Here is a 72,089-nt window from a genome sequence, read left to right on the forward strand (position 1 = left end):
GACACATTGAAACTAACGGAAGTTATGAAACAAAGGGATTTAACATATATCTACAGAACGTTTTATCCTAAAACAAAAGGATATACCTTCTTCTCAGCAACTCATGGTACCTTCTCCAAAATTGACCATATAATTTGTCACAAAACTGGGCTCAACAGATACAAAAATATTGCAGTTGTCCCATGCATCCTATCAGACCACCATGGACTAAAGCTGATCTTCAATAACAACATAAATAATGGAAAGCAAACATTCACGTGGAAACTGAACAACACTCTTCTCAATGATACCTTGGTCAAGGAAGGAATAAGAAAGAATTTAAAGACTTTTTAGAGTTTAATGAAAATGAAGCCACAACATACCCAAACTCATGGTACACAATGAAAGCATTTCTAAGAGAGAAACTCACAGCTCTGAGTGCCTCCAAAAAAGAAACTAGAGAGAGCATACACCAGCAGCTTGACAACACACCTAAAAGATCTAGAAAAAAAGGAAGCAAATTCACCCAAGTGGAGTATACAGCAGGAAATAATCAAACTCCAGGGCTAAATCAACCAAGTGGAAACAAGAAAAACTATTCAAAGAATCAACCAACAGAGGAGTTGGTTCTTTGAGAAAATCAACTAGATAGATAATAACTTAGCCAACTCACTAGAGGGCACAGGGACAGCACCCTAATTAACAAAATCAGAAATAAAAAGGGAGACATAACAACAGATCCTGAAGAAATCCAAAACACCATCAGATCCTTCTACAAAAGGCTATACTCAACAAAACTTGAAAACCTGGACGAAATGGACAAATTTCTGGACAGATACCAGGTACCAAAGTTAAATGAGGATCAAGTTAATGATCTAAAGAGTCCCATATCCCCTAAAGAAATAGAAGCAGTCATTAATAGTTTCCCAACCAAAAAAAAAAAAAAAAAGCCCAGGACCAGATGGGTTTAGTGCAGAGTTCTATCAGACCTTCAAAGAATATCTAATTCCAGTTCTGCACAAAGTATTCCACAAAATAAAAGTAGAAGGTACTCTACCCAACTCATTCTATGAAGCCACAATCACTCTGATACCTAAACCACAGAAAGATCCAACAAAGATAGAGAACTTCAGACCAATTTCCCTTATGAATATCAATGCAAAAATACTCAATAAAATTCTCCCTAACCGAATTCAAGAACACATTAAAACAATCATCTATCCTGACCAAGTAGGTTTTATTCCAGCGATGCAGGGATGGTTTAATATACTATATAAACAAACTCAAAGACAAAAACCACATGATCATCTCCTTAGACAGGGAGAAAGCATTTGACAAAAACCAACACCCATTCATGATAAAAGTTTTGGAAAGATCAGGAATTCAAGGCCCATACCTAAACATAGTAAAAGCAAACCAGTAGCCAATATCAAAGTAAATGGTGAGAAGCTGGAAGCATCCCACTAAAATCAGGGACTAGACAAGGCTGCCCACTTTCTCCTTACCTATTCAACATTGTACTTGAAGTCCTAGCCAGAGCAATTCAACAAGAAAAGGAGATCAAGGGAATACAAATTGAAAAGGAATAAGTCAAAATATCACTTTTTGCAGATATGATAATATATATAAGTGACCCTAAAAATTCCACCAGAGTACTCTTAAACCTGATAAACAACTTCAATGAAGTAACTGGATATAAAATTAACTCAATCAATTGCCTATCTCTACACAAAGAATAAACATGCTGAGAAAGAAATTAGGGAAACAACACCCTTCTCAATAGTCACAAACAATATAAAATTCCTTGGTGTGACTCTAACTAAGGAAGTGAAAGATCTGTATGATAAGAACTTCAAGTCTCTGAAGAAAGAAATTAAAGGAGACCTCAGAAGATGGAAAGATCTCCCATGCTCATGGACTGGCAGGATCAACACTGTAAAAATGGCTATCTTGCCAAAAACAATCTATGGATTCAATGCAATCCCCATCAAAATTCCAACTCAATTCTTCAATGAATTAGAAAGGGCAATCTGCAAATTCATCTGGAATAACAAAAAACCTAGGATAGCAAAAACTCTTCTCAAGGATAAAAGAACCTCTGGTGGAATCACCATGCCTGACCTAAAGCTGTACTACAGAGCAATTGTGATAAAAACTGCATGGTACTGGTATAGTGACAGACAAGTAGACCAATGGAATAGAATTGAAGACCCAGAAATGAACGAACACACCTATGGTCACTTGATCTTTGACAAGGGATCTAAAACCATCCAGAGGAAAAAAGACAGCATTTTCAACAAATGGTGCTGGCACAACTGGTGGTTATCATGTAGAAGAATGCGAATTGATCCATTCCTATCTACTTGTACTAAGGTCAAATCGAAGTGGATTAAGGAACTCCACATAAAACTAGAGACACTGAAACTTATAGAGGAGAAAGTGGGGAAAGGCCTCAAATATATGGGCACAGGGGAAAAATTCCTGAATGGAACAGCAATGGCTTGTGCTGTAAGATCGAGAATTGACAAATGGGACCTTATAAAACTGCAAAACTTCTGTAAGGCAAAAGACACTGTCAATAAGACAAAAATGCCACCAATAGATTGGGAAAGGATCTTTACCTATCCTAAATCAGATAGGGGACTAATATCTAATCTATATAAAGAACTCAAGAAGGTGGACTCCAGAAAATCAAATAACCCCATTAAAAAATGGGGCTCAGAGCTAAACAAAGAATTCTCACTTCAGGAATACCGAATGGCAGAGAAGCACCTGAAAAAATGTTCAGCATCCTTAATCATCAGGGAAATGCAAATCAAAACAACCCTGAGATTCCAACTCACACCAGTCAGAATGGCTAAGATAAAAAATTCAGGTGAGAGCAGATGCTGGAGAGGATGTGGAGAAAGAGGAACACTTCTCCATTGTTGGTGGTATTGCAAGCTTGTACAACCACTCTGGAAATCTGTCTGGCGGTTTCAGAAAATTGGACATAGTACTACCAGAGGATCCTGCAATACCTCTCCTGGGCATATATCCAGAAGATGTTCCAACTGGTAAGAAAGACACATGCTCTACTATGTTCATAGCAACCTCATTTATAATAGCCAGAAACTGGAAAGAACCTAGATGCCCCTCAACAGAAGAATGGATACAAAAATGTGGTACATATACACAATGGAGTACTACTCAGCTATTAAAAAGAATGAATATATGAAATTCCTAGGCAAATGGTTGGACCTGGAGGGCATCATCCTGAGTGAGGTAACCCAATCACAAAAGAACTCAAGTGATATGTACTCACTGATAAGTTTATATTAGCCCAGAAACTTAGAATACCCAAGATATAAGATATAATTTATGAAACACATGAAACGCAAGAAGAACAAAGACCAAAATGTGGACACTTTGACCCTTCTTAGAATTTGGAACAAAACACCCATGGAAGGAGTTATAGAGACAAAGTTTGGAGCAGAGACAAAAGGATCGACCATCTAGAGACTGCCATATCTGGGGATCCATCCCATAATCAGCCTCTAAACACTGACACCATTGCATACACTAGCAAGATTTTGCTGAAAGAACCCTGATATAGCTGTCTCTTGTGAGACTATGCCCTGGCCTAGCAAACACAAAAGTGGATGCCCACAGTCAGCTATTGGATGGATCACAGGGCCCACAATGGAGGAGCTAGAGAACATACCCAAGGAGGTAAAGGGTTCTGCAACCCTATAGGTGGAACAACACTATGAACTAACCAGTACCCTGGAGCTCTTGTCTCTAGCTGCATATGTATCAAATGATGCCCTAGTAGGCTGTCAGTGGAAAGAGAGGCCCATTGGTCATGCAAACTTTATATGCCTCTGTACAGGGGAACTCCAGGGCCAAAAAGTTGGAGTGGGTGGGTAGGGGAGTGGGGGGAGAGGGTATGGGAGTCTTTTGGGATAGCATTGGAAACGTAAATGAGGAAAATACCTAATAAAAATATTAAAAAAATAAATACAAGAGAACGGAGGTAAACAGGTGATACAATTGAACAATACCATTCAGAATCTAAAAGTGGAAATAGAAATAATAATGAAATCACATAGGGAGACAACCCTGTAGATAAAAAAACCTTGTAAAGCCATCAGGAGTCATAGATGCAAGCTCCATCAACAGAATACAAGAGATAGAAATGAGAAGCTCAGATCAAGAAGATACATACTATAGAAAACATTGACACAACAGTCAAAGAAAATGCAAAAAGCGAAAAGCTCCTAACCCCAAACATTCATGGAATCCTGGACACTATGAAAAGATCAAACCTAAGAATAATAGGTATAGAAAGTGTGAAGATCCCCAACTTAAAGGGACAGAAAACATCTTCAACAAAATTACAGAATAAAATATCCCTATCCTAAAGGAAGCGATGCCCATGAGTATAAAAGAAGCCTACAGAATGTAAAATCCAGTGGACTAGGAAACAAATTCATCCTGGCATATAATAATTAAACTACCAAGTGCAGAAAACAAAGAAAGAATGTTAAAAGTGATAAGGGAAAATGGTCAAGTAACATATAAAGGCAGATATATCAGAATTACAACAGACTTCTCAACAGACACTCTTAAAGCCAGAAGATCTTGGGTAGATGCCATAAAGACACTAAGAGAACAAAAATACAAGCCCTGGCTATTATCAATTATGAACATCTATGACCCAAACACAAGTGCATCCATATTTGTAAAAGAAACATTACTAAAGCTCAAAGCACACCTCAGACAAGAACAGTGGGAAACAACACCCCACTCTCACCAATGGATAGATCTTGGAAACAGAAACTAAACAGAAACACAGGTAAACTAAGAGAAGTCATGAACCAAATGGATTTAACAGCTATCTATAGAACATTTCTACCTAAAACAAAAGAATATACCTTCTCCGCAACTCATGGTACCTTCTCCAAAATTGACCATAAAATTGGTCACAATATAACCCTCAAACAATCCAAGAAGATTGGAATAATCACATGCATCCTATCATATTAGGACAGACTGAGGGTACAAGTGAGGATGCCTCAATCCCACTTGGGAAGGAGAAGAAAGCAATCACAGAAGTGGGCGAGGGAGGGAGAGACCTGGGTTTGAAAGGTGACAGGGGGGAGAAGAGGGGAACATAATCAGATATTGGGGGGTGGGGATAGGACTGAAGCCCTAAGGGCCAGCAGAAAGAAAGGAAACTGGCACTCTTTGGAGGTAGGATGTGGTGTGAGACCTTCTAGAATGTACCAGAGACCTGGGAGGTGAAAGACTCTCAGGACAAAAAGGGAGGGACTTTATATGAAACATCCTACAATGGGGAGAGGGAACTTGTAGAGTCTACCTGCAGTAAAAAGACAGGTCATCAAGTGGAGGGATGGGCTTGCCACCCCACAGTCAAAAACTCTGACCCAGTAATGTTCCTGTCTGAAAGAACTACAAGAACAAAAATGGAGAAGAACCTGAGAAAAAGGAGGTCCAGTGACAGGCCCAAATTGGGATCCAGCTCAGGGAGAGGCCCCAAGGCCTGACACTATTACTGATGCTATGGTGTGATTACAAAGAGAGGCCTATCATAACTGCCCTCAGAAGTCCCAAAAAGCAGCTGAGTCAGATAGAGATATTTACACCAATGGACAGAAGACAGTGACCCCTGAGGTTGAATTACAGAAAGGCTGGAAGAAGCTGAGAAGGAAGTTGGCTCCATATGAAGATCAGCAGGCTCAACTAACCTGGGTGCCCAGAATCTCTCAGAAGCTGAGGCACCAACCAGGCAGCATACACTAGCTGATTTGAGACCTCCAACACATATACAGCAGAGGACCGCCAAGTCTGGACTCTGTCAGAGTAGATGTACCACACCCTCAAGAAATGCAGGACCCAGGGACTGGGGAGGTTTGGTGGGGTGGGAGGTGGGGACATCCTCTTGGAGTTGGGGGTTGGAGAATGTATGGGATGTGGAATAATCATATGTAGACCAGGAGGGGAATAAAGTCTGAACTGTAAAAAAAAGATTAAATAATAAAAAATGAAAAATAAAAATAAATTATGACAGTATATTCAACAAATAATACTGGCTCAAGTGGTGGTCGACATGTAGAACAACACAAATTGATCCATTCTAATCCCTTTATACAAAGCTCAAGTCCAAGTGGATCAAGAACCTACACATAAAACCAGGTACACTGAATGTAATAAAAGAGAATGTAGGAAAGAACCTCAAACACATCTACACAGGGGAAAATTTTCTGAACAGAACACCAATGGCTCAGGCTCTAAGATCAACTATAGACAATTGGTATCTCATAAAATTGAAAAGCCTCTGTAAGGCAAAGGACACTGTCAACAGGGCAAACAGGCAACCTACAGATTGGGAAAAGATGTTTACCAGTCCTATATCTGATAGAGGACTAATATCCAATATATACAATGAGCTTAAGATGTTAGACTCTATACAACCAAATAAACCTATTTTTAAAAGGAGTACAGAAATAAACAATGAATTCTCAACCGAGGAATCTTGAATGGCCAAGAAGCACCTAAAGAAATGTTCAAATTCCTTAGTGATCAGGGAAATACAAATCCAAATGAAACTGAGATTCCACCTCACACCAGTCAGAATGGCTAAGATCAAAAACTCAGATGACAGCAGATGCTGGTTAGGATGTGGAAAAAGAGGAACACTTCTCCATTGCTAGTGGGATTGCAAGCTGGTACAACCACTCTGGAAATCAGTCTGGCAGTTTCTCAGAAAATTGAAAATAGGACTACCTGAGAACCCAGCTGCACCACTTCTGAGCATATACTCAGTAGATGCTCTAACATATAACAAGGACACATGCTTTACTATGTTCATAGAAGTCTTATTTATAACACCCCAATGCTATTAAAAACACATTATAACAACCTTGATATCCCTCAACAGAGGAAAGGGTACAGAAAATGCAGTACATTTATACAATGGAGTACTAATCAGCTATTAAAATTCACAGGCAAATGGATGGAGCTAGAAAATATCATCCTGAATGAGGTAACCCAGTCACAAAAGAACAAACAAGGTATGAACTCACTGAAAAGTGTATGTTAGGAAAAAAAGCTTAGAATACCCACAATATAACTCACAGACCATATGAAGCTCAAGAAAAAGCAAGGCCAAAGTGTAGATACTTCTGTCCTCCTTAGAAGGGGGAACATGGTAATCTCAGGAAATAGAGGGAGGTAGGGACCTGGGAGGGAGAGAAGAGGGGGAGAAAAAAGGGGGCAGGATCTGGTATGGTAGGAGGCTAGGGAGAAGTACAGAGAGTCAGGGAATTGAATGGAGATGTGTAGCAGTAGAGGATGGGGTACTGGGGGAAGCCACTAGAAACTTCCAGATGTCAGGAAAGTAAGATGCTCCCAGGACCCAACGAGGATGACATTAACTGAAATACCCAATAAAGGGTATAGATAACCCATAGAGACCACATCCATGGCACCAAATTGAGGGATGTGCACACAGAATTACCTACTCATCTCAAAATTATTAACACAGAATTGTTCCTGTTTAAAAGAAATGCAGGGTCTAAGAGTAGAGCAGAGACTGAAGGAAAGACCATCGAGAGACTGCCACACCTAGGAATCCAATCCATGTGCAGACATCAAACCCAGACAATAGTGTTGATGCCAAGAAGCGCTGGCTGACAGGAGCCTGGTATAACAGTCCCCTGAGAGGCTGTTCCAGAGCCTGACCAACACAGATGTGGATGCTCCCAGCCAGTTATTGGACTGACGAGCACTGGGATCCCAATGGGAAAGTTAGGAGGAGGACTGAAGGAGATGAAGGAGACTGCAACCTCATAAGAAGAACAATAATATTGACCAACTAGACCCCTGGAGCTTCCAGGTACTAAATCAACTCAACAGTATAAATAGAGGGACCCATGTATCCAGATTCATATGTATCAGGGGACTGCCTTATCTGGCATCAATAGGAATGGAGGCCCATAGTCCTGTGGAGCCTCAGTGCACCATCATAAGGGAATGCTTGGACAGTGAGGTGCAAATTAGTGGATTGGTGGGGGAGCACCCTCTTAGAAGCAGGAAGTTGGTGGATGGTCAAGGAGTTTGTTAAGGGGAAAATGGGAAGGGTGATAACATTGGAAATATAAATAAATAAATATAATAACCAATAAAAATAAATAGATATCCAAGTTGAAAAGAAAGAGGGCTGGTTTACGTATCAGTGGTAAAGTGCTTGTGTAGTATGTACACTGCATTATGTTCAGTCTTCAGTACTGCAAAAACAAAACAATCAGATATGACAAAACTATCCAAAAGAAAGCTTCACGTAATTATAATAGCCAGGAATTTTAACTCTAAGGGAAAAATATAGACAGGAGGACCCTCATCATATATCAGATGCAGACAGAAATTATCCAAAAAACATGAAAATCTTAACCTATATCCACCTAGAACATCCTCAATCTAAAGCAAACAGACTTATGTCTAAGGAGTGAGAATGTACATGAAGAAGTGTCCTTTCAACAAATCTTGCTAGAAAAACACAGTCTACGTACAAAATAAAATGTACTGGCTTAAATCAGTAAAGCTCCCTCAGAATGACACCTGAAGTTATCTTTCAGTCCCCACATATACCTGTGCATACACATATATCATTCACTCTTATGAAAAGATGCTAAACTTTATTCATCATTAATATGAAAATGAAAAATTAGATATCCTCAATACCTAACAAACTGAGCAAGGGACTGTGGATGTGGCTCAGATGGTAGAGTATTTACCTAGCAAACAGGTAGGTTGTTACCATTATAGCATCACATGCAAACAAATGAAGGAAGGAAGAAGTATAAAACCTACTCTTGGGTGGCCTTAGGATTCATATGCGAGTACACATTGGAAAAAGAAAATCAACCCTTAAAAAAAGGCCTCTGAAAGCACAGACACTCTTAGTCCTGTGTGTATCCCCATGTAAATATGACACACAAATAAAATAAATCTAATAAAAATTACAAGTACACATGTATGTTCAATCCACACTTGGTGTACTGAGAATGCAACTTCAATGCAAGCTGAGAAATACATGTATCTGAAAAGACCACTACTGGAATCTTTGAAACAACTGACAAAATCATCAATGTAGTATATCAAGAATCCCAAGCCCAAGGGGAGACATTACTCAACATCTAGACTCTTTACAGGGAAATGAAGAAATCAAGACACAGGAAAAAATTGGAGAAAATTTCAGAGTGCTAATTAGGGCAGGTGGAAGTCAGTCATTTTTGTTGGACAGCTTGAGGAAAGATAGGAAGATACTGAATTGTGGTGACATGGGGAAGAGACCCCATCTTGGGTTTTGACTGATGAAAAAGTCAGAAGTCAGACTCCACTGACAAGTACCTAAAGGCCTGATGACACTGTATGTGATCTTCAAAGGACATCTTGTCTAAGAGAATGAACTGTAATCACTTAGGGCCAGGTGACTACTTCCTGAAGCTATCCCCACCAAGTATAACAAAATATAAAAGGATTTAGGCTGTGTTTACTTCTGGCTAAAACAGAGGTTCTCAGTCTGTGAACATGATACCTTAAGGATAAAGTAACCCTTTCACTGGGGTCGCATAGCATATCAGCTACTCTGCATATCAGATACTTACATTATGATTCATAACAGTTACCAAAGTTATGGCCAAAGTAGCAACTAAGAAATGTTATGGTTAGGAATCACTGCAACGTGAGGAACTCTATTAAAGGGACACAGCATTAGGAAGGTTGAGAACCACTGGGCTAACATTTAACATATAACTTTGTTTCCCTAGCACTCATGCCTTCTGTCCTAGAGGATACTCCTCATAAAGCCACCTCAAAACTTTGTAACTTGAGAAAAATCCTCCAACTTATAACCTTATTACAAGTAACAATCTTGTTTGAGATATTTTTGGAATCCTTTTTGTGTATATGTGTATGTGTGTGTGTGTGTGTGTCTGTGTGTCTGTGTGCACACACATGATGTGCATGTGCATCATGTGTGCTAATAGGCCAGAAAATGGTATCAGTGGCCTGGAATTTATGTTATAGGCAGTTGTCAGCCACTCATGTGGGAACCAAATGTGGTTCCCTCTGGAATTGCAGCAAAGATTCTTAAATCAGTGACCCGTTTCTCCATCACCACAAATTACACTCTTTGGGTGATGTTAGAAAGAAGTGTGTGTGTGTGTGGGGGGGGGGTTCTTAGCAACCTTTAGAGGTATAACTTGAGAGACATAAAAATGGAATGTACGCTCACTGCAAAGAAATTAACTGTGAATATTCCTTGAGAATCTGATTTGCTATCTGGTAAGTTCTTTTTTTCTTTTCTCTCTCTCTCTCTCACCCCCAATGGAGCACTTTTCTATTTTTCTTTAATAAATCCAACTTGGTCTCACATCTGGCTTGCTCTGAAATTAATTTCTTTGTTGAAGCAACAAATCCTAGATTTTCCTCTGTGTGTGTGTGGTAGAGGGGGATGGGTCAGGGGGTTGCGGGGAGGTGGAGGGTTTGAAAAGAATTTCCCAGTCAGCTACTAGTGTGGTGTGGGGCTGTATTCCTATCATTACTGACAACCCAACTAGATCAGACCCTGTAGGAATAAGAAAAGTATAAGATTCCAGACCAGACTTCTGCTCAGGCCATCATACCTACAGCAGCCCCTCCTCTCTCATGCTCACTGTAAGAAATAAATTGCTGTGTTCCATTTTCAGTGTTCTCTGAACTTAGAGATCAAAGAATCACATATTGAAACCAGGAATCCCTAGGCCTCTAACAAGTGGCTGACAGTTTGCAGAATTGCAAATTTACAGTCTCCCTTGAGACTGAAGCTGCAAATAGAGAAGGGGGAAGTCTCAACAATGAATATTGATGAGATGAATAGGTGATGCTTTGCTTCCTGAAGTTTCCTGATGAAAGGAATTTGAGAAAGCATTTAAATTCCAGAATATGGAAAGGAGAACTATAAAAAAGTGGGACATGATGCAGCTGTTGCTCTCACAAACTCACAGTGGATGGGGTTGCCTGAGCAATATCTAGCCTATCAACATTCTGGCATGGATAAAAGAGGGGGTGTCAAGGACTCACTCCTAAATGAGGAGAAAAGGCACTTGATAGCTACTGAGGAGGAGAACCATTCTTCCATGAGAAGGGAACCCCCCTGGTAGCTGCCAGTGTTCAAGTGACCCCACAGCTGTGCACACATAGTACTAGATTACACATATCTTGAAATTTCATGATGGAGTTCATACTTTAAGTGAGAAATAAAAAGAGAAATCCAGATCAGAAGAAAATAATAGTTGGAGAGAGAGAGAGAGAAGGAGAGAGAGAGAGAGAGAGAGAGAGAGAGAGAGAGAGAGAGAGAGAGAGCTCTCACAGGAGTGGAAGGTTTAGAGGATGCACAAGCACACAGAGGAGTGCCAGAACCCATGTATTTAAGGCACAGTCTTCATGCTAGAAATGGTAATAGATATTTAATATGAAAACACAGCCATCTATTTAAAAACAATACAGAATGTGCTGTGTAGATCAGGCTGGTCTCAAATTCAAGGAGCCTGCCCTCTGGTGGGATTGGGTACATTGTGTGACAGTATGACTACTTTTTTATATATTTATTCCTTTTTTATACTTCTTTTTTATTAGACTTTTGGGGGCCTTTCACAGAATCTAATGGCATTTATTTTTACTCTACTCTCTTTCTTTCATTATTATTTTATCTGGTTTTGTGGCTGGGATCAGGGGCATGAGCCATCATGCCAGGCTAAATAAGGTTTTACGTTGGCCAGCAGTATTCTACTGCTGGTAATTTCCTGACTTTGATAAACTGTTGTACTAAACAACAACACTTTTATTTTCAGAACACAATTCCTGAGTTATTTGTGGTAAACATTAGTGATAAATTTTCAGAGATCTCTGCTACAAAACGACAAACTATGTGGTTAAAAACTATAGAAATTCAGTTAGAAATGTAGGTTGTTTGGTAGCATGCTTGCCTAGAATGCACAAAGCCCTGGATTACAGCCCTAGCAACACAAAGAACACCTGGTGTGATGGTGCACACCTGCAATAGCAGAACCTGGGAGGTGAAAACAGGTGGATTAGAAGTTCAAGGTCATCCTTGCCTTCACAATGAATTTTCGGCTATCCCACTGTCCTTCAAATTCTGTTTCAAAAAACCAACAAGTTCCAACAACACCAAAATCACTAAGAATTAAGTTGTCTTACTATTTATGTGCAGGGGTCAGCAGCTTCATATTCTCTCCCTCGGGGAACCCCTGGCCTGCTGCAACTTCTGAACCCGTATTTTGCTGAAAATCTTTGGTCTCTCCTTTCTTTGCAGCCACTTAAATCCAGTATCTGCCTTGATTACCACATTACATTTTCCTGTGTTCCAGTCTCCACATGGTTACTCTTCAACAGCAAATTAAATCTACAGCAATATCTTTTTTACAATTATTTGAGGTATAAGAGGTCAGGGCTTTAACATATTTGTTTTGCACAGGAGGAATAACTCAACACTGCAGCCAACAGGTAAAGACCTGTTTTTATTGATATGTAACCAGTCTTTGCCCATGTATTTTCCTAATAGCCAAATGGGGGTGGGGGAAGTAAATTTTTAAAGGGTAAACTCAGATGAAGGGCTTAGACACAAATACTGGGTGTGTCCATACCTGCCTGCTTCCCTGTGGGTTCTCCTGATTCTCGGTTTGGTTTAACACTCATTAATATAAATAAATATATCTCTATCCTCTTCATTTTCAGGTGTCCAACCCTCATGATGCCTACACATTGTATATTTTCTCTTTGTATCTGGGATGCCTAAAGAGCACACTCTTCGCCAAGGTCCCCAGCCTAGCCAACAATCTTTTGGGGTATCTATACTTACTTCAAAGTCGGAAAAAGCCAGATAAAGTCTGCAGACTTGTCTTTGGATCCAGCTGGAGCAATTGTTGGAGAATTCAGACAAATAATGATTTTTGTATACCTATTTTTAAAGAAAAAGTTAAATAGTTAACGTACCACAGTACCACAAAATATCTTGACTTCCCTGCTAAAGCAAGTCCAAATAACTATGACAACAGACACAATTTTTTTTCTGGTTTGTCTACACATGAGGGAGGAAAAAGAGATGAAAAATGATGCATATACACACACTCCTCAAATAACAAAGCAAATAAAAGCATATAAGGAAAAAGAAGCTGAAGACAAAATTTGCGGACTCACTGCCCCAGGACTTCCAAGTTAGTCCTTAATACCTGACAGCTGCAACTCAGTAGAAAAAGTCTATGGTACCATGTGATTGGTCAGTGGGTCACTCCTTCTCATTGGTGGTGGAGGGGAAAGGGGTTGGCAAATGGAAGATGGATATGATGTTGAAAGTTTGGTGTGGCCTGGTATTATACAGATTGTGAATATTGCACTGAATCTGGTTATGTAGACTTCTGTATGAACTCCAGATAAATAATCTCCAAGGCTTCTTCTGACTGAACAGATGGATCCCTTCATCCTCTTTATGACTTGTTATTTTATGTGTGTCATCACTACCTAGCTTCAAAAGAAGCAGATAAATGAAGGTAGGCAGTCTTCCTGTTCTCAGATCCAACACCCCCACTTTCCCTGCATAATCCCAGTTGGGATGGAAATCGGACTCCTCCTGTCTCAGAATCTCGAGTGCTAGGACTACAGGTGTGTACACTACTTGTGACTAAATTTCATGTTCTAACTATGATTACTAATGTTCTTCCTTTCTCTGGACGTCAACTGCAGTTTGACAATCCTAAGTGGGGGAGGATCCAGCAGTGGGAAGGCTCAGCTGGTTGTACTTGATATCAAGCCTTGAAGACCTGAGCTGATGACGGAACGAGAAATTTACTTTTGCAATAACCAGATTCAGTGCAATATTCACAATCTGTATAATACCAGGCCACACCAAACTTTCAACATCATATCCATCTTCCATTTGCCAACCCCTTTCCCCTCCACCACCAATGAGAAGGAGTGACCCATTGACCAATCACATGGTACCATAGAATTTTTCTACTGAGTTGCAGCTGTCAGGTATTAAGGACTAACTTGGAAGTCCTGGGGCAGTGAGTCCGCAAATTTTGTCACATATACACAATTTATAGATGGATAAATAACTGTACTAAACATTTAAAAAGTTAAGTAATAAATCCTAGAAATAAAGAACTCATTAGTGTTAAATGGCATTTACCATGTGTAATTAATGTTGCTCTATTTTATTATTGTTAGTTATTATTAGTAATTTGTTATGCCAAACATATAGATTAAACTTCTGTAAGTATATATATATCGAAAAAAATATATGGGGTTCCATCCTATCTTAGTCTCACAATCCTCTGCACAGCTTTCAATGAACACACACACACACACATATGATGGGCAGGTTTTTCTATTGACTTTGTATTGATCAAACCTGCCTTATATCTTTTTTCGTTTAAATAATGACTGGCTAGGTATGGAACACAAGTATGGTCTTTGAGAACATCAGGCAAGTGTTCTACCACTGAACAAGAACTCCATCGTGTTCCCTCTCCTGTGTGTCCAGTACTGTCAATGTAGTGCTACCTCCACTCCCAAAAAAAAAGTACTTCAAAGTCTGAGAACCTGAGTTTGATATAGTAGACTCATTTTGTGTAAGGAAAGAACTGACTCCCCTGAGTTGTGCTCTCTACTGCCCACATAGACATGCACACACACACACACACACACTTTAAAAAGTTGTTATCTTATATGATCTTTTATGTCTTTCTTTCAGGTTTTTGGTGATTTTGTTTTGAACCTCTTTATTGGGTTATTTTTCAATTTACTAAGCCCTGGGTGTATAAAGAGATGTTATATCTTTTGTTGTTGTTGTTGTTGTTGTTGTTGTGTTTGTTTGTTTGTTTGTTTGTTTGGGGGGGGTTGAGACAGGGTTTCTCTGTGTAGTCCTGGCTGTCCTGGAACTCACTCTGTAGACCAGACTGGCCTCGAACTCAGAAATCCGCCTACCTCTGCCTCCCCAGTACTGGGATTAAAAGCGTGTGCCACCATACCTGGCTTGTTATATCTTTCATATGTTCCTCTTTGAATTCTATTGAAAGAACCAACATTTTTCCTTTGTTTGTATGATGGGTGGACTCACAGTCACCCATGATACATAGGACAAATGGTTAATTTTAGCAGACAGCTGCAGGTGGAAACAGATCCTCAGTGACAGTTAAAGATGCCCAGGTAATTCTAGCCTACTGAATCCTGTGTTAAGAATCTAGACCAGTGGTTCTTAACATTCTTAATGCCATCCTCCTGGCCCCTCTACGAGCATTTGTGACATCTCTCAGATTTACATGGAACCTTGGTATGTGATGACATCGCTTATTCCCCAAAATAGTTTTTAGCATCTTTAGATATATGAAATTGAGATTGTATGTGGAGAAGTTCCTTGTCTTCTGTGCCCTCCAGATCTGTTGCTTTGAGTTTCTTGCCTGATGCCCCAGGAGGTCTGATACTATCAACTGGTGCAGACCATTTTTCAATCAGGAAATGCTATGAAAACCTGCAATGAGCAAGATTTCTGCAGTGCTCTGTCTTGTTCAGAAAGGTATGACAGTGTTCATTTTTATTATGTTCTCTGTGAAGGTTTACTGTGACCTTAGAGGTGTGTCCAGCCTGTGTTCTGAAGATCACTTGCATCTAGGAATAGCTGTGAATGTGATCCATTATAAAATTGTGCACTTAAAACACCTCATACCCACACAAATACATACATACACCGAAGCATGCAGGCACACTCACACACACACACACACACACACACATTTAATACTTTATAAAGGAATTCAGAGGAATTTAACTAATTAAAGAAATACATTCTGAAAACTTTCTGATATTATGAAAATTTCATCCAAAGGATTTACAAACTGGAAACCCTGAGTAGGAAAAAAATGAAAATAACACCTTCATATATGGGCCAATAGAGTACAAAAGGAAAGGGGAAAATCTTGAAAGTCATTTAGTAAAATGGCATGACATCAAAAGATACAAAAGATCAGAATTCTTTTTTTTTTTTAAACATCACACAATTTTTTATTATTAAATGAGAAAATCTCATTTGTTACATTGTCACATTGCTAGTCAAGAGAAATGCTGCAGTGATGAAGAAAGTCAATGTTGGATCAACCAAAGTCCTCATTTCTACAACATTCATTTACAAAGAAATAATGTTCAACACAGCCCAACACAACATTCTTGGTTTTCTTCATATTGAAGTCCCCCAAAAAATCATCTTCTAATGGGGTAGGTTCACTACATAAATTATAGTTCTTCATTTTTACAATTCACCCCAAACTGCATGAGAGATGTATCAAACTAAAATTTCTAAAGCTGTGAGGCTCTCCTTCACACATCGTCATCATCCGAGGTGTCACTGCTACTTGTCTCTGTGTCATCATTCTCAATTGTGGGTTTGAAAGTGCTGTTTTTCCAGGGTCCAAACTTGAAGTCACAGATCAGGCCATTTTTCAAAATACCATTTTTTCTCAGACCATTCTTCTGTAACTGTTCACTAATAACTTGGAATTCTCTCATTTCATCCTCAGTTAAGGGAGCACATGTTTCATCATTTTCACTGTCTTCCTGCCAGCCCATTTCTTTTAATAATCTGTGTTCTGCCTCTAGTGAACTGGAAAGAACATCGGTTTGTGGAAAAGTGGAAGAACGAATGATCTGCTGAGACATCACCGAGGCATTGCCGTTCTCCTGTGGAATTTCATTTTCATCAAAGTTTCTGTTTATGTCTCTTTCTTGGTGAGTAGTATTGCTGTTATGCAAATTAAATGAGTCGTCATCCTTCTCTGAGCCAGCATGACTTTCATCTTCATGTTCCTCCTCTACTCTGTCCCTTTTCAATGCTTTCAAAAATTCACTCTTTTTATCACTGCACATTCGTGTCAGTTTAGTTAAACGAGGCTGCTGATTAAGTTTGTCAACAGGCGAAGAAGAATTCGAACGATTACACTCTTTCACTGAGTTTGTTGATGGACTAATACTCTTGGCCGCTGACTTAAAAGCATTAAAGTTGCCAATGCCATATGTAGATTCATGAGAAAAAGAAGTCCCGACTTTGTTCTCTTTAGTTTGGCTTTTCCATTGTGTAGGTTTTGTAGGTGGAACAGCAGGTTTGGGGACTAAGCCTTTATAAACACTCGGACCAGTTCCATTCTTAACTGGCTGTGACTGGAGGTTTCCTGCTACGGGGAATCCAGATAGCTGTAAGTCTTTTGTATTACCTTTCTTAATGACCAGCATTCTTGGAGTTCTAGATTTAGGATTCGGGGGATAGTCTAAGAGAGGAGCTTGGGAGATTTTTTTGGTTGGGTATGTGTGTGTCTGGGCGTGTAGAGGCCCCAAACACCCGCAGCTAAAGATTTATTCTGATTTGGTTCTCTCTCATATTCAGGATTTAAAGATGGAAAATCCTCAGCCTCAAACTGTCTGCGTTCTCTTTTGTCTTCTTTCCTCCCAGTTTCATTGTCAGGGATGTTGTTTTCATGTAGTCCTTGGCTTTTTCCAGAATGGAAAATACTGCTACGAGAACGGGAATTTCCACCATGGTATCCCCCACGATGATTTATGTTTTCTGTACCATTTCTGCCATGCGTACGCCATCCATTTTTCTCTTTCCTCCCAAAATTACCTCCATTAGGGCGTCCAATACCAGAATCAAAGCCATCTGAAGAATTGTGTCGTCGACGACTCACATCATAACGATTTTCTGTCCATGAAAAATTTTCAGAGTGCTTCTCAAAATTCAATGATGAAAATTCCAAAAGGACTGCACAAGAAGGTGTTGATTTCTTCTCTATAAGCTTTATGTTTTCCAGTTTGTTTTTTTATTTTGTATCCTCTGAAATATCCAAGTTCTTTGAAGATACTTAACCTATGACTATTTGACATAGAGTTACTTGAAGTCAGCTACCCATATTTATTTTGAAGTTTTCATATGGCTAGATCCAGAATTAGCCAGGTTCCTTGTATTTAAGAGCAAGGTCTTCTTTAGTATTCCATGTACTTGTCACTGTTGTACTTATCCACTCCAGAAGAAATATCCAATGTATGTGCCAAAAAGCAGAAACAAAAAGAAAACTTTCACATCTGAAGATTACTTCTAAACATCAGCGTATATAGACAGACAGACAGCTATCTCAATACTACCATGCTGGTGTGAAAATGGACATCTTACATTCCCAAGTAAATAAAAGATAAAAAGAAAAAAACGCTGTATTCTTTCAATGTCTTCATTTAGAAAAGCTGTCCCATTGTAATATGAAAAAAGCTGAAGTCAAAAATTACTAAAACTTTTAATAAAGGTAAAAAGAACTGCCACAAAACTTCAGCAATATTTAAACAGTAATTTGAAACTGCTGAAACTACTTGGTACACAAATCAAACATATCTTACAGTTTTGGCTGAAGAACACCAACAGGAGAGGGGAAAGAGACAAAAATAACACCAGATGAAATGCTTTAACCACTTATATAATCCGTTTGAACCAAAATACTGAAGAAATGGCTGGATCTTTTAGTAGCTCGTTGAATTTGTTCACTACTATCAATTCACTTCAGAGATGATTCTTGTCAATTTTAATTAACTACTGGAGCAAAATTGCCCAAAACAAAAACAAAACTGTAATTCCAAAATGGCCACTTGAAATATCCGGGGCCTTTTAAACAAAACCTAGATGATGATCTTCATACGCCAAATTCAATCACCTTCTGCCCCACCAGAGGTGCCCCTGGCCTGGGGGTGCCACTGCGCTCGATCCCGGGAGGAGGTTTTCGGTACTTTGAATAATCCCCTTTTGCAGCTTTTCCCTCCCCCACAACCAGTCTCAGTCCCCAAGATCAGAATTCTTAAAATGGATGATATTGACTTTGAGTATTGCAATATTTTTTTCATATTTCCCCTTAGTTTTAGTGAGTAAAAAATTGAAAGTAAAAATTTGAAATCCACAAATGACACTGTCCAAAGGGATCAAGCATGGCTTTAGAGGTGTGACACTGTGTCTTCAATAGAAATTTAACTCTATCCTTTAACTTTCTAATCTTACATTTTAAAAATGATTCATTTGTATTTGTTTTATGTGCATTGGTGTTGTGCTTACATGTATGTCTGTGTGAAAGCATTGGGTCACCCAGAAATAGAGTTGCAGCCAGTTGTGAGCTGCTCTGTGTAAGGAATTTCAAGAGTAGCCAGTGCTCTTAACTACTGTCCCATCTCTCTAGACCCCTGATTCTTTGATGTATATACAATTTCTAGCCATTCTCCCTTGCTGATGCCCCAGAATCCACATAATCTCTATCTTCATTTCTTTACTTTTTACCATCCATTTCCATATTTTCCTTTCATTTCAGTTTAGCTAGATTTATAACATTGATCTTTTAAAATATTTTGAGTTTATGTTGTTCGTTTTCTGTATTACTTTCTTAAATTTTGTTTAAAGAAAGTTTCTCATGTGGCTAAGGTTTGTCTTGAGCTCTCTGCAAAGCTGAAGATGACTTTGAACACCTGATTCCCTTCCTTTCATTAAGGGCTGAGATTATAGGTACACACTACCAACCCTGGGATTGCAGGTGATGTATACCACCACCCTGGATTATGCAACCCTTTGGTTTTGAACTGAGGACCTCTCATGCATACTGGGCAAACACTCTACTGATGGATCCAAATTCCTCACTTTTTATTTTACTTATTACTAAAATTCCTTTCTTTACATTTGATTACTTACTCATTTATATTCCTTGATATTTTCATTGTGTACAAACATTGTACATGGCTGTTACTAAGGGACATTTGCATGTAAGCATGTAGTGCATATTCTCTTCCATTGTGACATAAACTCTCCTTTATTGCCTCTTCACTAATTTTTTTTAATTAGGTATTTTCTGCATTTACATTTCCAATACTATCCCAAAAGTCCCCCATACCCACCCCCCACTCCCCTATCCACCCACTCACCCTCTTTGGCCTTGTGTTCCCCTGTACTGGGGCATATAAAGTTTGCAGTCCAATGGGCCTCTCTTTGCAGTGATGGCCGACTAGGCCAGCTTTTGATACATATGTAGCTAGAGACAAGAGCTCCGGGGTACTGGTTAGTTCATATTGTTGTTCCACCTATAGGGTTGCAGTTCCCTTTAGCTCCTTGGGTACTTTCTCTAGCTCCTCCATTGAGTGCCGTGTGAACCATCTAATAGTTGACTGTGAGTATCCACTTCTGTGTTTGCTAGGCCCCGGGATAGTCTCACAAGAGACAGCTATATCTGGGTCCTTTCAGCAAAATCTTGCTAGTGTATGCAATGGTGTCAGCGTTTGGAAGCTGATTATGGGATGGATCCCTGGATAGGGAATCACTAGATGGTCCATCCTTTCATCACAGCTACAAATTTTGGCTTTGTAACTCCTTCCATGGGTGTTTTGTTCCCATTTCTAAGAAGGGGCAAAGTGTCCACACTTTGGTCTTCATTCTTCTTGAGTTTCATGCATTTAGCAAATTGTATCTTATATCTTGGGTATCCTAAGTTTCTGGGCTAATATCCACTTATCAGTGAGTACATATTGTGTGTGTTCCTTTGTTATTGGGTTACCTCACTCAGGATGATGCCCTCCAGGTTCATCCATTTGCCTAGGAATTTCATAAATTCATTCTTTTTAATAGCTGAGTAGTAGTCCATTGTGTAAATGTACCACATTTTCTGTATCCATTCCTCTGTTGAGGGGCATCTGGGTTCTTTCCAGCTTCTGGCTATTATAAATAAGGCTGCTATGAACATAGTGGAGCATGTGTCCTTCTCTTTTTTAAAAATTTTTAATATTTTTATTACATATTTTCCTCTATTACATTTCCAATGGTATCCCAAAAGTCCCCCATACCCCCCCCACTTCCCTACCCACCCATTCCCATTCTTTTGGCCCTGGCATTCCCCTATATTGGGGCATATAAAGTTTGCAAGTCCAATGGGCCTCTCTTTCCAGTGATGGCCGACTAGGCCATCTTTTGATACATATGCAGCAAGAGACAAGAGCTCCGGGGTACTGGTTAGTTCATCATGTTGTTACAACTATAGGATTGCAGATACCTTTAGCTCCTTGGGTACTTTCTCTAGCTTCTCCATTGGGAGCCCTGTGATACATCCAATAGCTGACTGTGAGCATCCACTCCTGTGTTTGCTAGGCCCCGGCATAGTCTCACAAGAGACAGCTATATTTGGGTCCTTTCAGCAAAATCTTGCTAGTGTATGCAATGGTGTCAGCGTTTGGAAGCTGTTTATGGGATGGATCCCTGGATATGGCAGTCTCTAGATGGTCCATCCTTTCATCACAGCTCCAAACTTTGTCTCCGTAACTCCTTCCATGGGTGTTTTGTTCCCAATTCTAAGAAAGGGCATAGTGTCCACACTTTGGTCTTCATTCTTCTTGAGTTTCATGCGTTTAGCAAATTGTATCTTATATCTTGGGTATCCTAAGTTTTGGGCTAATATCCACTTATCAGTGAATACATATTGTGTGAGTTCCTTTGTGATTGTGTTACCTCACTCAACATGATGCCCTCCAGGTCATTCCATTTGGCTAGGAATTTCATAAATTCATTCTTTTTAATAGCTGAGTAGTACTCCATTGTGTAAATGTACCATAATTTCTGTATCCATTCCTCTGTTGAGGGGAATCTGGGTTCTTTCCAGCTTCTGGCTATTATAAATAAGGCTGCTATGAACATAGTGGAGCATGTGTCCTTCTTACCGGTTGGGACATCTTCTGGATATATGCCCAGGAGAGGTATTGCTGGATCCTCCGGTAGTACTATGTCCAATTATCTGAGGAACCGCCAGACTGATTTCCAGAGTGGTTGTACAAGCTTGCAATCCCACCAACAATGGAGGAGTGTTCCTCTTTCTCCACATCCTCACCAGCATCTGCTGTCACCTGAATTTTTGATCTTAGACATTCTGACTGGTGTGAGGTGGAATCTCAGGGTTGTTTTGATTTGCATTTCCCTGATGATTAAGGATGTTGAACATTTTTTCAGGTGCTTCTCTGCCATTCGGTATTCCTCAGGTGAGAATTCTTTGTTCAGTTCTGAGCCCCATTTTTTCATGGGGTTATTTGATTTTCTGGAGTCCACCTTCTTGAGTTCTTTATATATATTGGATATTAGTCCCTTATCTGATTTAGGATAGGTAAAGATCCTTTCCCAATCTGTTGGTGGCCTTTTTGTCTTATTGATGGTTTCTTTTGCCTTGCAGAAGCTTTGCAGTTTCATGAGGTCCCACTTGTCAATTCTTGATCTTACAGCACAAGCCATTGCTGTTCTATTCAAGAATTTTTCCCCTGTGCCCATGTCTTCTAGGCTTTTCCCACTTTCTCCTCTATAAGTTTCAGTGTCTCTGGTTTTATGTGAAGTTCCTTGATCCACTTAGACTTGACCTTAGTATAAGGAGATAGGAATGGATCGATTCACATTCTTCTACATGTTAACAACCAGTTGTGCCAGCACCATTTGTTGAAAATGCTGTCTTTCTTCCACTGGATGGTTTTAGCTCCCTTGTCGAAGATCAAGTGACCGTAGGTATGTGGGTTCATTTCTGGGTCTTCAATTCTATTCCATTGGTCTACTTGTCTGGTACTATACCAGTACCACGCAGTTTTTATCACAATTGCTCTGTAGTAAAGCTTTAGGTCCGGCATGGTGATTCCACCAGAGGTTCTTTTATCCTTGAGAAGAGTTTTTGCTATCCTAGGTTTTTTGTTATTCCAGATGAATTTGCAGATTATACTTTCTAATTCGTTGAAGAATTGAGTTGGAATTTTGATGGGGATTGCATTGAATCTGTAGATTGCTTTTGGCAAGATAGCCATTTTTACAATGTTGATCCTGCCAATCCATGAGCATGGGGGATCTTTCCATCTTCTGAGATCTTCTATAATTTCTTTCTTCAGAGACTTGAAGTTTTTATTATACAGATCTTTCACTTCCTTAGTTAGAGTCACACCAAGATATTTTATATTATTTGTGACTATTGAGAAGGGTGTTGTTTCACTAATTTCTTTCTCAGCCTGTTTATTCTTTGTGTAGAGAAAGGCCATTGATTTGTTTGAGTTAATTTTATATCCAGCTACTTCACCAAAGCTGTTTATCAGGTTTAGGAGTCCTCTGGTGGAATTTTTAGGCTCACTTATATATACTATCATATCATCTGCAAAAAGTGATATTTTGACTTAATCTTTTCCAATTTGTATCCCTTTGATCTCCTTTTGTTGTCGAATTGCTCTTGCTAGGGCTTCAAGTACAGTGTTGAATAGGTATGGAGAAAGTGGACAGCCTTGTCTAGTCCCTGATTTTAGAGGGATTGCATCAAGCTTCTCACTATTTACTTTGATGTTGGCTACTGGTTTGCTGTAGATAGTTTTTTATCATGTTTAGGTATGGGCCTTGAATTCCTGATCTTTCCAAGACTTTTATCATGAATGGGTGTTGGATCTTGTCAAATGCTTTTGCTGCATCTAAAGAGATGATCATGTGGTTTTTGTCTTTGAGTTTGTTTATATACTGGATTACGTTGATGGATTTCCGTACATTGAACTATCCCTGCATCTCTGGGATGAAACTTACTTGGTCAGGATGGATGATTGTTTTGATGTGTTCTTGGATTCGGTTAGCAAGAACTTTATTGAGGATTTTTGCATCAATATTCATAAGGGATATTGGTCTGAAGTTTTCTATCTTTGTTGGGTCTTTTTGTGGTTTAGGTATCAGAGTAATTGTGGCTTCATAGAATGAGTTGGGTAGAGTACCTTCTGTTTCTATTTTGTGGAATAGTTTGTGAAGAACTGGGATTAGATCTTCTTTGAAGGTCTGATAGAACTCTGCACTAAACCCATCTGGTCCTGGGCTTTTTTTAGTTGGGAGACTATTAATGATTGCTTCTATTTCTTTGGGGGATATAGGGCTGTTTAGATCATTAACCTGATCTTGATTCAACTTTGGTACCTGGTATCTGTCTAGGAACTTCTCCATTTCATCCAGGTTCTCCAGTTTTGTTGAGCATAGCCTTTTGTAGAAGGATCTGATGGTGTTTTCGATGTCTTCAGGATCTGTTGTTATGTCTCCTTTTTCATTTCTGATTTTGTTAATTAGAATGCTTTCCCTGTGCCCTCTAGTGAGTCTGGCTAAGGGTTTTTCTATCTTGTTGATTTTCTCAAAGAACCAGCTCCTTGATTGGTTGATGCTTTGAATAGTTCTTCTTGTTTCCTCTTGGTTGATTTCACCCCTGAGTTTGATTATTTCCTGCCTTCTACTCCTCTCGGGTGAATTTGCTTCCTTTTGTTCTAGTGCTTTTAGGTGTGTTGTCAAGCTGCTAATGTGTGCTCTCTCTAATTTCTTTTTGGAGGCACTCAGAGCTATGAGTTTTCCTCTTAGAAATGCTTTCATTGTGTCCCATAAGTTTGGGTATGTTGTGGCTTCATTTTCATTGAACTCTAAAAAGTCCTTAATTTCTTTCTTTTTTCCTTCCTTGACCAAGGTATCATTGAGAAGAGTGTTGTTCAGTTTCCAAGTGAATGTTGGCTTTCTATTATTTATTTTGTTATTGAAGATCAGCCTTAGTCCATGGTGATCTGATAGAATGCATGGGACAATTTCAATGTTTTTGTATCTGTTGAGGCCTGTTTTGTGACCAATTATGTGGTCAGTTTTGGAGAAGGTACCATGAGGTGCTGAGAAGAAGGTATATCCTTTTGTTTTAGGATAAAATGTTCTGTAGATATCTGCCAGATCTATTTGATTCATAATTTCTGTTAGTTTCACTGTGTCCCTGTTTAGTTTCTGTTTCCATGATCTGTCCATTGGTGAAAGTGGTGTGTTGAAGTCTCCCACTTTATTGTATGAGGTGCAATGTGTGCTTTGAGATTTACTAAAGTTTTTTTAATGAATGTGGCTGCCTTTGTATTTGGAGCATAGATATTCAGAATTGAGAGCTCCTCTTGGAGGATTTTACCTTTGATGAGTATGAAGTGCCCCTCCCTGTTTTTTTGATGACTTTGGGTTGGAAGTCAATCTTATCAGATATTAGAATGGCTACTCCAGCTTGTTTCTTCATACCATTTGCTTGGAAAATTGTTTTCCAGCCTTTCATTCTGAGGTAGTGTCTATCTTTTTCTCTGAGATGAGTTTCCTGTAAGCAGCAAAATGTTGGGTCTTGTTTGTGTAGCCTGTTTGTTAGTCTATGTCTTTTTATTGGGGAGTTGAGTCCATTGATATTAAGAGATATTAAGGAAAAGTAATTGTTGCTTCCTGTTATTTTTGTTGTTTAATTGGCATTCTGTTCTTGTGTCTGTCTTCTTTTAGGTTTGTTGAGGGATTACCTTCTTGTTTTTTCTAGGGCTTGGTTCCCGTCTTTGTATTGTTTTTTTTTTCTGTTATTATCCTTTGAAGGGCTGGATTCGTGGAAAGATAATGTGTGAATTTGGTTTTGTCGTGGAATACTTTGGTTTCTCCATCTATGTTAATTGAGAGTTTGGCTGGGTATAGTAGCCTGGGCTGGAATTTGTGTTCTTTTAGTGTCTGTATAACATCTGTCCAGGATCTTTTGGCTTTTATAGTCTCTGGTGAAAAATCTGGTGTAATTCTGATAAGCTTGCCTTTATATGTTACTTGGCCTTTTTCTCTTACTGCTTTTAGTATTCTATCTTTATTTAGTGCATTTGTTGTTCTGATTATTATGTGTCGGGAGGTATTTCTTTTCTGGTCCAGTCTATTTGGAGTTCTGTAGGCTTCTTGTACGTTCATGGGCATCTCTTTCTTTAGTTTGGGAAGTTTTCTTTTATAATTTTGTTGAAGATGTTTGCTGGTCCTTTGAGTTGAAAATCTTCATTCTCATCCACTCCTATTATCTGTAGGTTTGGTCTTCTCATTGTGTCCTGGATTTCCTGGATGTTTTGAGTTAGGATCTTTTTGCATTTTGCATTTTCTCTGATTGTTGTGCCGATGTTCTCTATGGAATCTTCTGCACCTGAGATTCTCTCTTCCATCTCTTGTATTCTGTTGCTGATGCTCGCATCTATGGTTCCAGATTTCTTTCCTAGGGTTTCTATCTCCAGTTTTGCCTCATTTTGGGTTTTCTTTATTGTGTCTACTTCCCTTTTTAGGTCTAGTATGGTTTTGTTCATTTCCATCATCTGTTTGGATGTGTTTTCCTGTTTTTCTTTAAGGACTTCTACCTGTTTGATTGTGTTATCCTGTTTTTCTTTAAGGACTTGTAACTCTTTAGCAATGTTCTCCTGTAATTCTTTAAGTGAGTTATTAAAGTCCTTCTTGATGTCCTCTACCATCATCATGAAATATGCTTTTAAATCCAGGTCTAGCTTTTCAGGTGTGTTGGGGTGCCCTGGACTGGGCGAAGTTGGAGTGCTGGGTTCTGATGATGGTGAGTGGTCTTGGTTTCTGTTAGTAAGATTCTTATGTTTACCTTTCGCCCTCTGGTAATCTCTGGAGTTGTTATAGTTGTCTCTGTTTAGAGATTGTTCTTCTTGTTATTCTGATTACAGTCAACAGCAGACCTGGGAGACAGGCTCTCTCCTCTGAGTTTCAGTGGTTAAAGCACTCTCTGCTGACAAGTTCTCCTCTTACAGGGAAGGTGCGTAGATATCTGGTGTTTGGACCTCCTCCTGGCCAAAGAAGAAGGCCCAAAACAGGACCTTTCCCCGATGCTGTGTTGATTTGGCAGGTCACAGAAGCTGTCAGCTTATGTGGTGCACACTCTCACCTGTGCAGACTAAGTTCCTAAGTTCAGTGGAGTCCCGGATCCAAGATGGCGCTCCCTGCTCCTGAGGCAGAGGGCTCCCGTGCAGGGCGGGACCACTGTCCTGCGGCTGGGAGGGTGCTGGATGTCTGCGGCCCCAAAAGTGTGCTGCCTCAGTGGCTCTGTGGCTCCCGCCTGACCAGAAGCTGTCTGCCTCTGTGGTGCACACTCTCACCTGTGCAGACTAAGTTCCTAAGTTCCACGGAGTCCCGGAACCCACATGTGTCCTTCCTACCAGTTGGGACATCTTCTGGATATATGTCCAGGAGAGGTATTGATGGATCCTCCGGTAGTACTATGCCCAATTTTCTGAGGAGCCACCAGACTGATTTCCAGAGTGGTTGTACAAGCTTGCAATTCCACCAACAATGGAGGAGTGTTCCTCTTTCTCCACATCTTAGCCAGCATCTGCTGTCACCTGAATTTTTGATCTTAGCCATTCTGACTGGAGTGAAGTGGAATCTCAGGGTTGTTTTGATTTGCATTTCCCTTTTAAGTGTCTTAAAAATTGACTTTTTATAATTTATGTGCATTGGTGTTTTCCCTGCCTGTATGGCTGTGCACTACACACGTGCAGTGTCTGCAGAGACTTGAAAGGGTGACTGGGATTGGTTATACATATGGTTGTGAGCTGCCATTTGAATTTCGGAAATCAACACCTGGTTGTCTGGAAATACAACGAGTGCACTTAATTACTGAGCCATCTCTCTCAGATTTTTTAAAAAAGTATTTACAAGTAACTAATACAGCAATACACACACATAGGCACACACTATCTTTGATTTGCGCCTTGCCTTTAATGGCTCAGATATCTCTCTAGTCTTTGATCTAAAATCTGTCCTCCCTACAAATGTGCAAGAATAATGATGTAGCAGAGATTGAGAAGATGGCCAATCAATGACTGGCCCAACTTGAGATACAACCAGTGAGAGAGAAGCAACCCCTGACATTATTAATGATACTTCTATGTTTGCAGACAGAAGCTTAGAGTAATTGTCTCCTGACAATTACTTTATTTATGCTTTATCCAGCGGCTATTGAAAACAGATCTAGAGATCCATAGCCAAATTTCAGGCAGAGTGTGGATTATCTTGTGGAAGAGTGAAAGGTAGGATTGAATGAGCTGGGGTGTTCAAGGGCAATGAAAAAGACCTATAGATTCAAGTGACCTGGGTCCATGGTGACTCACAGAGACTATACCACCAGCCAAAGAACATCTATGGACTGGACCTAGCTTCCACCCACGCCACATTTGTAGTAGATATGTAGCTTGATCTCTGTGTGGGTCTCTCAATAACTGGAATGGGGACTGTCTCTGACTATGAACTGGCCACTGGATCCCCGTCCCCTGGCTGCACTGTCTGGGAAGGCCTCAGTGGGAAAGAATAGATTTAGTCCTGTTGTGACTTGATGTCTCAGGTCAGAGTGGTACCCAAAGGGGGAGCTTCCCTTTCTCTTGGGAGGAAGAGCTTGGTAATGCAGGGAGGTATTTGTGAGGGTGGAACTTGGGAGAAAAATTGAGGAACGGGGAACTGTGAATGGTACAGTTGTGAATGGTATAGTTGGCCTCCAACTATATCATAAGACACTATCCTTTTTATGCTGTTCTTAACCTTTTCCATGAATCCCATATCAAAAGCAAGAATAGCTACCCTAGCATCATTAAGCTTGCATATACGTTCTCTGAGTAGGACCTAACAATTGTAACAATTGTAAAAGCAATGGTCTTTAATTATTGGTAATCTATGAGTCTATTGGAAAACAGCTGAAAATTAAGTAACCATTCCTGCAATTGAGATTGTTGTTTGTAAGCATGAGGTTTCTAGTTGGAATATCATCTGATAAGGTATCATAACCAACTCCATTAAAACCTTTTTAATTTGCTGGTCAATGAACATATATATGCTGAAGGTTTCCACAGAAGTAACCATATAGTGTTTTCAAAAGACCACCAGTGTTTTTATCCCTCTATGTAGTCCCTCTTTTGCCCTAATCTCCCACTGCACCCAATTTAACTATTTTTCCTTATTCCCTTTAAAATTTTTACCACAGTATTTTTCTCTGCTTCCTTGAAAATCTACCCCCATAAATGCCCTATACACATTTAATTACTGTTAAGAATATTCCATACAAAGCACCCATCTGAGGAATCAAAGCTAACATCCACAAATGGGAGGAAACTGGCAAAAATTGTTTTACTGCATCTGCATTACCAGACTCAGAGTGTTTCCAACTCCATTAGTTAAACTATGAATTTTCTAATTTTTTAATGGCTAAAAATATCCCATCATGTAAATATACCACATTTTCCTTACCAGTTCATCAGCCGATAGACAGTTAGCACCTTTCCACTTCATGGCTATTGTGAAATGAATAGCAATGAAAGTCAATGTTTCTTTATCTTTTTTGATGACAGCAGAATTTTAGAAGAACTCATGTACCTGATCCTAAATATGGAATGGTGGCACATAAGCTTTGAAGTAGCCTTTAATCAGTGATTGTTATTTGAGATTTTATGGGATTATTCTTTTGAAGGATTCTCAGAGATTTTGCATATGCTAGTCTGGAAACATGCCTGGCAAAACCGGAAGTCTCCTGTGGCTGAGAACTGCTTAGGTGACAGACCTTTGAAGACAACTCCTAGGCCACATAACAAGTTTTTGGTGCAGAACCTGAATTGCTAAAGATGCCTTGTTATGTAACAACAGAAAGAGTTTCTAGGAGGCTCTTAGTTTAGTCCTTAAGAAGCTACCCCCCTGCTGCTGAGAAGGCTAAATTCATCATGCAGCAGCCATCTTTTCTTGTATCATTCTTATCATCCCGAGTAAGCCAGAATACTAAGAGGGAACCAAAGCCAAGTACTCTCAACACTCTCACCGCAAGTCCAGAATTAGGTTACAGGTTGTTCCTCTTGTCACTGTGTGACAAGAGCCTCCCCCATCATCCATGTTCTTAAAATATTTCAGTTTCGGAAATCACCTGAACACCCTAAGAAAGACTGTCCTGAGGTAACAAAGCTTCTCAAACTCTATTCTCCACAACACCACCAGACACTGCTTTAAGATAACAGCAGTTCACCAATTAACCTGAACAACTAAACTTTAGTGCCTCTTCTCAAGAACTCTCAGATGCCAGACAGGTACTTCTAACAATCAACAGCCTAAATTTTCCTATCTATTGCCTAGACTGAAGGGCGGAATCTCTCCACCATTTCCTGGTCCTTCCCATTCTTTCCCTGGACTCTTTTTCCCAGCTATAAGAACCATTAACCTTATAGTTTCAAATGTACATCCAATACCATTTTGCTCTTAACTCCTTAACTTCACCTCTGCCTTAGGAAATCTGTGCCAACAGATTTCAAATCAAGTACTGGCTGGATTGGAAACAATAGAGCCAGCCCTATCTATTTCATCAGAAATGATTTCCAGTGTCTTCAGAATTCATATGCTTCACAGACTACACTTCCATATTATCAGGTTGTCTCACAGAACCTGAACATCAACTGACACAGTTTGCTTTTCCTGGCTTTAATGATTAAGCCAGATTCCTTAGGTCCCCTAACAACAATGTTCCATTGTCACCAGGAAGCCACCAGATAGAATAAAAGATACTTCTCAGAGACTCAGAAGTCCAGTAATAGAACAAAAAGGTGGGAATAGAGTGAGTCTGGGCATCTGGAGCATCCAAGCATGACTAGCATGGCTCTGACAGGCCTTGTCCTTCTCCCCTATTTCCTCTGCCCTGTTTAAAACCATTAGGTTAAATTCTCAAAGCTACGCACCAAGATCTAGTCCCTTATTTGGCTACTTCCTCGTGCTCAGCCTGACTATCAAGATCCAATTACTGAAGTATTTATGTCTAGCAATCAAAAAACCCTATAGCTCACCTTATTAATGTGATTAAATAAAATTAATCACTTTACCCTAATACCAGATTTTAATCCATTTTACTTTATAAACTTCTCTTTGCTTAATGAGCCACTCTGTCTTCTATCCAGAGGCAGTTCTTTGTCTCCTTCCAAGACAAATATACCTCAACCCTCTCCCTTGTTCTCTTTTGCTTCTCTCTCAGCCTTTATCTCATATATTTGTCTCTTCTTCCATTCCCTCTGTCCCTCTGGGCCAAGTAAAGCTCCTTAGTGCTAAGAACTTGGTACTGGGAGTCCTGAGCTGATACTTTCCCCAACATCCAGCACTTATGAGGCAGAGTCAAGGGTATTGGCAATCAGGTACCTCCGTGGCCAGCTAAAGGGACACAATGACAGCAGGGCCATTAGACTCCTCCATCATCTTCCCAAGGTAACCTGACTCAATGGGACAAGTCACCACTAGCTGCCCAGAAGTGGCACATTACGATTGTCAACTGTGTTGCATGTTCTCCTGCATATGCCATGCATAAAAGTCCATGTTTCTCCTCATCTCTTTCTTCCCTTCCAGTGGCAGCCTCTGTGCCCTGGTACCCCTCACTTTAATAAATCTCTCCCATGAGACCAGTCAGATGTGAATTTTGTCACATTTCACTACTTAAATCCAACAAGGGATCTGTTGAGGTCAGATTGGTCTACAAAGTGAGTTTTAGGAAAGCCAGAGTAGTTGGTAACAGAGGTAACGCCAGTCTTGAGAAGAAACAAACAAAAACCCAAAACAATAACAACATCAATACAAGACATAAGAGAAAAAAATTCCCTAAATACTGGGATATATGAAAATCTAGTACCTGTATTTTACATGCCAGGTTAAAAAATAAAGGTTAACACATATAGAAACATTCTCATTTATTACTTCTTTGAATATTTTGCATAATGTGTTTTAATCATATTCACCTCACCTCTAACTCTGCCCAGATCCAGCCTTCCCTTCCACAATGCTGTAAAACAGTTTTCTCTAAGATTAAAATTCTGCCACCTTGAAGAGAAACTCCATAAAACACAGGATGTGAAAGTGAGCTGAAAACAAGAGGTTCTTTTAGGACAAGACTTTTACAAGGAAGTAACATAAGAGAGTGTTCTGTTGGGGAGCTGAAATACTCCACCCAGACACAGCTCCTTAAGACATAAAGTAACTCAATCAAAATATCTCCAGAAAGGACCAGAAATGGACCAGATACATTAGTGTCCCCTGCTTCCACTGAAGACTAATAGTAAAGACTATGCAGAGTCCAGCCCCTGACTCTCTTCCACAAGCTTCAAAGACCATGCCAGCAGTTTGGACATAGATACCAGCAGGACTGCCTAGATGAAACAGGCCAGCTGGCTGGCTGGACAGTACACTCCAACCTACTGAGCTGCCTATAGGCTGTACAGTGTGCTCCAGGTTCCTATTTTTTGGATGTGAGATCTCAGCCATGTTGGAGTGGGCTTTAATGATGTAGCAGACTTTGTGTCATTTCTGCTCCTTTGAGTAACCCCAATAAAACTCACTGGCTCACTCATGTTGGACTCAGGTGATACATTCTTTGTTCTATCCTTGTTCCCTATCTGGGGTGAATAGAGCTAGTTCATGTCTCTCTAGGAACGGTGTCACCTAATACTTTGTCACTAAACTGTATTCAGGTTTTGAATAGCCTTAAATATAACTTCTGCTGTTCCCCTATACTCTTGGATGTTTGGACTTCCACTGGATTATGGTCAGTCACATTACATTACCAGTGGCCATACCTTTAAAGAAATTGGATTCTCTTTTAGGAGTATCAGCTGCCAATAGATACTTAGCTAGAGGAGGGAGTTCATGCCTCCCTCCCCTATGGTGGGATTTTCCTTGAGACAAAGTCTCATGTAGACTAAAGTAACCTTAAACTCCTTATGTTGTCAAACTGAAATTTCCAAGCTCTATGCCTCTTTTTGCAGAGTACTGGGTTTACAGATGTATGATACCATACCTGGTCACATGAACGTGTTTTGTGAATTTATTTTATGTGCATATTTGTATGTGGTCAGAGGCCTACTTTTAGAAGGCATTTGTCTCCTTCCAAGAGAATGCCAGAGAGGGAATTGAAGCAATCCTTCTTCGTGGCAAGAACACTTAACCACTGAACCATCTCACTGATCCCATTTAAACATTTTAAAACATCACTAAAAATGGTATTAATTAATTCATGCATATATAGTTCATATTTACTTTGGGATTTACTCTAGAAATTCAGAGATAGATAGATTCATATATACATATACGCATTTAAACATGTATATTTTCCCCCACTATCTGTGGTGATAGGCACAAGTAGCTATAGGGTCAGAACAACAAAAGATGTGGTGCATTTTTACATAACTAAAAAAGTCACTGTTTATACTTGAAACACTTGGTTAAATATATATGGATTATGCTGTAAATCCATTTGTCTTAGAACAAGGCTACTTGTGAAATTTACAGAGAGAGAAATAAGACAGGGTATGATTTAAAAGAGCATTTGCTCTTATTTGTATTGTTTGGTAGAAGAAATGAGTGATTTCTGTTTTTTTTTTTTTTTAATGTGCTTTTCACATGTACAACACCTGTGTAAGCCCAAATTAAGTCAAAATTTCAGCAGGAAGAGTATAGAGTTGGGCATGAAGGCTCCACCCCTATCTAAGAAGGTGTAGCTGTTAGCTACTGAAAGTCAGTTTTCATTAAGCCACATTCCAGTAAAAGATCACATATCCAAGAAGGCTTGGATAACACATATTGGCATTGATGGAAGAGCAAGTATGACACAAAGTTGGGTGGAAAGAGGATGGATGGATGGATCTGGGGAGAGTTAAGAGGGAAGGTGGGAGAATATGATCAGAATACATGCTATGAAATTCTCAAAGAAATAATAAAATTATAAAAATGTGTTTTTTAAATGCCTTCACATCCAGAAACATAAGAGAAAATGTCCAAATCAGATTGCTAGTAGGAATAAGAATCAAGTTAGATAGCCTTTTTCAGGACCTCAGTATGGCCATCATCTTTCTAAGCCAAGATGGATGAGAGATTAGAGAAATGACCCAGCAGTTAAACTCACCGACTGCTCTTGCAGAATGTAAGTTCACTTCCAAATACGTGTGGCAGAAAGCACAAAACTGTCTGAAACTCCATCTCCAAGAGATCTGAGATCCATTTGTGGCCTTGGCGGGTAACGATGCTCATGTACTCATTCACACATGTGTATACACACACACACACACACACACACACACCACACCCAGCTGTATATGCATTAACAATTGAAACTAGAAGTCAGTAGATTTGGATAATGCTTATGTTATTCTTTAATACAAAACAGAAAAACAGCAATAGTTTCCATTATCTGAGTGAGCAGTTGCTCATGCTGCTGCTACTGGCTTCACATGCATAGCCAACTAAAATTTCCCCACAACCTTTTGGGTATCATTATTGCCTGGACCTACACTATAGCTCCAGTAATACAAAATAAAGGAAAACTCTTGTTACAAGAGTCCAAACAATTAAAGATACTTTACCCTTTATTAGGTGCTTAAGAAACCTGTGTTAGAAAAACATCATTATAAGACAGTCATTTTAGCATGAGTGTCTGAAACTGTAGTGCGAAAAGGAAGCCACATATATCTTGTAAAACTCATCTGAATGTGGCAAAAAGAAATCCTGTCTCTGCAGTGTTAGTGACCTGTAATTTTTACACAATAGGACAAAATAAAGATCCTCCTCTCTTTCATTCAGAAGTAGTTTGAGTTCACAATACATCCATTGTTCTTGCATCAGAATCTCCACCCTTGATTTCTGCTTCTGCTTACACACCATTTTCGATCCTCAAGATTTTATTTCTTTGTATCTCAGAACGTAGAAATGCCTGGGATTCTTCATCAAAGTCAGTCATTTGCAGTCTAGAAAGATGTAAAGAAAAAACAGCATTAACTCACTCTTTGTTTACAGTTTAAAGTTTTTATTTTTATGTTCCATTGCCTGTTTGAACTTATGTGGACCACATGTATGCAGGTGCTCGTGGAAGTCAGAAGCCACCTGTTCCCCTGGAACCAGTGTTATTGCAATTGTAATCAGTCATGTTGAGTGCTGGGAACCGAAGCTGAGTCCTCTGTGAGAGCAGCAAGTACTCTTAACTGAAGAGCCATTTCCCTAGACCCTCACCCCTCCTTTTGTGCTTTCCAAATTCTCATTTTCCCTCCATATTTTTTTCTAAGACCAAGTTTGGGAGATAGGGATATTTCTTCTCATAGAGTGGTGTATTCATGCTATGAGATGGTATGCTGATAGATGTTTAAAATCCATACTCTTCCATAAAAATTGCTCTGGGGACAGGATAGAGAGCTCAGTGGCTAAGAGCATTGGCTAATCTTGCAGAGGATTCAAATTCAATTCCCCACATTACAGTTTACAACTATCTGTAATTCCAGTTCCAAGGGATCTGATACCAACTTCTGGCCTTCAAGCCAAGATGCATATATATGACACACATACACATACAATTTTAAAAGTGAAAGGAAAAACTTAATTTGTGTATGTATGTGTCTGTGTGTGTTGTGTGTGTTTAAGCATACTCATGCCTGTCAGAGGTCAAGAGGAAGTGTCTTCAATTGTTTGCAACTATTCTTTGTGAGTCAGGCTCCCTATTTTATTTTATTATATATTTTCTTTACATTTCAAATGCTATCCTGAAAATTCCCTATACCCTCTCCCCTCCTTGCTCCCCCACCTACCCACTCCAAATTCTTGGCCCTGGCAGTCCCCTGTACTGGGGCATATAAAGTTTGCAAGACCTAGGAGCCTCTCTTCCCAATGATGGCCAACTAGGCCATCTTCTGCTACATATGCAGCTAGAGACACGAGCTCTGGGAATACTGGTTAGTTCATATTGTTGTTCCAACTATAGGGTTGCAGACCCCTTCAGCTCCTTGGGTACTTTCTCTAGCTCCTCCATTGGGGGCTCTGTGTTCCATCCAATAGATGACTGTGAGCATCCACTTCTGTATTTGCCAGGCACTGGCATAGCCTCACACGAGAGTCAAGGTCTCTTAATAAACCTGCCATTAATGGACTGGATGGCCAGTAAGCATCAAGAAGCCTACTGCCTCCACTGTTCTTCCTCTACCTAAGGTTACAGACACATGAGACCACAATCAACTTTATTTTATAGGGATGGTAAAAATCTTAACTCAGGCCTTCATAGTTCTACTGCAGTCACTTTACTTGACTGAGCAATTTACTTTACTTGACAATTGTAGTATATGTATGTCTGTCTGCGATTTTCCATGGTGGGATAAGAGGACAAGAAGAAACAAATACACTTATCTAGTTTCATAAGATCTACAACATTATAATGACACCTATACATTTTTATTTTCTCATGCCAAATAATGACTCTAAAATTGCAGATCAAATCTGAGGAACTGATACCTTGACCCCAGGTGCAGAGTAAACATGGCTGAATTGGAATCAATTGCAGAGCTAGAAGGCTCCTAAAATGATAGAAAACTCACCTCTTTCTACTTTGTTATGCATTCACTACTGCTTGGTACCCCCTAAACCTTCAGGTAACACCAAGTAAGAAAGAAATCTTACAGGCACACAACATATCGAGGGGCATGGGAATTTCAAGAGTAAATATTAAAGAAGTGAGCCTGGATGTTCCTTCCAAGAGAGACAGGTAGAGTTATAAACATTTTAACCCAACATCTTATAGGTGTATTCAACCTGCAGCTCATGGGCCACATGCAAATGACTGAAGCTATGAAAAGGTCTATCAGGAAAGTATAAGTTTACTCTGAACAATAAGATTTTGTTTTGTAAACTGACTGCACAGTTTATGAGAGTGAACTGTGGGTGTGCCATGTTACAATGTTAAAAGGTTAGACACTGTGATAAGGTTTCATGTTCCTAGAAATAAGTGGCTTAATAACTACCTAAAGTGACCCTGACCATGGAGATCTGAAGAGATAGCTCTCTTAGTGAAGTGTTTGCTACATAAGCATGAGGACTTCTGACTAAGTCCTAATGCCTACAGAGGAAGCTGGAAATATTGGCATATGATTGTGGTTCCCAAGAACCAATGAAGCAGTGACTGGCAGGTCCCTTGATGGCTAATCCATCTTTCAGAATTGCTTCATCCCAAGGTTTGAGTGAGAGATACTATATCAAAAATAATGAAGTGGTGACATCTGATGATGGAGGACCATGAGAGCATGTCCTCTTGTCTCCTGTACACAATCTCAACACACATGTGCACCTCAACTCATATACTTTCATAAAAATTACTTTAATCACATGTTGACTTGAAGGCCATAGGGGAGAAAATGAACTACAGAGATAAATGCTGAGAAATTAAAAAATAATATTATTTAGTGTATATTGCACTTATAAAATATCTTATGCTTATATAAAGTACTCTGAATCACATATTTATATGAAAATACATAATATAAACCTTCATCTACAAGCCGACTACCCTAATTCACTTAGCCTATCTTAAATGTTCTCAGAGAACTCACATTAATTTCCAGGTGAGCAAAAATCAAATTGCTTAATATAAAGACCATTTTATCTTAAAATACTGAAATGTTAAAAATGTTATCTCATGTAATTAATGACTACTGTGTTGGAAGAAAAACATAAGTAACTGAATATACTTTTATATTGTAGATCAAAACAATCTTATGTTAGGATTCTCTGCAAAAAAAATGTTATATTTACAAGCATTTTTTTATGTATTATCATTATAAAAGTACGAAGTACCACCATTATTTGGGTACTCACCAGTCACAGGGCAAGGTGGAGCTTCATACTTAATCTAACAATGCTGCAATATCTACCCCCTTCCTCTGCCCAGCGAGAGAACATTACTTGTATTTCTTTTAACTTGAATTTTAAAAGAATATTTTGTAGTGTCCCTTCCCCAAACACCAATTAGTCCATCAGTGAAAGGTGGAGTTTCTTGACAAGATGTGTTTACTGGTTCTGCAGTAGCAGGATTATCATTGCTGTGACCAACCACCTTATTATTGAACTACTTGCATTTTGAGTGTGGGTGTGTAAACAGGCAGAGGTCAGAGGCCAACCTCAGGAATCATTCTTGATTTTTGAGATGGGGTTTCTTATTGTTCTGGAACTCACCAATTTGAATAGACTGTTTGTCTGTGTAAATTAAGGATCTTCCTGTATTTACCTTTCTAGTACTGAAATTACAATTGCAAAGCCCATGCATGGATTTTTCGTGTAATTTTTGGGAAACCAACTCTAGTCCTTATTTTATATGGCAAGTATTGTATGGACTGAGCCATCTCCCCAACTCTTATTTCTGTCAATCTTAAATTATTATATTATTAGGTGCACATTTCAAATCTCAATTGATCCCTTTTTTAGCCATAAAAAGTCATATTATAAAGGAGAACAGAGGCCAGCTCACTTTAGGGAATACAAGGAAGACGTTTGGTCTTTCATAGCCTTACACAGCACAAGCAATCCACTGAAGTCCAAGGAGTTCTTCACCAGGTTGATCCACTGCAGGCATTTATATTGCGTAAAAGTAGAAGCAAGGTCCTTACAACAGGCACCAGTCAGTTGACAGGCTTCCAAACTACAACAAAAAGGAGTTCTTTGCCAGGGTAAGAAGGCATGTGCATGGGAGGTGACTTAGTCATTTAGAGTATGCTCACTGTATTCCCTCTGAGGACAGTCTCTTAAAAGCCCAGGGATCTCTGGGATATTGAGATGTAACAGGTAGTTGTGAGCCACTGTGTGTAGGCTTAAGGACTATATCCTAGACCTGGATTTTAGCTCCACAATCTGTTTCCTGATCCAGAATAATGAGGAAAAAATTTATATACATTGCTGCCACTCCATCATGCCTTTTTCCCAAACAGAAGAGATTACAGAGTTCTATACTGTGACTTTGAATGAACCCTGCCTCCCTTAAACTGCTTCTATATGATATCTAATCACAGTCGCAGTGACTAGAGAAAGAAATCAGTAATATACCCTCTATCTAGAACTTGAGGTCTAGTTTTCCATCTGTTGATATACATTCATTTTCTAGCATGCATCCAAACTTCTTAACCATCCCTTCAGCACAAGTCATAATTCCCCTCTCTCTCTTAGTCCCTTATGTATATATTCTGAGTGGCTTTCCACCACTTACCAAAACCATGACACAGAGGTCAAGGCACAGATCTATCTGTCCTAAGGAAGGGTCTTCAGAAACCTGAGGTAAGTGACTCTACTCTGCATATTCTCAGGAGTATACATTAAAGATTCCTAAATAGGGCCTCTAAGGCCAAGCTCAAGGAAACCTACCTTAGTGACTGCAGAACAGAGTTTGGGAGAGTCAGAGCTCTACAGAGAACCTTTAGCCCTTCATCCTTCAGTACATTGTAGCTGATGTCTAGGTGTCTCAGGGATTTGTTCTGCCTAAGAACATCAGAAAGGTAGTCCCAAGAGTGCTCACAGAGGGAACAGTTAGCTAAACTGTAGGGGGGAAAGAAGAGTATATGAATGGGCAGAAAACTTTATACAGAGTAAGTGTAATAAAATATTCAAGCAAGGGGAGGAATTTTTAGCTTATCCAGCACATCTCCCTTCATTTCTTTGGACTCACATCAGATTTACCATTGAATCTGAGTAAATCGTGGACAATGCTTTTGTTTGGAAGACATTACCTGAAGCTAACCTAAATCTATTCCTATTAGCAATGCCTCAGTCCCTGTCTATAATGATAATTTTTAAATTACCTGATTATTGCAATATAGTCAATGATATCAATGTTGTCTTGTATAATAAATGACATGAAAATGTATATATTTGAAATAATGTATAGTTGATTTATTCTCATTTCTGTTTTTTGTGACAATGTCCTTATGAAAATCAATTTTGGGGAGAGAAGTTTTAATTTAGCTCATTATTCCAGATTATACTTCCTCATTTTGTGAAGTCAAGGCGGGAGAACCTTCAAACATCTCTTCATACTACATGTAAAGTCAAGGGCACACAGAATTCATACATACATGGCTATCTTTTCCATTCTTCAATAAGCCAGGACCCAAACCCAGAGTAATAGTGATGCCTAATGTGACCTGGGTCTTCACAGTCTAATTAGCAAAATCAATACAATCTCTTACAGACATTCTCCTGGACCCATCTGATCTAGTCATTCCTTCATTGATACTTCTCAGATGGTTCTCCATTGTGCTAAGTTGACAGGTAACATTAAACATCATAATATTAAATATATAGGTATACATAATATGAAAAATTGAAATCACTTGGCACTATCCAAAACACTAAACCATCTGTCTTTCTCTCCTGCCTTCTAAAAGACCTTAATATTCTTCCATGTTAGCATACAAAATTACAAGAGAGGCACATTCAGTATGAACTAGGGTCAATGATCTCATAGGCATTGTATTCTTTGACTACCTGAGTTGAGAGTCCACTCTAGATTTCAAAACCAAGTTGTTGACATAGTTCTATGTGCCTATGTTAGGGACTTCAGTCTAGTTGACCATCTTTTGCAATTTAGTACATTTATACCTTGGTATTTATGGGTAGGAGCAATGTGTGTGCATGTGAGGTCAGAGTCATTGTGGATGCAAAAATCTGCAGGCACTCAAGAGTTATATGTATAGTGATTCAGTTCAGCATGTGTCCAAACCTGTTATTACTCTCCCATATACTAGTTCCAACCTCCTCCAATCTTCATATACTATGCAGTACATTTTAAATATCAACTAATTCTCATACTATAATGACTAGAGAGTAACAAAAAGAAAAACTACAAATGTTAAGTCAGCAACAATTAAAAATTTCAAATGATTATTAATGGCTATATATGATATGTGAGGGTACATAGCGCAGTAATCATGTAGAGGAAATACAACAGCTTTGAAGAGATAGTTCTTTCCTTCTCAACCCTGTTACAAAGGTTGTTTTGATGGTTGAACTTGAAGTCCTCCTGTGTCAGCCTCCTGCACAGTTGGAACTACAGGGTTTGAAAGCAAGCCTGGTTGGTGTATGTGTGCATTAGTACATGTTTTAAAGATTTCACTTTTAACTATGTACATTTGTAAATGATATGGGTGGGTCTGTCCATGTGAGTGAGGGCGCCTGTGTAGAATGTTTGGCTCCTCAGACCTAGAGCTAAAAGTTGTGATGTAGACTGACATGGATGCTAGAAAAAAAGGGTCCACTGAAAGAACAGTATGTGTGTTTGTAACTCTCATGCCTCCTCTCCAGCAGTGCTCCCATGCCCCCATGGTTGTCTATGTCTCTTAGGTTTGTGATTTTAAACTTTAGTAATAGGACTGTATCAATCGAAAGATATTAAAACTACTTATTTTGTCTATTTGGTTTCTGAGAGGACTTGGTTTCTGGGATGTTTCTGCCTTAGAGTCTAGACAGGTTTCTTACTGATGACCATCTTCTTGTCAGCATGTAAGCACAAAATGCTATAATAATCCAAGGAAAGAAAGAATTCAGAACTTTCAAAGCATCCTTTGGCTATATTCTAAGCCCAAGGAAAGAGAGATTGGACAACTGACCTATCCTTTTATGGATTCAAGCAATACCCTCATATCACTGCTATTAAGAGTCTCAGCCACCTTTCCCCAACACAGGCAATACTTTCCCACAGGAAACATTTGTCTCTCACTGTCTTTTAATAAATAATATGGTCTACTGGAATTAGGATCCAGTGTCTATTTTGATCCCATGTTGTTCTATGCTGCAGTAGAAATCTAACAATGACTGTGAGCATCCACTTTTGTTTTTGCCAGGCACTGGCAAAGCCTCACAAGAGACAGCTATATCAGGGTCCTGTCAGCAAAATATAGATGGCATATGCAATAGTGTCTGCATATGGTGGCTAATATAGAAGTGGATGATTACAGTCATCTATTGGATGGAACATAGGGCCCCCAATGGAGGAGCTAGAGAAAGTACCCAAGGAGCTGAAGGGGTCTGCAACCCTATAGTTGAAACAACAATATGAACTAACCAGTACCCCCAGAGCTCTTGTCTCAAGCTGCATATGTAGCAGAAGATGGCCTAGTTGGCCATCTTTGAGAAGAGAGGTTCCTTGGTATTGCAAACTTTATATGCACCAGTACATGGGGAACGCCAGGGCCAAGAAGTGGGAGTGGGTGGGGAGGGGAGTGGGGGGGGGTATGGGGGACTTTTGGGATAGCATTTGAAATGTAAATGAAGAAAATACCTAATAAAACTATCTTTTAAAAAATGGGGTACAGAGTTAAAGAATTCTCAACTGAGGACTACCGAATGGCAGCAAAGTACCTAAAGAAATTTTCAATATCCTTAGTCATCAGGGAAATGCAAATCAAAACAACTCTGAGATTCTACCTCACACCAGACAGAATGGCTAAGATAAAAATCTCAGTTGACATCAGATCCTGGTAAGGATGTGGAGAAAGAGGCACTCTCCTCCATTGCTGGTGGGATTGCAAGCTGGTACCACCACTCTGGAAATCAGTCTGGTTGTTCCTTAGAAAACTGGACATAGTATTACCTGAGGACTCAGCTATACAACTCCTGGGCATATACCCAAAAGATTCTCTAACATATAACAAGGACACATGCTCCCGTATGTTCATAGTAGCCTTAATTACAATAGCCAGAAAATGGAAAGTACCCATATGTCCTTCAACAGAGGAATGGATACAGAAAATGTGGTATATTTATCCAATGGAATACTACTCAGCTAATAAAAAAGGATGAATTCATGAAATTCTTAGGCAAATGGATGGACCTAGAAACTATCATCCTGAGTGAGGTGACCCAATCACAAAAGAACACAGATGGTATCACTCACTGATAAGTGGATATTAGCCCAAATGCTCAGAATATCCAAGATAAAGTTCACAGACCACATGAAGCACAAGAAGATGACCAATGTGTATGTGCTTCATTTCTTCTTAGAAAGGGGAATAAAATACTCATGGGAACAATTATGGAGACAAAGTGTGGAGCAGAGACTGAAGGAACAGCCATTCAAACACTTTCCCACCTGGGGATCCATTCCATATACAATCACCAAATAATCCAAACACTATTGTAGATGCCAACAAGTACATGCAGACAGGAGATTGATATAGCCTTCTCTTGAGAGGGTCTGCCAGAGCCTGACAAATACAGAGGCGGTTGTTCACAGCCAATCATTGGACTGAGCACAAGATCCCCAGCATGGTCCCAAATTGAGTAGTTAGAGAAAGGACTGAAGGAGGTGAAGGGCTTTGCAACTCCGTAGGAAGAACAATATCAGCCAACCAGACCCCTCAGGGCTCCCAGGGACTAAACCACCACACCAACCAAGGAGTACACATGAAGGGATCGATGGCTCCAGCTGTATATGTAACAAAGGATGACCTTGTTGGACATGAATGGGAAGCGAGGCATTTGATCCCATGAAGGCTAGATGCCCCAGTGTATGGGGAATTTGAGGGCAGGGAGGTGGGTGTGGGTGTGTGGATTCAGAAACACCCTTGTATTAGCAGGGGAGGGGAGATTAGACAGGGGGTCTGGGGGGGGGGACTGGGAAAGGGGATAACATTTGAAATGTAAATTTTAAAAAGTCAAATAAAAAATAACTTTTGACCTCCATACTCATTTCCAGCCCTCTCCCCCATTTTCGGTCATTAGCCGCCACAACCTGGAATTACTATCTCTGCCTCTAATATCACAATCCTATATATCTTTGAATTTTATACGTAAAGCACATGGCATCTTTTGTCATCAAATTCCTGCCACCAACAATATCTAAGAGTCATCTAGATTTAATACCTAGAGCCATTGGAGTTTCATCAAGCTTACTTTCAGTCAAAAATTTCAGCTTTTCAGGTAGGAATACCTTCCACAAATGGCTCAGGAAGCACCCATCTTTCAGCAAATAGAGTCATGCATCCAGAGACACACTCAGGAGTGAGAGTACTGAGTCCTAAGACAGGTAGGAAGCCATGAAATCTGAACTGAAACAATGGTTTTCAATGTGTATATTCTCATCTAGAAATTAAATTTCACATTCCTTAATCAGTTCAAATTAATAAAAATATACATTAGACTTACTCATTTTTTTATTTCATGTGTGAGTATTTTGCCTGCATGTGTCTGTGTACTACATGCATACCTAGTGCCTGCACATGTCAGAAGGTATACGATTGTGTGAATCTAGAGTTACAGATGGTTGTGAATCACCACAGGGAGGAGGAGCACTGAACTCTAGATTTCTAGTAGAGTAAGAAATGCATGTAACAATGCAGTTCTAAATTATTATAAATTACATTTATTTACTTATTTACATTCTATGTGAGTGCCCAAGCACAAATGCTACATCATTCAAAAGATTATGTAGAGATGTGTAGCAAAACAGGACAACATGTAGAACTTTGTTCTTTCCTTTTTGCATGTGGGTCCTGAGATAGAACTCAGGTTGTAGGGTTGGCAACAAGTGCCTTAACCAACTCATTTCATTGACCTTAGTGATCAGGTTTTAAAGTGAGGAAATCTACACATGAATAATAGAAAAATAGGACACAAGTGCACAAATTAAAAACTGTAGTCCTGTGATAATATTAATGTGAACTTGACAAAATCTAATATCACCTAGAAAGGGAGTCTCAATGAGGGTTTCTCTGATAGGGACGTTCTGTGGCCCAGTTTATGGGTGATTTTTTCATGAAGTCAACTGAGATGGTAAGACCTGTCCACTGTAGGTGGACATTACTCAGGAAGCAGGACCCTAACCTATATAGAAGTGGAGGAAATTAGTTGAGCAGGAGCTTGTGTCCATTAATCCACTGCTCTTTGTTCTTGACTGTGCATGTGATGTGACTATGCCTCTAGTTTTTGTTTCTGATTTTGTTATTTTTGGGGGGGGGGTTGTTTTGCTCCTCTCACTAGCCACACCAATGGCCCATAAACTGAAATTTTGGATCCAATTAAAAAAATCAATTATTGCTTAGGTCAGAATTTTTTCTTTTTTTAATCACAGCAAGTGGATCAAAATTAAGATGCCCCATTTGAGGAGACTCAGTGAGGTAGGTGAACACAAAGACTTACTGCAGTATGCGTATCTTACACTCTTCCTGGTTCAAGATATCACACAACATTTCCACATCACTGTGGGAGAGGGATGTGGATATGAGATACAATTCCTCCAAATTGTAACTTTGAATCAATTCCAAGAATAGGCGCTTATCACATAAAAAGGAAACATTATTTGCCCTGCAGAATAAAGAGAGGAATCCATCAGTTTACAATCAGCCTAAGCTCTAATCTTTGGCAAGATGCCATATTCCATAATGGCAACATCACTCTAATTTTGTAACCCAGTGACAAAGCTCACTGGTTCTCAAACTGGGTGATTTTTCTTTTCCATGAGAACTTTGAGAAACTTGCAGAGACAAGGTTGGCTTTTACATGAGGAAGCTCTGAGCACCTAGAAAGCAGAGCCCTATAAATGCTCTTATCATCCTATAATTCATGGGATAGCTCTAAATGAAAAACAGTCAGCTATAGACATTAGTGGTACCAAGCAGTGAGATTCCACTTTAGACTATATAAGCTTTTGTTTATGGAGTTAGCTGAGAGATGGTGGGAAGACTTTTATGTTACTTCCATGATATGACTAAACCAAAGTCTACTTTAAACTTACACAAGTGTTTTAAGGATACAGCTGGACTTCTTCAAATAAAAATATAAGATTTTAAAGAACGGTTCATTGAAAATAGTGTCATTCATTCTGAGTATTTTGATATCTTTATTCCTTAGGAACACAGAGCATATTTCATGCCAAAGTATGAGTAGCTTTCCCCTGTAACAGAGGAGAAAGAAATACATTTTATTGTTAGACAATTAATTCAAGGGGCTGGAGAGATGGCTCACTGGTTAAGACCATTTGTTTTTCTCTCAGAAGAACTGAGTTCATTTTCCAATACTAACATGCTGGCTTATAACCATCCATAACACCAATCTCGCAGATATATGACACCCCCTTCTGTCCACCATGGCTACTGTATGCAGTCCAAGTACATGCACACACATAGACAAAAGCATTCAACCCCATAAAATAAAAATAAATAGATGATAAAACCTGCCAGCACTTTCAGATTCTATTCATTTACAAAAAGTCACAGCACATAAATGTAGCAAACTGACTCCCTATACTGAGTAAGGGTAGCCAGGTGAGGTCATTTCATATTTGCAGTTCTTAGACACATGGCAAGGTAGTGGGATTCTGGATGTTACAGCTTGAGTGTAGAGATTCAATTAATGTCTACTGGAAAGGGCCAGAGGATTCTGAGAATCCTACACACTGGGGATCAGGTTTGTCTGATGCTTTCACCTATCCTCCCTGCCCCCCCCCACTCCCAAAGCAGAATAAGACAATACAGATGGCCTGGCAGTATTGAAGTTAAGAAAACCTCCTTTATAGATAACCTTGGCACATTTAGAATGAAAGAAATGATTCAGGATGCCAGAGCCAATGAGATAAAACCTGGAAGGAGGATCTCCTGGCTCAAGCTTCAGATGCAACTACTTCCTCCGTTTATAATCTTGGATAATGTACATGACTTCTCTGCCTACTATTCTCACCTCCAACATGGTAATCAAATTTGCCTTGTAACATTTCTTACTTTGTGTGTGTGTGGTGTGGGAGATGGTGTATGTGCCACATCATATGTGTTGAGGTCAAAGGACAACACACAGGAATCAGGTTTCCTACTTTGTGGTCTAAGGAATTGAATGTAGATCATCAGACTTGAGGGCAGGGACTTTTATCTGTTGAGTCATCTTGCCAGTTAACATTACACATTCCTGAGTAGTAAACTAGTTAATTTAGTAAATGTTTTTGTGTGTATATGTGTGGAGTACGTAAACACATGCATGTGTGTTCATTTATGTGCTTACATATGGAAAACTTGTCTCTGCCCATTTAGTGCTGGGATTATAGGAACATGCTACTAGGCACAACTGTTTTCTTGTTTTGTTTTTTTCTTTTTTTTTTAATGTGGATCTAGGTATGAAACTGAAGTTCTCATATTTGTGCAACTGAGCCATCACCATAGTCTCCATGACACTTAGTGTTTGCAAGGCAGTTTGCAGCTAGGAGATCAAAAAAAAAATCTGTATATGATGTTCATGTTTCAGATGGGTAGAAAACACATATGACATAGATCATTACACTTGGTGCTCACAGTATGGTTGAATAATATCATTGCTGTTTGATAACACGGCCATTTTAACTACAAAAAGGAAAGTCCCAAGGATAAATTCCAGGGCTCTTAAACTGCCAAATTAACTTATGCTATTGCTGTAGAAGGATTAAAAATTCAATGCTAGTTTTGATTACACAAAGAATAAAAGGCTAAACAATGTCTTAAAAAGAAAAAAAAAAAGCTGGGATTGCATTCCTGGTAACATGCTGGCCCAGTATAGATGAGGACCTGCATTATATCCACACAATGGGAGCGGGAAAAAAAAGGCACGTGATCATAAGTTATCCACATATATTTTTGTTGTTCAAGGTTTTTTTTTTTTTTTTTTTTATAAATACAGAATATCATTCCTTAGGCCAGACTCACCTGGAACTGACTTTGAGTATAGCCTAGACTAGTTTAAAATTCTTAGAGCAACTCCTGCTTCTGTTCTCTGAGTGCTGGGGTTGCAAACATGATACCACCATACCTTTTAATATTTTTTATTCCTTATATGCACTGTGTCAAGAATTGTAGGCTTGTCTTATACTTGCTAAATAAGCAATGATGACCCTGAGTTTTTGATCTGGCTCCACTATCAGTGAATTTTGATTACATGTATGTACCACTATACTCAGTTTTATATGATGCTGGGGAACAAATCCTTTCCCTGAGCAGTATAGCAGGCAATACTCTGTGAACTGAACTACTTCCTGGGCCCCTATACACATGAACTGATGCAACACTGCTAAATATATATGCATAACTAATAATTAAGAAACATATTCAGGCATGGAGGTGCATGCCTTTAATTGCAGGACTCTGCAGACAGGCAGTTGGATATCAGAGTTCCAGACTTTTCACAGCTACATAGTGCGATCCTGTCTCAGAACAATTACGAAAAAAAAATAAGTATCAATAAGATGAAATAACATATCTTTAAAAGAGTCAGTTTGGGGCTCAAGATGGCATCTATCAGACTGTAGACAATTCAGTGGTTAAGAGTGCTCATGTTTCTTCTGATATTAAGAATATGGATCCCAGAACCCTCTGCCATTTAACTATAGTTCCAGGGGATCTGCTGACATCTTCTGGGAATTGAGGCCATTTACACATGTGTGCATATTAAGATGTAGCTACATACACACAAAATAAAAATGAATCTTAAAAAAGTGGAAGCTATTGTCAAAGAAGGTGAATTTGTTTTTTCACATATATGTGAGCGTATGTGTTTCTGTACATGAATACACATATAAGCAGACATACATATGCCTACATGTATGTACGTACACACACAACCTGTTGAGTCTGTTTTTGTTGTTTGTATGTTGTTTCTAGGCTGAACACTTGCCATTGCACAACCAGTAAGGGTGAATTTTGAATCTGTCAATACATAAGGAAAGCTTATGAAATGGAACAAAAAGTAAAGATAGTGAAAAGATTCACATATACCTCTGGCCTAGCTCTTCATTCAGCACATCTGGGGTTGAAATGGAGAAGTCTGTCAGTGCAGAACCATGGCTTAAGCAGTAGGCAGCAACAATAAAATCAGAATAATCCTTAACCACAACGTCAATCTGTTCCCTACAGTTCATTGCTGACTGTACAAAGACTTCCTCTTCCATCTCAAACAGACAGTAAAAGAACTTCATGGTATTTATTTTTATGTCAGGATTTAAAGTGTCCAATAGGAGTTCCAGCCACAAAAACAGCTGTTGCCTTAATTCTTCAGATAAGTGGTAGCCAAAAAATGCCTCCAGCTTTTCTTGTTCTGTTTCATGTAAAAGACCAAAGAAGAAACAGCCCAAAAAAACCCACTGTTTTTTGACCTTCTTTAAAAAAGTAAACAGGAGTGTTTCTATAAAGCAAACATCCTGACAAGAGTGCTCCGTTTCACTATGTAGCAGATAAAACATGGCCGCACAGAACTCCTGGACAGACGGGTGGAGGAATATGTAAGAATTTTCAGATTCCCTGCTCTGCTCAAGAATTCCAATATCCAGCACAATATTAATATGTGTTTCCACAGCTTGTTCCAAGATAGGAACAGAGCCCAGGAGGCCTTCAGTTTGATAAGAGGAAATGAGCAGCTGTTCACTCTATGTCAGGCCCCTGTGGTCTGCTACATGGTGGCTACTTGTCTTAAAAATGAGATAGAGAGTGGAAAAGACCCAGTCTCCATCTGGGGATGTCAGAATCCATGATCCCATTTCTCCTTAGAGCCTCCTCATTAAACACAGATATATCAGTCCACATGCCCTCTGCAGCTAGAAAACACAAGTTATCCAGCAGGTGTTTGCTATTGTTACTTGGATTTTGGGCATTGTGGGGAATGAACAAATTTAAGATGTGAGTGGTATACAGGGAGGTGGTACGTCGGCAGATGGAGACTGGGTCTTTTCCACTCTCTATCTCATTTTTAAGACAAGTAGCCACCATGTAGCAGACCACAGGGGCCTGACATAGAGTGAACAGCTGCTCATTTCCTCTTATCAAACTGAAGGCCTCCTGGGCTCTGTTCCTATCTTGGAACAAGCTGTGGAAACACATATTAATATTGTTTTCCTTGAAGCCGGTTATTGTTCTCACATCTGTGTACTCAATCCAGTCATTCAATTCCTTAAAATTCTCACAACTAGCGGAGATGAGGAGAGATGATTCGGGGAGTATTTTCTTCCTGAGCAAACTGCTCAGCAATACATTTACTGGCTGCTTCTCCATGCAGTTGTCACACAGCTCCGAATCCTGTTGGGTAAAATTCCATTCCATCCCTTCTAAGCTGTCAATGATGAATAAGAGTTTCTCAGGTTGGGATAGGATCTCCTCCATGGGAGCTGAGGGGCTAGGCCACTCTCTGGAGATCAGTTCAGCCAGGCTTGCTATCTGCAATTGCTTCACATCATGACAGCAGAAGTAGAAGATATAAGAGAATTTGTTCTGAAATACCAGGCCTTCTGACCAGACAATCATTAAATTTTTCAACAGAATAGTCTTGCCAATTCCAGCTACACCTTGCAGGACAACCATCTTTGGATTGTTTTCATTTCCGTTTGGTACAAGAAGGTTCTCAAGATGATCATATTCATCCTGGAAGAAATTCTGAATACTGATGTTGAACTTTCTAGAACAATCATGGGTCAGCTTCTCCTTTAAATGAGCTCGATATATTGTTGAGTGTGCTGAGTCAGAGAGTGGGGAAAAAAGGCCACAATATATCAAAGTTAAGTTAAACATTTACTCATATATAGTCTGATTTCTATATTTTCATTTCAGAATGTACACTTAAATTTTTTTTTGATTTTCAATAATGTGTTTATGGGTTCCAATAGAGGTCATAAGTGTTAAATACACCCAGAGATGGATTACAGCTGTCTAGGAGTGGCCCTCCAGGGTGCTGAGAACTGAAATCAGGTTCTTTGCAAGAGTGGGACATGCTCCTAGCCACCTCCCCCTCATGATGTATGTTTGTAGAAGTCTATGGGCCTAGAACAATGCTAGTTAATTTGAGAAGATTTTCACTGGCCTAGGAGCACAGTTACATTTCTTTGTGTCTCATGAATATTTTACAGTTAAACTGTCATTCTGCTCTTTCAGAAGCTGGCATTTGAAGTGAGGTTGTCCCTTTCCATGATTTCAGACCCAAACCTGTTTATGTATAGAGCTTTCTTGGGTTCTTGTATGAGGATGGGTTGAGCCCTAACTCTGCAATAGGAAGGGAAGATAATAAAACACCTCAAGAGTAACCTTTGAGATCAGCTAAATCATGAACCATTTCAAAAAATTTTATGGCTGTTTGCCTCATTATATAAAAGTACCTGCAGTGGGAAAAGAAGCCAGCACTAGAACAGTCAGGAACTCAGCCATGGAGAAACAGCTCAACTGGGAGCTCCAACTAGCTCCCCCTCCCCAACCTGTTTTCTGCTGGATGTGTGAGAGTAAAATTTGATGATATTATGAGTGCCTGATTTGGTGATGTAACTTTCCTAGCACTAACTGGTTTTCAATTGGAATAAAACTTGAGATGATATTCTCTGCTCTGCATGGAAATTCTAGTTGTTGGCTTAAAGAGGCTTCCCCTGTCAATTTCTACCAGAACTTTTGAAACCCAAATTTAATGATGCTTTGCTGTATATCTATGTCTCTATCCATATATCTATCTAGGTATCTAGTCATCTATCTAAATATCTATGTCTCTCTCTCTTTCCTACCTACATACCATATATTTCTATCATTCTCTAGTTATTATTTTACTTTGACTTGCTATGTATTTAACAAACGTATTCACTCGAAACAAAAAGAATGGCATTCATAGATAATATGCAGGACTATATAGTACTTTGTGCTGTGTGCAGCTGCTCTATTGGGACAGCAAAATTTCCAACCATGTATGGCAGAATGCATGGCTCTCCAAACTCTTAACATCAGTGTCTTAAACCCTGGCACATACTCAGATGTGTATACCTAACACAGTGTAATTATACATTGTTTCCATAAGACCACAAAACTGAAAAATGGTATTATTATCAATGTAAGATTGACTACATAATGATGAAAATGGGTAGTGTCACACTGACATTAAAAGTATAGAATAATGGGACTAGAGACATGAATCAGTAGTTAAGGGAGCTGGCTATTTTGGAAGAAGTCCTGAGAATGGTTTCCAGCACACACATCAGTTGGCTCACAATGCCTATGCCTATGCCTATGCCTATGACCCATCTCCCCAGTGCCTGGACTCTGCAGCCTCTGCACTCACACACATAATCCCATACACATTCATGCATGTGTGCAATTTTTGAAAAGATACCTTAAAACTTTCAACATACACAAAATCATATATATGTGTGTGTGTGTATGTATATATACACATATATATGTGTGTATACATATATATACATACATATGTATATATGTGTATATATACATATATATACATACGTAAGTATGTGTGTGTGTGTATATATATATATATATATATATATATATATATATATATATGGCATGAAAGCAAAAAGAGAAAAGGGACTTATGGGGGCAAAGAGAACTAGGGGCAGGGAAATGAGTGAAGGAAGAATCACAGTGGGGGATACTGCAAGCAAAGCACAGTGATACAACACACACACACATTAAACATTGAAACATTTTGTATGCCAAGTATAACATTCATTTTTAAAATGTGCTCAAAAATAATTAAAGGCAGGTTAATGAATCAGGGGAAACTGAGAAAAAGCAAGGCAAATTTTATACCTTCGTAAAAGGTCTGAAATAAATTTAAGAATCAACAGATGGGGGCTCTTGAGATGTCTTAGTGGCGTTTTTCGTCAAGCCTGAGGTCCTCAGTTTAGTCTACACGATCCAAATGACAGAATCAGAATTAACTCAGAAGTTGCCCTCAGATCTCCTTTTGTGCATCATAGTACACAAGTGTTCATATGTGTACATATGAAAAATATGTGTAAGAAAAGTCAAAGGAAGTCAACAGGTTGACTACAATACTGTACAGGGGAAGGAGGGCCTAAGGTCAGTTACTAACAAAATCCAACCTAGAGCCTAGAAAAGAGAAAAGAGACATACAAAAGACATTGTATGGGGATGTAATATGTGGGGCTCAAGAGATGGCTCAATGGTTAAAAGCATTCATAAGACCTGGGTTTATATCCAAGCATCCCCATGGTAGCATCCACCTTTTGTAGGTCCAGTACCAGAAGATTTGATGTCCTCTTCTGGCCTCCAAGGGCACTGTCCACACATGGGGCACATACATATATGTAGGTACTTTCACATACACATAAAATAATTTCTAACTGTTCTCATATATTTTGATAATTAGTTAAAGATTTAATATGTGTGACTAGAATCTCAAAATAGGGTGGGAGAGAAAGAGCACCACAGAGACAATCGTGAAACAAATGTAGACTGAAGAGTAAAGAAAATTTTCTAGCCACAAATATAATATTATCAGTGAATCCCAAGCATAATGATCATAGAAAAAGCAAAAGCAAATTATCATAGTAAGACACTGGAACCTCAAAGACAGAGAAATAAATTAAACCTTAAAGCATCCATGGTATCTACCACTAGGATAAATAAAAGTATGACTCTCAGGATCATAATGTCTATGGAACAAGTCTTTTCTTTTATAAGGTTTTTTCAAATACATAATTGTAATGTATGTGGGATAGTGAAGAGGGGAGGAGTAGAGTGCACATGCATGAGGAGGCCAAAGGTCCACATTGGGTGTCTTCTTCAGCTGCTCTTTGCTTTAAAATAAATATTTATTTGCTTTTAATTTGGGTGAATAGGTGATTTTGTCTGCATGAATGCATGTGCACCAGGTGTCTGCAGTGCCCTCAGAGAATAGAAGAAGGCATTGGATCTCCTGAATGTGTAGTTACAGATGGTTGTGAACCACCTGATAGGTTCTAGAAACACAGCTGAGTTCCTCTATAAGAGCAGCTATTCTTAATAACTAAGTCATCTTTTTAGGCTCTCCATCTCAATTTTAGAATCAAAAATTTTCAGCTAGCACAGAACTTGCAAAGCTACCTGTCCATATTGCTACCATGCCTTGCTTTTATGTGGTTGCTGAGATCCAAGGTCAGATTGTCATGTTTACATAGCAAGCACCTTGCAGACAAAGCCATCTTCTTTTCTTTCAGGTGTCTTCTCTTGCTGCTGCCTTAAATCCTCAGTGCTACCATTTCACTCTAGAGTTAAGGCTCCAGCTTAGATTTGAGGAGAACATTAATACTGTCCTGTGTAGTAGTTTAACCATCTAGGTTAGGGTATGCTACCCTTATACATTTGAATACATAAACTAGATCTAACATGTCTGCATGAAGCTGCCCCCTTTGTCAAGGAGAATAATGTGCCATGACACCTGCTGTCCCCATGGTACATGAACATGAAGATGAGTTATCAAAGCTATGACACAAACCTCACTTACTTAAAACAGCTTTGATCAACTCACCAGCAATCTCTCCTGTTGCCCTATTAGTGGTAACATTCCTACCAATCATCTGGAAGACTTTGAAGGTCACATTCCAGGCTCGATTCGCGTTACAATGTTTTATCAGTAAGATGGCAAGGTCTTCCCGAGATGCTTCCTTTACTTCAGTCCAAGAAATCTGTTTTAGACCCATTTGTAGAATTTCAAGTATGAGTAATTCCTTAAAATACATGAATTCTATCTTGTTTAGCTCTTTCCAGTACCATATAAAGCCAAAATCTTTAAATAGAGATGCCATTTTGTCTAAATGAAGATCGACTTGTCTTCAGAGAGAATGGATCTGTGGAAAAATTAGGCAAGCAGCTTAGTTACAAAAGAAGAGGGATGGTGCAAAGAGCTGGGGAATTGATTAAACTGGTAAAGTGTTTGCTGCATAAGTTTAAGGACATAAGTAAAACCTCAGTATTCATGTAAGAGGCAGGGACTGCAGCCACACAATTTTCAACCTACAATATGTTCTACCTGCAAGATGTGCCGGGGTAAGGGTGAGTCAGAACTTTTGATAACCAGTGACTGGTACAACTTGAGGCCCATACCATAAGGAGGCTCCCATGCCTGCCACTGTGTTGATGGCCAGGAACTAGTAGCTGGTCATCAGGAAGATTAAGGATAGAACCAAATACAATGGAAGAAAGAGAGAGAGAGAGAGAGAGAGAGAGAGAGAGAGAGAGAGAGAGAGGAGAAAAATGATTTCAAATGATTTTTATGCTATTCTTAGAGATTGGTGCCTGTGCCAATGGTCTTCAGAGGTATCATCAAGCAACTGAAAGGAACAGATGCAGAGGCCAAACAATAGGTCAAGCCTGGGAGAACCCACTAAAGAGGGGAAGAAGGAGTGTAGAAGCCACAGGGTAGAATGACACCATGAGAACACATCCCAGAGAATCAGCTAAACAGGGCTCACAGAGGCTCAGAGACTGACAGGACAACAATGGACCCTGCATGGAATGTGAACTAGGTCCTCTGCTTATATGTTTTGGTTGTGTGAATTTGTGTTCTTGTGGGATCCCTAAAAGTGGGAGCAGTGGTTGTATCTCACTTTTTTGCTTAAACTTGGTACAATTTTCTTCCTGTGGCATTGCCTTGTCCCACCTTGATATGAGGGATTTTTCCTAGTCTTATTGTAATTTGATATGCTGCTTTCAGTTGCTATCTCTGAGAGCTCTCAGATAAAACAAGGGAGGATTGGATCTAGTGGAGAGGAAGTGTGTTTGTGATGGGGACTGGGAGCAAGGAAGGTAGGAGAAACTGAGGCCAGAATATAATATAGGTAGACAAGCAAGTAAACACAAAAAGCAGGATGTGATGGCACAAGCCTGCAATCCTAACAATAAGGAAGGTAAACACAGGATTGCTAGGGCCTCTGACCAGCTTGTCTAGCCAAATTTGCTGAGCTCCTGGCTTACTGAAAAATCCTGTCTCCAAAATCAGGTTGACAGTAATTAAGGAAAATACTTGATGTCAGTATCTGGCTTCCACACAAACACTTCAATCCCCATTCAAACATATTTGCGGTCACTAACTCATCACATACTACACTGTTCATTGTGTGTGATAAATAAGGGCAGAGAGGTTTACAGTTTGGTGTTATTTTAACTTTCATCCAATTGAAAGGATCACTAAAACAGCACAGTGGTTCTCAATGGTCTCAAAGTTGAAACCATTTCATACAGTTTCTCATTATTTTGGTGACCACCAACTATAATGTTACTTTCCCTAATTCTGTAATTGTGTGACTTCATGAATACCAATGTACACATATGCTTTCCTGAGGTCTTGGGTAACCCCTGTGAAATAGTCATTGAACTCCCAAACAGATCTCAACCTACAGGATTAGAACCACTGCTACATCACTTGGAGAACAACAAAGTAAGATTTATTACTCTAAAAATTACTGATGTGACTGGAGTGATAGCCCAGCACTTAAGAGCATTTGGTGCTCTTGCAGAAGACCCATATTTGGTTTGGAGTACCCACACTAGGGGTCTCACAACTGTCAGTAACTTTAATTCCAGAGGATCTGACACCTTGTTATCTACTCTGTAGGCAGAGCACACATGTGGTGCTCCTACATACACTCATGAAAAGACACTCCCACAAATCATAAAAGAATTGCTGTTCCCTCTAACTCTGATGATACCAGATGCTAATACAGGACCATGTTTATGATGCTCTTAGGATAACAGTATTATGTATGGTATAGGATACACCTCTGGCATAAAACAGCTATAAATATAAACAGGTAGTTGAGTCTAGTGGCAAGAACCTGGGATCCTATCTACTTCAGAGGAGGAGGCAGGAAGATTACAATTTTAGGTTTGCCTCCCAACATAGTGAAGCATATTCAAGCCTGAGCAAATTAGTGAAAACCCATGTCTCAAAGAAAATGGGAGAGCAGAGATGGCTCTGTGGTTAGGAGCACTGGTTGGTTTTCCAAAGAACTGGTGCATATTGCATTATGCACCAGTTAGATACCAGTGATAGTGGGGTGCATTGCAGCTCAGGGTTTTAGAATACTGGCTGATTTTACAGAGACCCTGAATTAAATTACCAGCACCCATATCAGATGGTTGATTAAAAGGCATCTAATATCTTCTTCTGACCTACCTGGGTTCCAGGAAATGTATGCTGTGCACTGAAAAAACACTTATACACACAATAAATAAGTAGATAGATGGATAGATAGATAGATAGATAGATAGATAGATGATTGATAGATAAGAAAGAAAGATTTTGAAGTATAGAAAAACAAATATAAAAACAAAACAAAGAAGGCTGATGCTTCTGGTTTCCATCTGTACCCATGAGTTGACCCTGTGCTACACCACTCTGCACCCCAATTCACCCAAGAGAAACCTTGTTCCTCAGATGTTTTGACACACCCAAGCTCACAGGTGAGAACACTATTACCTCCCCAATACCTGGCACAAGTAGGACCTGCATGGAGCCCAGTGAACCCAGGAACTACAGCACAGTGCCTGAAGTTATCCTTCCTGTTTCTATCGGTACCCTGCAGATAACCCTGTGATACAGCCCTCATCAGCCCACCCACTAAGAAAACCTTGACCCCCAGGAGTGCTGATATAGCCAGGTTCACAGGCTCACAGAAGGGACAGGCTTCAAAGACAGCAAGGCCAAATAAAACCAGAGATAACCAGATAGTGAGAGGCAAGCTCAAGAATAAGAGCAACAGAAACCAAGGCTACTGGGCATCACCAAAACCTAGTTCTCTCACCACAGAAAGCCTTAGATACCCCAACACACCTGAAGAGTAAGATTCTGATCTAAACTCACATCTCATGATGATAAAAGAGGACTTTAAAAAGTACATAAACAACTCCCTTAAAGAAATATAAGATAGTGTGGACACCCCCAACATCCCCACAGGACTCTCCACAGGATCTTAGGACCTCTGGTGAATGGAACATAACTTCTGCCAGGAGGCAGGTTCAGACACCAGATATCTGGGCACATTTCGTGCAGGAGAGCTTGCCTGCAGAGAGTACTCTGACCATAGAAACTCAGGAGAGAGCTAGTCTCCAAGTTCTGCTGATAGAGTCTAACATAATCACCCAAGGAAAAAGCTCTAACCAGAGAAAACTATAACAACTAACTCCAGAGATTACCAGATGGCAAAAGGCAAACTTAAGAATCTTACTAACAGAAACCAAGACCACTCACCATCATCAGAACACAGCACTCCCACCCCACCCAGTCCTGGGCACCCCAACACACCCGAAAAGATAGTCCCGGATTTAAAAGCATATCTCATGATGATGTAGAAGACATCAAGAAGGACTTTAATAATTCACTTAAAGAAATACAGGAGAACACTGCTAAACAAGTAGAAGACCTTAAAGTGGAAGCACAAAAATCCCTTAAAGAATTGCAGGAAAACACAACCAAACAGGTGATGGAATTAAAAAAAAAAAAACCATCCAAGACCTAAAAGGGAAGTAGACACAATAAAGAAAACCCAAAGTGAGGCAACGCTGGAGATAGAAACCCTAGGAAAGAAATCTGGAACCATAGGTGTAAGCATCAGCAACAAAATACAAGAGATGGAAGAGAGAATCTCAGGTGCAGAAGATTCCATAGAAAAAATGGACACAACAATCAGAGAAAATGCAAAATGCAAAAAGATCCTAACTCAAAACATCCAGGAAATCCAGGACACAATGAGAAGACCAAACCTATGAATAATAGGAGATGAGAATGAAGATTTTCAAATTAAAGAGCCAGCAAATATCTTCAACAAAATTATAGAAGAAAACTTCCCAAACCCAAAGAAAGACATGCCCATAAACATACAAGAAGCCTACAGAACTCCAAATAGACTGGACCAGAAAAGAAATTCCTCCCGGCACAAAATAATCAGAACAACAAATGCACTAAATAAAGATAGAATATTAAAAGCAGTAGGGAAATAGGTCAAGTAACATATAAAGGCAAGCCTATCAGAATTCCACCAGACTTTTCACCAGAGACTATGAAAGCCAGAAGATCCTGGACAGATGTTATACAGACACCAAGAGAACACAAATTCCAGCCCAGGCTACTATACCCAGCCAAACTCTCAATTACCATAGATAGAGAAACCAGAGTTTTCCACGACAAAACCAAATTCTCACATTACATTTCCAAGAAGACAGTCCTTCAAAGGATAATAACAGAAAAAAAAAAAAATACAAGGACAGAAACCATGTCCTGGAAAAAGCAAGAAAGTAATCCTTCAACAAACCAAAAAGAAGACAGCCACAAGAACAGAATGCCAACTCTAACAACAAAAATAATAGGAAGCAACAATTACTTTTCCTTAAAATCTCTTAATATCAATGGATTCAATTCCCCAATAAAAAGACATAGACTAACAGAATGGCTAGACAAACAGGACCCAACATTTTGCTGCTTACAGGAAGTCCATCTCAGGTAAAAAGACAGACATTACCTCAGAGTGAAAGGCTGGAAAATAATTTTCCAAGCAAATGGTCTGAAGAAACAAGCTGGGGTAGCCATTCTAATATCGAATAAAATCGACTTCCAACACAAAGTTATCAAAAAAGACAAGCAGGGACACTTCATACTCATCAAAGGTAAAATCCTCCAAGAGGAACTCTCAATTCTGAATATCTATGCTCCAAATGCAAGGGCAGCCACATTCATTAAAGAAACTTTAGTAAAACTCAAAGCACACATTGTACCTCACACAATAATAGTGGGAGACTTCAACACACCACTTTCACCAATGGACAGATCGAGGAAAAAGAAACTAAACAGGGACACAGTGAAACTAACGGAAGTTATGAAACAAAGGGATTTAACATATATCTACAGAACGTTTTATCCTAAAACAAAAGGATATACCTTCTTCTCAGCAACTCATGGTACCTTCTCCAAAATTGACCATATAATTTGTCACAAAACTGGGCTCAACAGATACAAAAATATTGCAATTGTCCCATGCATCCTATCAGACCACCATGGACTAAAGCTGATCTTCAATAACAACATAAATAATGGAAAGCAAACATTCACGTGGAAACTGAACAACACTCTTCTCAATGATACCTTGGTCAAGGAAGGAATAAGAAAGAATTTAAAGACTTTTTAGAGTTTAATGAAAATGAAGCCACAACATACCCAAACTCATGGTACACAATGAAAGCATTTCTAAGAGAGAAACTCACAGCTCTGAGTGCCTCCAAAAAGAAACTAGAGAGAGCATACACCAGCAGCTTGACAACACACCTAAAAGATCTAGAAAAAAAGGAAGCAAATTCACCCAAGTGGAGTATACAGCAGGAAATAATCAAACTCCAGGGCTAAATCAACCAAGTGGAAACAAGAAAAACTATTCAAAGAATCAACCAACAGAGGAGTTGGTTCTTTGAGAAAATCAACTAGATAGATAATAACTTAGCCAACTCACTAGAGGGCACAGGGACAGCACCCTAATTAACAAAATCAGAAATAAAAAGGGAGACATAACAACAGATCCTGAAGAAATCCAAAACACCATCAGATTCTTCTACAAAAGGCTATACTCAACAAAACTTGAAAACCTGGAAGAAATGGACAAATTTCTGGACAGATACCAGGTACCAAAGTTAAATGAGGATCAAGTTAATGATCTAAAGAGTCCCATATCCCCTAAAGAAATAGAAGCAGTCATTAATAGTTTCCCAACCAAAAAAAAAAAAAAAGCCCAGGACCAGATGGGTTTAGTGCAGAGTTCTATCAGACCTTCAAAGAATATCTAATTCCAGTTCTGCACAAAGTATTCCACAAAATAAAAGTAGAAGGTACTCTACCCAACTCATTCTATGAAGCCACAATCACTCTGATACCTAAACCACAGAAAGATCCAACAAAGATAGAGAACTTCAGACCAATTTCCCTTATGAATATCAATGCAAAAATACTCAATAAAATTCTCCCTAACCGAATCCAAGAACACATTAAAACAATCATCTATCCTGACCAAGTAGGTTTTATTCCAGCGATGCAGGGATGGTTTAATATACTATATAAACAAACTCAAAGACAAAAACCACATGATCATCTCCTTAGACAGGGAGAAAGCATTTGACAAAAACCAACACCCATTCATGATAAAAGTTTTGGAAAGATCAGGAATTCAAGGCCCATACCTAAACATAGTAAAAGCAAACCAGTAGCCAATATCAAAGTAAATGGTGAGAAGCTGGAAGCATCCCACTAAAATCAGGGACTAGACAAGGCTGCCCACTTTCTCCTTACCTATTCAACATTGTACTTGAAGTCCTAGCCAGAGCAATTCAACAAGAAAAGGAGATCAAGGGAATACAAATTGAAAAGGAATAAGTCAAAATATCACTTTTTGCAGATATGATAATATATATAAGTGACCCTAAAAATTCCACCAGAGTACTCCTAAACCTGATAAACAACTTCAATGAAGTAACTGGATATAAAATTAACTCAATCAATTGCCTATCTCTACACAAAGAATAAACAGGCTGAGAAAGAAATTAGGGAAACAACACCCTTCTCAATAGTCACAAACAATATAAAATTCCTTGGTGTGACTCTAACTAAGGAAGTGAAAGATCTGTATGATAAGAACTTCAAGTCTCTGAAGAAAGAAATTAAAGGAGACCTCAGAAGATGGAAAGATCTCCCATGCTCATGGACTGGCAGGATCAACACTGTAAAAATGGCTATCTTGCCAAAAACAATCTATGGATTCAATGCAATCCCCATCAAAATTCCAACTCAATTCTTCAATGAATTAGAAAGGGCAATCTGCAAATTCATCTGGAATAACAAAAAACCTAGGATAGCAAAAACTCTTCTCAAGGATAAAAGAACCTCTGGTGGAATCACCATGCCTGACCTAAAGCTGTACTACAGAGCAATTGTGATAAAAACTGCATGGTACTGGTATAGTGACAGACAAGTAGACCAATGGAATAGAATTGAAGACCCAGAAATGAACGAACACACCTATGGTCACTTGATCTTTGACAAGGGATCTAAAACCATCCAGAGGAAAAAAGACAGCATTTTCAACAAATGGTGCTGGCACAACTGGTGGTTATCATGTAGAAGAATGCGAATTGATCCATTCCTATCTACTTGTACTAAGGTCAAATCGAAGTGGATTAAGGAACTCCACATAAAACTAGAGACACTGAAACTTATAGAGGAGAAAGTGGGGAAAGGCCTCAAATATATGGGCACAGGGGAAAAATTCCTGAATGGAACAGCAATGGCTTGTGCTGTAAGATCGAGAATTGACAAATGGGACCTTATAAAACTGCAAAACTTCTGTAAGGCAAAAGACACTGTCAATAAGACAAAAATGCCACCAATAGATTGGGAAAGGATCTTTACCTATCCTAAATCAGATAGGGGACTAATATCTAATCTATATAAAGAACTCAAGAAGGTGGACTCCAGAAAATCAAATAACCCCATTAAAAAATGGGGCTCAGAGCTAAACAAAGAATTCTCACTTCAGGAATACCGAATGGCAGAGAAGCACCTGAAAAAATGTTCAGCATCCTTAATCATCAGGGAAATGCAAATCAAAACAACCCTGAGATTCCAACTCACACCAGTCAGAATGGCTAAGATAAAAAATTCAGGTGAGAGCAGATGCTGGAGAGGATGTGGAGAAAGAGGAACACTTCTCCATTGTTGGTGGTATTGCAAGCTTGTACAACCACTCTGGAAATCTGTCTGGCGGTTTCAGAAAATTGGACATAGTACTACCAGAGGATCCTGCAATACCTCTCCTGGGCATATATCCAGAAGATGTTCCAACTGGTAAGAAAGACACATGCTCTACTATGTTCATAGCAAACTCATTTATAATAGCCAGAAACTGGAAAGAACCTAGATGCCCCTCAACAGAAGAATGGATACAAAAATGTGGTACATATACACAATGGAGTACTACTCAGCTATTAAAAAGAATGAATATATGAAATTCCTAGGCAAATGGTTGGACCTGGAGGGCATCATCCTGAGTGAGGTAACCCAATCACAAAAGAACTCAAGTGATATGTACTCACTGATAAGTTTATATTAGCCCAGAAACTTAGAATACCCAAGATATAAGATATAATTTATGAAACACATGAAACGCAAGAAGAACAAAGACCAAAATGTGGACACTTTGACCCTTCTTAGAATTTGGAACAAAACACCCATGGAAGGAGTTATAGAGACAAAGTTTGGAGCAGAGACAAAAGGATCGACCATCTAGAGACTGCCATATCTGGGGATCCATCCCATAATCAGCCTCTAAACACTGACACCATTGCATACACTAGCAAGATTTTGCTGAAAGAACCCTGATATAGCTGTCTCTTGTGAGACTATGCCCTGGCCTAGCAAACACAAAAGTGGATGCCCACAGTCAGCTATTGGATGGATCACAGGGCCCACAATGGAGGAGCTAGAGAACATACCCAAGGAGGTAAAGGGTTCTGCAACCCTATAGGTGGAACAACACTATGAACTAACCAGTACCCTGGAGCTCTTGTCTCTAGCTGCATATGTATCAAATGATGCCCTAGTAGGCTGTCAGTGGAAAGAGAGGCCCATTGGTCATGCAAACTTTATATGCCTCTGTACAGGGGAACTCCAGGGCCAAAAAGTTGGAGTGGGTGGGTAGGGGAGTGGGGGGAGAGGGTATGGGAGTCTTATGGGATAGCATTGGAAACGTAAATGAGGAAAATACCTAATAAAAATATTAAAAAAATAAATACAAGAGAATGGAGGTAAACAGGTGATACAATTGAACAATACCATTCAGAATCTAAAAGTGGAAATAGAAATAATAATGAAATCACATAGGGAGACAACCCTGTAGATAAAAAAACCTTGTAAAGCCATCAGGAGTCATAGATGCAAGCTCCATCAACAGAATACAAGAGATAGAAATGAGAAGCTCAGATCAAGAAGATACATACTATAGAAAACATTGACACAACAGTCAAAGAAAATGCAAAAAGCGAAAAGCTCCTAACCCCAAACATTCATGGAATCCTGGACACTATGAAAAGATCAAACCTAAGAATAATAGGTATAGAAAGTGTGAAGATCCCCAACTTAAAGGGACAGAAAACATCTTTAACAAAATTACAGAATAAAATATCCCTATCCTAAAGGAAGCGATGCCCATGAGTATAAAAGAAGCCTACAGAATGTAAAATCCAGTGGACTAGGAAACAAATTCATCCTGGCATATAATAATTAAACTACCAAGTGCAGAAAACAAAGAAAGAATGTTAAAAGTGATAAGGGAAAATGGTCAAGTAACATATAAAGGCAGATATATCAGAATTACAACAGACTTCTCAACAGACACTCTTAAAGCCAGAAGATCTTGGGTAGATGCCATAAAGACACTAAAAGAACAAAAATACAAGCCCTGGCTATTATCAATTATGAACATCTATGACCCAAACACAAGTGCATCCATATTTGTAAAAGAAACATTACTAAAGCTCAAAGCACACCTCAGACAAGAACAGTGGGAAACAACACCCCACTCTCACCAATGGATAGATCTTGGAAACAGAAACTAAACAGAAACACAGGTAAACTAAGAGAAGTCATGAACCAAATGGATTTAACAGCTATCTATAGAACATTTCTACCTAAAACAAAAGAATATATCGTCTCCGCAACTCATGGTACCTTCTCCAAAATTGACCATAAAATTGGTCACAATATAACCCTCAAACAATCCAAGAAGATTGGAATAATCACATGCATCCTATCATATTAGGACAGACTGAGGGTACAAGTGAGGATGCCTCAATCCCACTTGGGAAGGAGAAGAAAGCAATCACAGAAGTGGGCGAGGGAGGGAGAGACCTGGGTTTGAAAGGTGACAGGGGGGAGAAGAGGGGAACATAATCAGATATTGGGGGGTGGGGATAGGACTGAAGCCCTAAGGGCCAGCAGAAAGAAAGGAAACTGGTACTCTTTGGAGGTAGGATGTGGTGTGAGACCTTCTAGAATGTACCAGAGACCTGGGAGGTGAAAGACTCTCAGGACAAAAAGGGAGGGACTTTATATGAAACATCCTACAATGGGGAGAGGGAACTTGTAGAGTCTACCTGCAGTAAAAAGACAGGTCATCAAGTGGAGGGATGGGCTTGCCACCCCACAGTCAAAAACTCTGACCCAGTAATGTTCCTGTCTGAAAGAACTACAAGAACAAAAATGGAGAAGAACCTGAGAAAAAGGAGGTCCAGTGACAGGCCCAAATTGGGATCCAGCTCAGGGAGAGGCCCCAAGGCCTGACACTATTACTGATGCTATGGTGTGATTACAAAGAGAGGCCTATCATAACTGCCCTCAGAAGTCCCAAAAAGCAGCTGAGTCAGATAGAGATATTTACACCAATGGACAGAAGACAGTGACCCCTGAGGTAGAATTACAGAAAGGCTGGAAGAAGCTGAGAAGGAAGTTGGCTCCATATGAAGATCAGCAGGCTCAACTAACCTGGGTGCCCAGAATCTCTCAGAAGCTGAGGCACCAACCAGGCAGCATACACTAGCTGATTTGAGACCTCCAACACATATACAGCAGAGGACCGCCAAGTCTGGACTCTGTCAGAGTAGATGTACCACACCCTCAAGAAATGCAGGACCCAGGGACTGGGGAGGTTTGGTGGGGTGGGAGGTGGGGACATCCTCTTGGAGTTGGGGGTTGGAGAATGTATGGGATGTGGAATAATCATATGTAGACCAGGAGGGGAATAAAGTCTGAACTGTAAAAAAAAGATTAAATAATAAAAAATGAAAAATAAAAATAAATTATGACAGTATATTCAACAAATAATACTGGCTCAAGTGGTGGTCGACATGTAGAACAACACAAATTGATCCATTCTAATCCCTTTATACAAAGCTCAAGTCCAAGTGGATCAAGAACCTACACATAAAACCAGGTACACTGAATGTAATAAAAGAGAATGTAGGAAAGAACCTCAAACACATCTACACAGGGGAAAATTTTCTGAACAGAACACCAATGGCTCAGGCTCTAAGATCAACTATAGACAATTGGTATCTCATAAAATTGAAAAGCCTCTGTAAGGCAAAGGACACTGTCAACAGGGCAAACAGGCAACCTACAGATTGGGAAAAGATGTTTACCAGTCCTATATCTGATAGAGGACTAATATCCAATATATACAATGAGCTTAAGATGTTAGACTCTATACAACCAAATAAACCTATTTTTAAAAGGAGTACAGAAATAAACAATGAATTCTCAACCGAGGAATCTTGAATGGCCAAGAAGCACCTAAAGAAATGTTCAAATTCCTTAGTGATCAGGGAAATACAAATCCAAATGAAACTGAGATTCCACCTCACACCAGTCAGAATGGCTAAGATCAAAAACTCAGATGACAGCAGATGCTGGTTAGGATGTGGAAAAAGAGGAACACTTCTCCATTGCTAGTGGGATTGCAAGCTGGTACAACCACTCTGGAAATCAGTCTGGCAGTTTCTCAGAAAATTGAAAATAGGACTACCTGAGAACCCAGCTGCACCACTTCTGAGCATATACTCAGTAGATGCTCTAACATATAACAAGGACACATGCTTTACTATGTTCATAGAAGTCTTATTTATAATACCCCAATGCTATTAAAAACACATTATAACAACCTTGATATCCCTCAACAGAGGAAAGGGTACAGAAAATGCAGTACATTTATACAATGGAGTACTAATCAGCTATTAAAATTCACAGGCAAATGGATGGAGCTAGAAAATATCATCCTGAATGAGGTAACCCAGTCACAAAAGAACAAACAAGGTATGAACTCACTGAAAAGTGTATGTTAGGAAAAAAAGCTTAGAATACCCACAATATAACTCACAGACCATATGAAGCTCAAGAAAAAGCAAGGCCAAAGTGTAGATACTTCTGTCCTCCTTAGAAGGGGGAACATAGTAATCTCAGGAAATAGAGGGAGGTAGGGACCTGGGAGGGAGAGAAGAGGGGGAGAAAAAAGGGGGCAGGATCTGGTATGGTAGGAGGCTAGGGAGAAGTACAGAGAGTCAGGGAATTGAATGGAGATGTGTAGCAGTAGAGGATGGGGTACTGGGGGAAGCCACTAGAAACTTCCAGATGTCAGGAAAGTAAGATGCTCCCAGGACCCAACGAGGATGACATTAACTGAAATACCCAATAAAGGGTATAGATAACCCATAGAGACCACATCCATGGCACCAAATTGAGGGATGTGCACACAGAATTACCTACTCATCTCAAAATTATTAACACAGAATTGTTCCTGTTTAAAAGAAATGCAGGGTCTAAGAGTAGAGCAGAGACTGAAGGAAAGACCATCGAGAGACTGCCACACCTAGGAATCCAATCCATGTGCAGACATCAAACCCAGACAATAGTGTTGATGCCAAGAAGCGCTGGCTGACAGGAGCCTGGTATAACAGTCCCCTGAGAGGCTGTTCCAGAGCCTGACCAACACAGATGTGGATGCTCCCAGCCAGTTATTGGACTGACGAGCACTGGGATCCCAATGGGAAAGTTAGGAGGAGGACTGAAGGAGATGAAGGAGACTGCAACCTCATAAGAAGAACAATAATATTGACCAACTAGACCCCTGGAGCTTCCAGGTACTAAATCAACTCAACAGTATAAATAGAGGGACCCATGTATCCAGATTCATATGTATCAGGGGACTGCCTTATCTGGCATCAATAGGAATGGAGGCCCATAGTCCTGTGGAGCCTCAGTGCACCATCATAAGGGAATGCTTGGACAGTGAGGTGCAAATTAGTGGATTGGTGGGGGAGCACCCTCTTAGAAGCAGGAAGTTGGTGGATGGTCAAGGAGTTTGTTAAGGGGAAAATGGGAAGGGTGATAACATTGGAAATATAAATAAATAAATATAATAACCAATAAAAATAAATAGATATCCAAGTTGAAAAGAAAGAGGGCTGGTTTACGTATCAGTGGTAAAGTGCTTGTGTAGTATGTACACTGCATTATGTTCAGTCTTCAGTACTGCAAAAACAAAACAATCAGATATGACAAAACTATCCAAAAGAAAGCTTCACGTAATTATAATAGCCAGGAATTTTAACTCTAAGGGAAAAATATAGACAGGAGGACCCTCATCATATATCAGATGCAGACAGAAATTATCCAAAAAACATGAAAATCTTAACCTATATCCACCTAGAACATCCTCAATCTAAAGCAAACAGACTTATGTCTAAGGAGTGAGAATGTACATGAAGAAGTGTCCTTTCAACAAATCTTGCTAGAAAAACACAGTCTACGTACAAAATAAAATGTACTGGCTTAAATCAGTAAAGCTCCCTCAGAATGACACCTGAAGTTATCTTTCAGTCCCCACATATACCTGTGCATACACATATATCATTCACTCTTATGAAAAGATGCTAAACTTTATTCATCATTAATATGAAAATGAAAAATTAGATATCCTCAATACCTAACAAACTGAGCAAGGGACTGTGGATGTGGCTCAGATGGTAGAGTATTTACCTAGCAAACAGGTAGGTTGTTACCATTATAGCATCACATGCAAACAAATGAAGGAAGGAAGAAGTATAAAACCTACTCTTGGGTGGCCTTAGGATTCATATGCGAGTACACATTGGAAAAAGAAAATCAACCCTTAAAAAAAGGCCTCTGAAAGCACAGACACTCTTAGTCCTGTGTGTATCCCCATGTAAATATGACACACAAATAAAATAAATCTAATAAAAATTACAAGTACACATGTATGTTCAATCCACACTTGGTGTACTGAGAATGCAACTTCAATGCAAGCTGAGAAATACATGTATCTGAAAAGACCACTACTGGAATCTTTGAAACAACTGACAAAATCATCAATGTAGTATATCAAGAATCCCAAGCCCAAGGGGAGACATTACTCAACATCTAGACTCTTTACAGGGAAATGAAGAAATCAAGACACAGGAAAAAATTGGAGAAAATTTCAGAGTGCTAATTAGGGCAGGTGGAAGTCAGTCATTTTTGTTGGACAGCTTGAGGAAAGATAGGAAGATACTGAATTGTGGTGACATGGGGAAGAGACCCCATCTTGGGTTTTGACTGATGAAAAAGTCAGAAGTCAGACTCCACTGACAAGTACCTAAAGGCCTGATGACACTGTATGTGATCTTCAAAGGACATCTTGTCTAAGAGAATGAACTGTAATCACTTAGGGCCAGGTGACTACTTCCTGAAGCTATCCCCACCAAGTATAACAAAATATAAAAGGATTTAGGCTGTGTTTACTTCTGGCTAAAACAGAGGTTCTCAGTCTGTGAACATGATACCTTAAGGATAAAGTAACCCTTTCACTGGGGTCGCATAGCATATCAGCTACTCTGCATATCAGATACTTACATTATGATTCATAACAGTTACCAAAGTTATGGCCAAAGTAGCAACTAAGAAATGTTATGGTTAGGAATCACTGCAACGTGAGGAACTCTATTAAAGGGACACAGCATTAGGAAGGTTGAGAACCACTGGGCTAACATTTAACATATAACTTTGTTTCCCTAGCACTCATGCCTTCTGTCCTAGAGGATACTCCTCATAAAGCCACCTCAAAACTTTGTAACTTGAGAAAAATCCTCCAACTTATAACCTTATTACAAGTAACAATCTTGTTTGAGATATTTTTGGAATCCTTTTTGTGTATATGTGTATGTGTGTGTGTGTGTGTGTCTGTGTGTCTGTGTGCACACACATGATGTGCATGTGCATCATGTGTGCTAATAGGCCAGAAAATGGTATCAGTGGCCTGGAATTTATGTTATAGGCAGTTGTCAGCCACTCATGTGGGAACCAAATGTGGTTCCCTCTGGAATTGCAGCAAAGATTCTTAAATCAGTGACCCGTTTCTCCATCACCACAAATTACACTCTTTGGGTGATGTTAGAAAGAAGTGTGTGTGTGTGTGGGGGGGGGGTTCTTAGCAACCTTTAGAGGTATAACTTGAGAGACATAAAAATGGAATGTACGCTCACTGCAAAGAAATTAACTGTGAATATTCCTTGAGAATCTGATTTGCTATCTGGTAAGTTCTTTTTTTCTTTTCTCTCTCTCTCTCTCACCCCCAATGGAGCACTTTTCTATTTTTCTTTAATAAATCCAACTTGGTCTCACATCTGGCTTGCTCTGAAATTAATTTCTTTGTTGAAGCAACAAATCCTAGATTTTCCTCTGTGTGTGTGTGGTAGAGGGGGATGGGTCAGGGGGTTGCGGGGAGGTGGAGGGTTTGAAAAGAATTTCCCAGTCAGCTACTAGTGTGGTGTGGGGCTGTATTCCTATCATTACTGACAACCCAACTAGATCAGACCCTGTAGGAATAAGAAAAGTATAAGATTCCAGACCAGACTTCTGCTCAGGCCATCATACCTACAGCAGCCCCTCCTCTCTCATGCTCACTGTAAGAAATAAATTGCTGTGTTCCATTTTCAGTGTTCTCTGAACTTAGAGATCAAAGAATCACATATTGAAACCAGGAATCCCTAGGCCTCTAACAAGTGGCTGACAGTTTGCAGAATTGCAAATTTACAGTCTCCCTTGAGACTGAAGCTGCAAATAGAGAAGGGGGAAGTCTCAACAATGAATATTGATGAGATGAATAGGTGATGCTTTGCTTCCTGAAGTTTCCTGATGAAAGGAATTTGAGAAAGCATTTAAATTCCAGAATATGGAAAGGAGAACTATAAAAAAGTGGGACATGATGCAGCTGTTGCTCTCACAAACTCACAGTGGATGGGGTTGCCTGAGCAATATCTAGCCTATCAACATTCTGGCATGGATAAAAGAGGGGGTGTCAAGGACTCACTCCTAAATGAGGAGAAAAGGCACTTGATAGCTACTGAGGAGGAGAACCATTCTTCCATGAGAAGGGAACCCCCCTGGTAGCTGCCAGTGTTCAAGTGACCCCACAGCTGTGCACACATAGTACTAGATTACACATATCTTGAAATTTCATGATGGAGTTCATACTTTAAGTGAGAAATAAAAAGAGAAATCCAGATCAGAAGAAAATAATAGTTGGAGAGAGAGAGAGAGAAGGAGAGAGAGAGAGAGAGAGAGAGAGAGAGAGAGAGAGAGAGAGAGAGAGAGCTCTCACAGGAGTGGAAGGTTTAGAGGATGCACAAGCACACAGAGGAGTGCCAGAACCCATGTATTTAAGGCACAGTCTTCATGCTAGAAATGGTAATAGATATTTAATATGAAAACACAGCCATCTATTTAAAAACAATACAGAATGTGCTGTGTAGATCAGGCTGGTCTCAAATTCAAGGAGCCTGCCCTCTGGTGGGATTGGGTACATTGTGTGACAGTATGACTACTTTTTTATATATTTATTCCTTTTTTATACTTCTTTTTTATTAGACTTTTGGGGGCCTTTCACAGAATCTAATGGCATTTATTTTTACTCTACTCTCTTTCTTTCATTATTATTTTATCTGGTTTTGTGGCTGGGATCAGGGGCATGAGCCATCATGCCAGGCTAAATAAGGTTTTACGTTGGCCAGCAGTATTCTACTGCTGGTAATTTCCTGACTTTGATAAACTGTTGTACTAAACAACAACACTTTTATTTTCAGAACACAATTCCTGAGTTATTTGTGGTAAACATTAGTGATAAATTTTCAGAGATCTCTGCTACAAAACGACAAACTATGTGGTTAAAAACTATAGAAATTCAGTTAGAAATGTAGGTTGTTTGGTAGCATGCTTGCCTAGAATGCACAAAGCCCTGGATTACAGCCCTAGCAACACAAAGAACACCTGGTGTGATGGTGCACACCTGCAATAGCAGAACCTGGGAGGTGAAAACAGGTGGATTAGAAGTTCAAGGTCATCCTTGCCTTCACAATGAATTTTCGGCTATCCCACTGTCCTTCAAATTCTGTTTCAAAAAACCAACAAGTTCCAACAACACCAAAATCACTAAGAATTAAGTTGTCTTACTATTTATGTGCAGGGGTCAGCAGCTTCATATTCTCTCCCTCGGGGAACCCCTGGCCTGCTGCAACTTCTGAACCCGTATTTTGCTGAAAATCTTTGGTCTCTCCTTTCTTTGCAGCCACTTAAATCCAGTATCTGCCTTGATTACCACATTACATTTTCCTGTGTTCCAGTCTCCACATGGTTACTCTTCAACAGCAAATTAAATCTACAGAAATATCTTTTTTACAATTATTTGAGGTATAAGAGGTCAGGGCTTTAACATATTTGTTTTGCACAGGAGGAATAACTCAACACTGCAGCCAACAGGTAAAGACCTGTTTTTATTGATATGTAACCAGTCTTTGCCCATGTATTTTCCTAATAGCCAAATGGGGGTGGGGGAAGTAAATTTTTAAAGGGTAAACTCAGATGAAGGGCTTAGACACAAATACTGGGTGTGTCCATACCTGCCTGCTTCCCTGTGGGTTCTCCTGATTCTCGGTTTGGTTTAACACTCATTAATATAAATAAATATATCTCTATCCTCTTCATTTTCAGGTGTCCA

The 72,089-nt window shown here is 39.4% G+C and overlaps 1 protein-coding gene and 1 pseudogene across 1 annotated transcript; both read right to left on the reverse strand.

Moving 5' to 3' along the window:
• Nucleotides 1–16,145: 16,145 nt before the first annotated feature.
• LOC147003603 (vasculin pseudogene) lies at nt 16,146–17,506 on the reverse strand (annotated as a pseudogene).
• A 17,089-nt stretch (nt 17,507–34,595) lies between these two features.
• Nucleotides 34,596–54,263, reverse strand: LOC147003604 (NACHT, LRR and PYD domains-containing protein 4B). The gene is made up of 8 exons (XM_085841046.1): nt 53,987–54,263; nt 49,197–50,195; nt 48,469–49,021; nt 45,474–45,632; nt 44,879–45,043; nt 39,110–39,280; nt 38,223–38,393; nt 34,596–34,689 (listed from the first exon to the last, which is right to left on the reverse strand). Exons 1-8 carry the CDS (start codon nt 54,261–54,263, stop codon nt 34,596–34,598), a joined length of 2,589 nt encoding a protein of 862 aa, XP_085697172.1.
• Between the last annotated feature and the right edge of the window lie 17,826 nt (nt 54,264–72,089).

This window comes from Mus caroli, unplaced genomic scaffold (genome assembly GCF_978045245.1).
Source record: "Mus caroli unplaced genomic scaffold, Mus_caroli_1 scaffold_8, whole genome shotgun sequence".
Classification (NCBI taxonomy): domain Eukaryota; kingdom Metazoa; phylum Chordata; class Mammalia; order Rodentia; family Muridae; genus Mus; species Mus caroli.

Coding starts and splice junctions, on each gene's coding strand:
- LOC147003604 (XM_085841046.1), bottom strand. CDS start 54,263: ATGGCATCTCTATTTAAAGATTTTGGCTTTATATGGTACTGGAAAGAG. Junction 45,044..45,473: donor TGTATCCTTAAAACACTTGT/GTAAGTTTAAAG, acceptor TTTATTCTGCAG/GGCAAATAATGTTTCCTTTT. Junction 38,394..39,109: donor TCTGTTCTGCAGTCACTAAG/GTAGGTTTCCTT, acceptor TTTTTGTTGTAG/TTTGGAAGCCTGTCAACTGA.